The 59704-nt window shown below is 39.4% G+C and overlaps 7 protein-coding genes across 11 annotated transcripts; 4 read left to right on the forward strand and 3 right to left on the reverse strand.

The window, feature by feature from the left end:
• Positions 1-800: 800 nt before the first annotated feature.
• On the reverse strand, positions 801-2396 carry LOC117389528 (TLR adapter interacting with SLC15A4 on the lysosome). 2 transcript variants are annotated; one of them, XM_055230561.1, is made up of 3 exons: positions 2338-2396; positions 2145-2259; positions 801-1587 (listed from the first exon to the last, which is right to left on the reverse strand). In XM_055230561.1, exons 2-3 carry the CDS (start codon positions 2255-2257, stop codon positions 801-803), a joined length of 900 nt encoding a protein of 299 aa, XP_055086536.1. In that variant the 5' UTR covers positions 2258-2259; positions 2338-2396. The 2 variants fall into 2 exon arrangements, with proteins under 2 accessions (XP_055086536.1, XP_033843102.1); XM_033987211.2 differs by having other exon boundaries at positions 2145-2367.
• Positions 2397-3603: 1207 nt separating this feature from the next.
• Positions 3604-4822, forward strand: LOC117389712 (uncharacterized protein C13orf42). The gene is made up of 3 exons (XM_055230643.1): positions 3604-4099; positions 4167-4311; positions 4572-4822. The coding sequence occupies exons 1-3, from the start codon at positions 3680-3682 to the stop codon at positions 4820-4822; spliced, it is 816 nt and encodes a 271-aa protein (XP_055086618.1). The 5' UTR covers positions 3604-3679.
• A 1052-nt stretch (positions 4823-5874) lies between these two features.
• rnaseh2b (ribonuclease H2, subunit B) lies at positions 5875-26489 on the reverse strand. Of its 4 annotated transcripts, none has more exons than XM_055230456.1 (12): positions 26381-26489; positions 24079-24159; positions 8618-8686; positions 7599-7706; positions 7441-7517; positions 7253-7358; positions 7114-7178; positions 6930-7035; positions 6677-6758; positions 6565-6610; positions 6275-6352; positions 5881-6017 (listed from the first exon to the last, which is right to left on the reverse strand). In XM_055230456.1, exons 2-12 carry the CDS (start codon positions 24083-24085, stop codon positions 5916-5918), a joined length of 846 nt encoding a protein of 281 aa, XP_055086431.1. In that variant the 5' UTR covers positions 24086-24159; positions 26381-26489; the 3' UTR covers positions 5881-5915. The 4 variants fall into 4 exon arrangements, with proteins under 4 accessions (XP_033842810.1, XP_055086431.1, XP_055086429.1 ...); XM_055230454.1 differs by lacking the exon at positions 26381-26489 and adding an exon at positions 25254-25463; XM_033986919.2 differs by lacking the exons at positions 24079-24159; positions 26381-26489 and adding an exon at positions 8894-9082 and having other exon boundaries at positions 5875-6017.
• A 12719-nt stretch (positions 26490-39208) lies between these two features.
• trim13 (tripartite motif containing 13) lies at positions 39209-41345 on the reverse strand. Its single transcript, XM_033986707.2, has 2 exons — positions 41220-41345; positions 39209-40627 (listed from the first exon to the last, which is right to left on the reverse strand). The coding sequence occupies exon 2, from the start codon at positions 40619-40621 to the stop codon at positions 39434-39436; it is 1188 nt and encodes a 395-aa protein (XP_033842598.1). The 5' UTR covers positions 40622-40627; positions 41220-41345; the 3' UTR covers positions 39209-39433.
• Positions 40836-45049, forward strand: spryd7b (SPRY domain containing 7b). Its single transcript, XM_033986708.2, has 6 exons — positions 40836-41375; positions 41908-42178; positions 43176-43292; positions 43401-43567; positions 43932-44034; positions 44216-45049. Exons 2-6 carry the CDS (start codon positions 42073-42075, stop codon positions 44311-44313), a joined length of 591 nt encoding a protein of 196 aa, XP_033842599.1. The 5' UTR covers positions 40836-41375; positions 41908-42072; the 3' UTR covers positions 44314-45049.
• Positions 45050-45177: 128 nt separating this feature from the next.
• Positions 45178-54634, forward strand: kpna3 (karyopherin alpha 3 (importin alpha 4)). Its single transcript, XM_033986705.2, has 17 exons — positions 45178-45368; positions 46978-47022; positions 47600-47695; positions 47898-47927; positions 48850-48902; positions 48974-49069; positions 49755-49840; positions 50029-50115; positions 50191-50360; positions 50444-50488; positions 50594-50725; positions 50804-50932; positions 51060-51164; positions 51333-51404; positions 51558-51720; positions 51817-51911; positions 52013-54634. The coding sequence occupies exons 1-17, from the start codon at positions 45300-45302 to the stop codon at positions 52109-52111; spliced, it is 1572 nt and encodes a 523-aa protein (XP_033842596.1). The 5' UTR covers positions 45178-45299; the 3' UTR covers positions 52112-54634.
• Positions 54635-55098: 464 nt separating this feature from the next.
• On the forward strand, positions 55099-59445 carry LOC117389105 (RCC1 and BTB domain-containing protein 1-like). The gene is made up of 12 exons (XM_033986704.2): positions 55099-55184; positions 55519-55698; positions 56011-56161; positions 56232-56398; positions 56759-56917; positions 57003-57110; positions 57290-57432; positions 58032-58222; positions 58456-58582; positions 58651-58802; positions 58878-59008; positions 59081-59445. The coding sequence occupies exons 1-12, from the start codon at positions 55149-55151 to the stop codon at positions 59219-59221; spliced, it is 1686 nt and encodes a 561-aa protein (XP_033842595.2). The 5' UTR covers positions 55099-55148; the 3' UTR covers positions 59222-59445.
• Positions 59446-59704: the final 259 nt, after the last annotated feature.

The following is a 59704-nucleotide window of genomic DNA, read 5'->3' on the forward strand; positions in this document are numbered from 1 at the left end:
CACAGAAGGACCACAGGGAGGGAATGACTTTGAGCCTAAACAGTTTAGGCTTGAACACTTTTGCATTGTTTTAGTCTACGTCAACAAAACACAACAGTGATCATTCCACTGAAAAGAAAACCCCACAGACACAGATGCTGATGCATTGGTAATATGACTTCAGATATGCAAAATGACAAATAAATTGACACATGGATAGTATAAAATATTATATAGGCCTAAGATTTTCTTTACTTTTTCAACAGAAATTATGCAACTTTTGAAGTTGTTGTTTTGTTTTTTTTTTTAGAAAAACTAAAATGTCAGTTCCTGTTAAGTTAAAGCTGCACTATGTAGCTTTTATGGTGAAGCCTCCATGGAGATGTTATTTTTTTGCCTCGAATGTGCCACAGTATTGCAACAAACTTCAAACTATCAAATTATTTTGTATTTATTCAATTGTTGTGTTTTTATTGCTCAAAATACATCAAAAAACTTATATTTTGGGGACGCTTCTTCACAGACTTGACCTGTAAATTGACATGCTGACTGACTCACTTGCTTGTCTCCATGGAGATAGATTTGTTTAATGCCATAGTGGGAAACATTCCAATCAAAGCAATAACATCTTTACAGACACATGCACCAGAAACGTTTCATAGTGCACCTGGAAAACAACAATAATCTTATTAAAATATAATACCTCTATTTCAAATATAATACTTAAAATACAAGACTATTAAAACATTTAGTTTAGTTTTAGTTTATTTGTCACATGCACACATTTGTCACATGTATGCAATGGTTTAAAGTTTCCAGTACTACAGTTTGTCGTCTGTTTCCTTCTCCGTTGAGGATGTTCCTTCACTGGAGATCTGGAGAAAAGGCGTGCTGAGCTCACTAGACTGCAGGTCCCCCGCGACTCGAAGCAAGCAGCTTAAAACCATGTCTTTGGCCACCCCCGCCTCCATGTTCCCCTCTTTACTCAGCTGGAGCGTGATCTGATCCAGGCTCGTCATCACCAGCTCCGAGCCCAACAAGGAACACATCGGGCCTGCGTGTGTGGCCTCCTTAGCCATGTTCTCAATCATGTACTGCTGGTAAAGATCTTGAAGTTTCTGTTCCAGGTAGTGGTTCAGGAGGGAGTTGGAGAAAGGACCTTCACGCTCTTGCAAGAAGAAACTCCGATCACGTCCGCTGCCCTGTCTCCACTGATGAGACCCCCGTTTGACCGGAAAGAAGTGCCCACCTTGAGGGGATTGCTCCAGAGGGGGTAAGACGTTATATGAATGTAGCAAAGGCCCAGTAGTTTGGAGTTTATTGGGGCAGAATTCTCCCACGTTAGCTGAAAGAGGGAGGACCTGGTCACCGGCGATGTGGAGGTCACTGTAGTTTTGGCAAATGCTTTGACAGAAGGAGGGAACGAGGAACGGGGCGTCGCTGGCGGATTGTCCCTGCGCTGGGATGTCCATTTCAGGGGAGATCTGTCTGTCCGGCCAGGCTCGCTCCAAATCCAATGATTGCAGAGAAGAGATGTGCTGGGGTCCCGAAGCTCCTGGGCTTTTCAGACGGCCAGAGCTGGAGCCATGTTCAACGAGGAAAGTCTGTCTGAAAGCACAAAGGGAAATGTCTGTGTAATCCCTCAGTCGTCCAGGTTTGACCCATAATAAAAAGAAAAATTCAAATCTGTTAAGTGGATAAAAGAACTGAGGGAGCAGCAAAACGTCTTCACTCCTACAACTTTTTGTCCAGTTGACAGATTGGAATTTTTCATTTATAAAGTAACAATACAATACAATAAATCACCTTTTTAACATTTACTTTTACCACGACTTTTACTGCAGTTTCTACTTAGCCCTGGACTAACTACTCCAAGTAGGTAAAATAGTGTTAATATTACACACTAAGGCTGAGCAAAAATGAAAAAGAAAAAGTAAATAGCAATGTTTTTCCTGGCACTGGATTAGCTGCAGACCTGATTTAAATGGCCAAATTCAAAAAGTCCACATTCAATTCAATTTTTTATTTTTTTTGTGCAGCCCAAAATCATAACAGAAACGAAATTGTTGATTTGAAGTTAGAAAATTGAACAGAAAGTCAGAAAAGCCAGTGAATATCTGTGCCTCATTCAAATTTAGCTGCATGAACACACGTTATTACTGTACCCATGTCTGAAGGCGTCTGCTGAGCCGTGAGCAGCTGCACTCGGGACATCCTCCTGACGACTCTCTTCATCCTCGCTGTAGATCACACTCCACAGTCTGCTTTCACACAGCATGGCTAAAGAGGAGGCAAGTGATGTCTGGATGTTGATCTATTATTAACAAGAAATGATCAGTATTTTCCTTGAATACGCACCTTTTTACTTCTAGGGGCAGGCTACCACTTCAAGCAGTTCCCCAATGTTCAAACTCGAGAAATTGTCTTATAATGACCTAACAGGAAGTGAGATATTTATTTGTTTGTATTCCTTCCCTTTTTGTGGGGGCTTGTTTTGCAGGTGTTTTTAACTTAAGTCTTAACTATTTACTGCTATGAAAAGACAGTCATTCATTAAACATAGAAACTATCTGGACCAAACTGGTGAGGCTGAGGGCAGTGGGTCTATCACGTTAATGACTAGTAGATGCCTTTGACACATTAAGCAGCTGACTAAAGACTTGAGTGAACAGTAAAGTGGCTTCTGGTAACTGTTTGTAAAATGAAACCACTCAGTTGCATTTATCAGTGAAAGAAACAGGTGAGTTTCAGGTTACCCCAAAAGCAGAATAGAAAGTGAGTTTTATATTATTATGTTGACATTTCAGGGGAGAGGAAGGGTGAGAGGTCTGCGGTTATTAGGCTTTTCCTTTGAACTGGTGTCAACGTATCAAACCCAGAAATACTCTGTTAATGTGCAGACGCAGGTCAGTGATACTTAGAGCCACCTTAAATCTCACTTCTCTGTTGATTTGCTCTTTCAGTTGAGGTGAAAGTATTGAAACTTTGCATGCTCCATATTTATAACAGGGGTCTTTTTGAGAGAAAAATCCCTTGTGTTGTGTGCCTGACTTCAGTGAAGTCTTTTATTCACACTGCTTCCTCTTAGGGAAGACTAACAATGAAAGCGCATGAAACATGAGCAGAGCTGCTTCATTATTAACCAGGCTGGAGACCAGGAAACACACACACACACTCACGCCTTTCACCATTTTATAAGAGGTAGAGAACAAAGCACAGGAAAAAATACAGAATTATGCTCTAGTAATGTGTATCTATTTTCAATGTATATTTATGGAAAATAAAATTGATTTCATAATTAATGCACAGTTTTTAAAAACAACAAAGTTCATATTCCTTGGCCGTACAGATTCCATTTCCAGGTTTGTTTTGCTGTTTAGTGGGATGCTGCTTGTATGAGTCATGATAACTGAAACAGCACTCGTCCTCTTCTCTGAAGTAATGACAGTGCGAAGTGTACAGTTACAAGCTGTTACCCAGCAACATCTGATAACACTGAAGACATGGTGAGATCAGGTTAGGGGGGATTTGTGCTTCGACAAAGGAGCGGCTTGGACACTTCAGGACCCTGGACAGTGGTAGAAAAGTCCATTTTAATCTATTTTAGTAAAGGAAAGGTTTTTCCAAGAAGCTATGGATGTGAGGCCTAGAGTTTTCCAGGATTTTAAGGAGCAACATGTGTTTATGAAAGACTAGAGGGATGTTCAAGAAGATCAACAATGTGTTTCGGCCCAACCACCACGCTAACAGGAGCCGCGATGCTCAAGGAAGGGGGCCCCGCTCTGAGCAGGACTACCACAGCGCCTGCACCGTCCGGCTGGTGCGCAGTACGTCCATGCTCGTGGTGGGGGAAAGGACTCAAACTGTAGGGTCCACCTTAAAGAGGAGCAAAAGCACCATGAGTATCCAGTCCACGCTGTACCTGTATCAGAGAGAGGAGGACCGTATCTGGCTCTACTCACAGAACCAAAACTGTCTGGAGTATCTGGAGGCACTGGTGGCTCTCAGAAGGCAGTACATCAAGAAAGTAACAGACCTCAAGAGCCAAGAAGCAAATGAGAAGGCCACAATCTCCAACAAGAAAAGATCTGCACCCCCTCCTCCTAAGAGAGAAGAAGAGGTAGGTGTTTGTGGTATTGTATGAGTTAAAAGGTCATGTACAGTATAGTGACTCTTTGTCCCTGCAGAGAGCCAGAGCCAAGCCCTCTGCCCCCCCAGTGCCCAGTGAGGAGGATACCCTGCAGTTCCTGGATGCCATTATTGCCAGCTGTGATGATGAGCCTGTCCGCAAACCATACATGGATGATGGACATGCAGATGTGGACTTTATAGGTACACATCTATTCAATTATTTTTGTAATACAAATCATCACTTAGATATCACAACTGTACTAATTATTAAGATCTTGATCCATGTTTGGCATCCAATTAAACTATCTAATAATCTCACTCTTACAAGATTTTTTTTTTTACATTTTTTTTTAAGTTACACTTTTTAAAAGTGAGAAATTACAACATTACCATTTAACAGAATAAAACGTAATGATATAGCTGAATACGGTGAATTATATAAATAATGTGCTTTTTGACAGTGGCGTCCAGCTCAGCAGAACATGACCTCCACTCAAACTGGTCTCTGCGTGTGCCCCGAGGGCCAGGGGGCAGTAATCAGACTGAAGCAGATCAACCCTGTGCCAACAACAAAAGTGTCTTAAAGAAGAAGAGTTCTAGTGGTTCCACCAGCAGCAGACTGCAGCTCCAGAGGAACCCCATCCACCTGCCTAAAGTGGTGCAGAGCGCCTTCCAGACCATGAGGCTCAAGCCCAGGTTAAAGAAGCAGTGATGTGCCCTCAACAATGAAACCACGTCTGCCACCATTCTAGTTTGAAGGATAGTTTATGTATGGACTTTATTACAAGCATGAACCAGTTACCTTCAGAAATGTTTTATTTAATAGTTTGTACATTCTTCTTGTTTCATTGGAGCAATTATTGGTATTTGTACTTATTCTCAAGAGGAATTCTTTCATAGAAAATTATATACACGAAAACTTGGAATGTTCTTCCACTTGTAGATTAAACTACTTTGAAATCTATGTTGAAAGCATTTTTATACTTCAAGTGTTTTGCAATGAAATGAGTAGAGGTTATAACAGAGACGGGTTTTTTTTAATATAATTTTGTAACAGGTTACACATACTGTATAATCATTTAACAATAGCTTTTCACTCAAGACTGGTAAAAAGATGAAATTTCTTGGTGAATGACTTCACTTAATGGTTAGGTGAAGATACAGTTAAAAAGCCAATCTGAAGGCTGAATTGTTTGAATAGTTTTGAATCATGTGAAAGACTTGTTGAGGAAGTACTACTTTAATATTACTATTATTGTATTACTTCATGCTATGAAATACAATATTCAAATATGCATTTAATGACAAATAGAGATATGTATGCATGTGGCTGATAAAACTGTGCTAAGGCTAGCCATAATATCTCCATGGGGTCTTCACTTTCTCTTACTTCTACTACTTATAGTCTGAATGCATGCCATTTTTCTATTTGTTAAGTTTCTATTTTCTTTGAAATTTGAATAGCCCATGATGTGTTTAAAATCTGAACTGTCAAGAGAATCATTCCTTCTTTTGAAATACATTTTTCTATCCTTAATTTGAGTTGGATTTTTTTTATAAATTGCCATGTCTCCCCCTGTGATCTTGTCCCACATTTTCAAACCATGTTCTGTCCCAAAGAGTAGAAAACATTTTTAAAGAACAAAATGCCAAACCTAAAAAGAAAGGTTTCTTAGTTTGAAGGTAAAAAGCCTAAGCCAAGCAAAACCTAAGCTATGTTGTATAGATTCATAAGAGCAGACCAACTCATACAAAACCAACTGTTCTTTATTACAATGTAGTCCATTATAGCAAAACATTTATTTTTATTTTTTGACCTTGGGACTGAAAAAGGACGACATAGTCTTCATGCCGCTTTTGTCCACTTTAGCCAGCGTTTTCTGAGCAGCCGTCATCTTCTTCGGTGGCTGGAATTAAAAGTTTAAAATAAGTTGGACACCTAATGGCCTTGCAAAAAAAATAAAAATGTTCTAGAGCCCTCTCTAAACAGCCCTTGGACAAAACCTAAAGAAAGCAGTTTATTCACTAGAACTATTTGCTACTTGCGCTACAATGAGTGGCACAGTTACTCCTCATTGTCCAGAATCTCTCGTTCTAATATGCTCTATATACTCTCAACCTTTTAAATCGTTTTATCAGGCAGACTGGTCAATAATACACTCACTTTTCGCACAAAGTCTGCACTGTTGAATTTAGTGTAGTCCTCTCCAGCCTCCACGGGTTTGTCAGACAGTTTCCGCTTCTGTCAAACGGGGAAGTAAGAAAAGCTTACCACATTTTTCTAAGGAATACAGTGTTCAGTGCTCAAGACAAAGTAAAGACCGTGCTTTCAAAAGGGGCAAAAATGACCACTAATGTTACGTGAGGCGAGGACTACAGAAAACATGCATTGTGATTTTCATGCGATTTGAAATGAGAGAAAAGCACGTATCCTCCGCATGCATAGCAACATACCTTTGATGGTGGCTCAGACTCTTTTGGGCTCGTGAGTTCGGGTAAACTGAAAAATGTATGTGGATTGTTAATATTTTGTAATTACTTCAAATGATCTGTCGACAGAGCTTACTTTAAGTGTTTGAGGAGGGCATTGCTCAAATCTTCACTGAGGTACTCTGAGATAAGTCCGTGGGCATATCGCAAGTAGTCCTCTGCCAACGAAGATGTAGAAATAATGTCATTTTAGGTTAGCTCCAGGTGATTAACAGTCATACTAACAAGCACTCCATTACTGCCATCTACTGTTGAATAACATAACTACAAAGCTTCATAGTTGGTGGGTAAATACGTTTTGTCAAGTTTACACATTTGAGTCACCGTACCTTCACGACAGTTTGATTCAGTCTTCACTTTTATATATGTTGCAGACTTTACTCCTTCTCCAACTGAAATATTCTTTTTCTTAAGAGCAACAACTGTTCTGTCAACCTATAATAAAAAATCACAATGAATCCATGTCCTGACAAAACATATAGGCTAATAGGCCAATAAATTTACACAAAATACCTTTTTCTTTAACCAGTCTAATGTCCGTTCTTGACTGTACCGATAAAATTTCCGACTTCCCACCTCTACAGAGTTAAAATCTAATATGAAAGATTTGCCAATACTTGAAGCATTAGCATTACATTTATTGTGTAATCACCTTTTTCTTCTGCAAGATGCTGCACGGAACAGGGACAGCTCAGCAGTCTGGAGCAGGCTGGGAAATTCTCATCCACTAAAAGCTGATCCAAGGGTTGAAACTTCTCCTGTGTTTTGTTTTTGATATTATTAATAAAAATAAATAAAAATAAACACAATTATATCATATTATATCATCATATACCATACCTCTTTGCCAGCATGAAGTAAATATGGCAGTAGAAGATAGAGAGGGTCGAGTGGTGTGATGAAGAGGAGCCTCCCATCTACCATGCACAATAAGGGCATTAAATGTCATAGTGCTGGGTTGATAGCATTGATCAGAACTAATAAAGTCAGTGACAAACCGTGTTGTACAGTTTGACCAATAAACCAGCTGTGGAAGTCTTCTTCAAACGCTTTCACTTCATATAACTGTGTATCACCGCTGCCAAACATATACAGAGATGCTGTGTCTGCAAACACAACAAAGAGGAACTTGTACTTTCACATCCTATTACAGCTAAGTAGAAAAAATTACATAGTGTTAGATTAAAATAAAAGGGGCATCTGCTCGTCTTCATGGAGATTTGTTGCTTTACAGAGAATGTTCCACAGTATGGCTTTAAAGTGATCTAGCATACCGGATGTGATTTATCCCAAAAAAACTGCACATTCTTACGGTAAGCGGGGGTTATGACCTGTAACTTGACCTGATGACACCAACTGCTTGTATCCAGAAGTTTACAGCCACACGATGGAACATTCAAGGAAAAGCAATAATATCTCTATAGAAACAGCCAGATAAGTGACACAGTGCACCTTTAAAGGGCCCATATTACACTATTTTCTGATCTATGTTAAAATGTTGTTTCCTCATCAAAAACATACCTGGAGTTGTGTTTTGTTTCATTCACACATTTAACACATGAATCCTGCATATTTAGGCTGTGTTCTTCTCTCAAAAGAGAAATCAACTACTCTATTCCACCTTGTCATGTCATGTGGTAATACAGGAAGTGCTCTACTTTGTTTTTAAACTCCATAAACATTCACTAGAATAATTTGGATTATTTTGGCCCTGGAATTGCCCATCGCTGTTGAACTAAAAAGGTAAAAAGTAGCTGTTAACATGAAAACTACTGCTTCATGACATCACAAGGTGGAACAGAGCATTTTGAGCTTTGGAGATGCAAACAGACTAATAATAAAGAGTTACTCAGACACGTGTGAATGAAACAAAACACAACTCCAGGTATGTTTTTGATGAGGAAACAGTATTGTAACATGGCTTTAACAATAGTCTCAGAACTGCTCATCTTTAGTAGGCTACTGGGATACATTTGATTGCACCAGAGCATTCATGGGTATATGTAATATTTCCAACCTGTGCGTGGATTCTTTAGCTTCACAAAACATGGGTCTGCGTCACGCCTTTTTGGATCAACAGCAGAATCTGTAAAAATAAAATGGCTTTACAACAGACAGTATGACATGGTTGTAACTCATTAGTAGTGTAACACGCCGTCTATCCAATGTTTGGTGCTTTCAGTAACAGTAAGAGCAGCAAAAGAAGAGAAATCATACTTTGACAATTCAACAAATGCAAGTTACAAGTTCTGCAGCATGTTAGCATCGTTAGCTTAAGTGTTTCTGTTCCTACCTGCAGCAATAACAACCCAACTGTCACTCGGAGCACTGGGCGCCCGCTTCTTTTTTGTTGCCATATCGTGTAGTTACTGTGGCAGAAGTACAAAAGAAGTGCTTTAAACTTTTAGGGATAAAAACAAAACTGCTAGCATAACACTATAGCCGCATCACGTGGTTCAGAAAAGGCGCCTTCCCAACTCGCTTCCTGCTGTAGTCCCACAAGATCAAAACAAACTATCCCTCAAACATCTCGAACCGAACCGAAGCAACTAACTTATAGGTGAGTCTTGATGTGAAAAATATCCAGCCTTTACTTGAAGTTGCGATGTTTAATATTTTAACTTCATAAACACTTAAACAAGCACGACTGGTCCGACACGATTTGTACCGGATGTGCAGCTCATGAAACCGTCCACTAGAGGTCGACCAACCACCGTGATAATATCAAGTGCATTGAAGGTACTGTTTTGTATTTCTTTAAACCTATATGCAGTTAGGTGTGTTATGTGCAGAAAAAAAATCTTGCAGAGTCTGTTATAAGTTATTTGTTGTTCTTGAGTGCACGGTGTTTTCGTGACTATTTATCCTTTGGCGCATGCTTTGGAGCAGTTGGGGGGTCCATCTGTCTTTGGTCCCCTCTTTCTTTCTCTCTCTCTGTCTCTCTCTCTCTCCTTCTCCTCTCTCTGGATGTCACCGTGAGTCCCAGTTGGTTTTCTGTGACTCACTTGTTTTTATTTCCTACCATGGTGTTTGTGATGGTGTAAAATAGTCTACGGGACACGATATGCCTTTCCATCGCCTATGTATTTTAAGCCCATTAATTGACTTGGATATCTCCAATCTGTGTAAGCTTGTTTTGACTTACAGTTGATGACAGCCAGTGCTATTGTAACCATTGCTTTTGTGTGATAAACTTATTAATATTGACAAAAAACACACTTTGGGACTCTAACAATGAAAACAGTAATTTATAGGAGCACGTAAGGTTGTCAAAAAAAAAAAAAAAACACGAAACATAGCCTATCCAGATACTAATTGAAAGGACAAAAACTTAACTGAACAGGTATAGATACTGCAAAAAAATCCACATAGGCTTTTGCTGGGTTTCAGATGACAACAAAACATTCTAGGCCAATATTGATATTTAAGACAGATGGGGAACAGCTAAAAGGAACAATTTTGTTGAAATGCTGATTTGTGAATTTACCTTTTGGATATGTTTGTTGAAATAAAATAGCATGTAATCAAGAGGGAAAACTGTCTCTTGCCCCCCCACCACAGACTATGACATCACTATAGTCTAAAATATGAAAACTATAGGCCAGATATCTAATGTTACTACACCACATGATTATTGTGTACATTACAGTACGTAGGATCTCTAATACTGTACTCAATCTTGTGACACAGTTGCATGTGTTTGCTTATATTTGAATCAAATATGTTAAAATTTTGATTTTCTCTCTTGCTTTAATGATACTGATTTATGTTCTTAAAGTCCGTGGCAATGCGAGCGTGGGTGAGATGTCTGTGAATGACTTGTTTTATGGCTCTCGGGAGAATCATGACACAACAGTACATGTGCCGCTAAACAGAATATTCTATGAAAGCGCTCTTTCTTTTTTAGGCTGCTCGGGGGGATGTCTGTGTTTCTGACTGACAGAGAGAACAACAGCGGTCTTTCTGAAACTTTGGACCAGAGACAACCCTCGGAGAGTCAGTCCTCTGTCACCAGCAAGCAGACCAGAACAAAGTAAGTCTAAAAATGTAGGCCCGAAAAAGTAAAAAGTTCAAACACCTTGCATCTTTTTGTATAAATGCCCATCGTTTATACATCTACAAACAGAATCATAAATGTCTGTGCTTTTTCCTTCCCTTGAGCTATTCTCGCTGCAAGAGTTATGTTTTGTGCTTCAGAAAAGGGAATTATTTTAACAGTAGGGTGTATCTGAGTGATGTGGAAAATTTAATAATATAATAATCCAAAATAAATGTAAATACTATTGACATAATTCCAGTATGATAATATAATGCAGTGGTAGTACAGTATTAGTGATTATGATAGTGGCAGTTCGAGTTTCGACTGCTATGACTGTCAAACAAGTCCAGGTATTACCAGAACACTTGTCTCATTCAGGTACCTCTTTTGCACTTCCACAGCTGTTAAAGCTGCATAGCCATTTTGAATTTGCTTCATATGGAAACTCCATTATCATCATCATCAGCATGAGGAGGTAATGTACACACCAATGAACTCATAGCACACACATGCACACACACATACACACACACACAGAGCAGGCTGCATAAAAACAGATGTGGAGAGAATTCCCCTTGGCAGCAGAAGCCTTTGAGTCATCATCTGGGATTCCCTTCCTCTCTCTTCCAAATATGGGTGGGATTGTGTGAGAGAGCGGGTGTGTGGTAGACAGAGGAACCCCTCCGTGTGATGTCACAGCTCGGAGCCTCGCGCTGCCTGGAAGTGCAGAGGCTGGAATGTCGGGAACGTAAATGTTATCCACTCATGCATGTTTGTAAGTGCTTTTTCTCTCACACGCCGACATAAACATGAAGCACTTTTTGCACCTCACCAGGGAGATGTTTGGTCTTCCCGTAAGGTCTGGTTCCCCCCACCGCTCAAGACGCCGGTGACTCCTCATTCCCAGCATCACTGTGCTGTGTGAGGCCTTGGCTGCACTGGTATTTCCTTTTTCCCTCAACGCTCAAAATGGTGATGACCGTAATATCAAGGGTTTACAGCAAGTCACACCCCAGCTGCTAAACATGTGGATGTGGCTTTCATAAATACAGGCTATTTTTTATAGCTAATTTATAGGTAAATTTATTCACTTTTTAACATTGTTCTGGCATAACAAAGATTTCAAATTGTGATTTATTTGTTTTTTTATAGATTGTTATTACTCCATGTTTGTTTTATTGCTTGCTTGGTTGGCAAGCTCTGTACATACAAAAGGCGTTGAGGTTCTATAGATAAAGCTGTCAGCAGATGCCAGCAGTTACTGCCAAAGTCATCTTAGTCAATGGGTATGTCTGGCACTAACATTGTTTATGAACAACAATATGGAAGAAAGGATCAGTGGGTGTTAAATATTTGCATTTAGAGAAGTGTAACAGGATCACAGCACACATACATATTATACTTATATTACTCTTTGTTGTTAAAGGGAAATTTGTCTGCATTTTTACACCCTTCAATTTATTTTTGTTTGAATAAGTGCCTATGTAGCTGGAGTATTAGACCTATTGTGCATGTTATAGGCTGATAGGGGCAAGCAGAGCACCTGGAGGAAACCCACCCAGCTGCATAAACCAGGAGTCAAAATCAAAAATGGTTATGTGGTCGAAGCATCTGGATGTGTTATTGAGAGAGTAAGAAAGGACACAAGCCTTATATTTTTATCAGTCAATGATTATCTCCAAAATTATTACTTAATCAGTGACCCTGAACACCCCTAGTTCAGAGTGTTATCAGCTGTAGTGTTTGTAATATGGAAGCAGAAATAGTCAGAAATCAGTCATGAATAGTAGCTCTAGTATTAATATTATTTTTGTTTCATGATATATATGTGTGTGTGTGTATGTGTGTGGGGGTGTGTGTGTGTGTGTTTTAATCTCATCAAATAAGAAATATAAAATTCTCTGGTCTCTTCACAATCAATAAACTACTGAAGTAGACTGTCATGCACTCTTTAAATTCATCTGAGTGACAGGGTGTAAAACCCTGAGTACACTTGTGGTCATAGTGAGGCATGAGCTCTACGTAACAGGCACAGACAGATGTGGCTCGGGTCTACGCAGGACTCTGTGTGGGGCGTATGGTCCCAGGGCTGGAGGTGATGCTCTGTGCCACAGTTTCACTGGAGAAAAGATGGTGGTGCAAAATCCTGTCTGGTTTGTAATGTTGTTTGAAAAGCTCAAGCGTGATCTCAGAACAATGTGACAGACAGAGCGTCATGTTGTAGACCTTGTTGTAGACCCTCTCAACTCTATTATTTTGGTTGTCATTTTAGCAGCCACAACGGTAACACTTTATTATGCACTGTCCCTTTTCAAAACAAATAAATAAATAAACTTTATAACTGATTTTATAACACCTTAATTAGCCTTAAGCATGAAGAAAGCTTTAAATTATAATGAACAAATGGTTTATTAAGAATTACTCAGGTTAAATAACCACTTAATAAATACCTATACCTTTAACAAATTGGTTACAAAGCCTGAATTGTTCTTAATAAACTATTTATTTATTATGAGTTAAGTTTTTCTTTGTGCTCTATTAAAGGTGTAAAGAATGTAGTTATTATTAAGCATTACAGCCACAATAGGCCCTGTGCACAACAGTATTTTTTGAGGAGTCATGTTAAAATGAATAAATATTTAAAGATAATGTTTAGAAAGAGAGATGTTTGTGTCTCAATGCTAACGGTAATGCCAATTTTGAGGCATAATACACATTAAAACAACATCACAAACTGTATTCTAGATAAAAAAATAAAAATTGAGTAGTCTTTATTTTAGTACATTTTAATAGGTTGTTTATTTTATGTTTTCTGATAAAGGTGAGTGTTAGCTTTGAGACACAGTGAGCTAGTGTTGCTGTGCACAGAGCCTTTTGTAATAGTGTGTGTTTTCATAAACACATGTGAAATATATTTCATTCACACATTTCTTCCCCTTAGGATGCTAGTAATGAGTCTTCAGCCACCAAATATACATTGGGGTCCACGAGGGGGTTTCATATACCATTGCTTCCTGCCTCTTTCCCTGCTCGTCCTCTTTGCTTTTCCCCGCCAAGTCTCCATGCCACAATGCACCATCCCCAACCCTAATTATTGTTTACTGGGTCTAACTCTGCGCTGGCCCTAAATCTCTTTCTCGCTTTCTCCTTCTTTCTTGTCGCTCTCTCCCACTCTCTGCCTTCTCTTTTTCTTTCTCTCTTTACCCTGAACCAGAGATGATGTGTTAATTATATCTGCCGACCGTTTGGCTCCACCAGTCTCTCACCACTTGCACAGAAATTAGAGACCAAGAGGGCGAGTTTAAAGCTGTAATTAAACTATATCCATGTATGAAGTTTGTTGGTTTATTTGTTTACGAGACCCCATGTTTCACCGGGACGAGTTTATATCAGAAGATCCCACCAAAGCAGGAGACAATGAGAGTGGTTATTGTAGTGGTAGGTGTTGCAGATGAGTAGCCATTGTTCTAAATTATGAATCATTATGGTTTAATTTAGGAAAGTTGTAATTTGGTTCACTGTAATATCTGGGCTTACATCAGCTGTGTATGAAGGGTATGTATGGATAGAATCTTGAGAATGATACCTGGGGAAGATCAGAGGGACCGAAACGTTGTAATAATAAAGGTGAAGTGAGAAAGTGTGCGGAAATCTTCTTAAAAACATTTTCAGCCAAGTGTCTCTGCTTCAACGCACCTGTTGCCCAGTCAGGTGTGCGGAGTCTGCACAGAGACATGGATAAAATCTTGCCAATGTTTTTTTTTTTTTTTTCACGTTGATGATATCCTCCTTATAGGGAAGTTCGACTGCAGCATCATGCTTTTACTGACCCGAGCATAGGCTGTAAACGTCTCTATTAAAAGCCTAACACATACCACTGATGCTTTAAAATGATTGATTAACTGCACGACCCCAGCCAAAACACATGAAGAACAAAATGTACACAGAAACGCCTTTTCCAGGAGTCAAACCAAGGCATTCTTGCTCTGAGACGATGAATGAGCTTCTGTAATATTTTCCTAATAACCAATGAATATAAGCATTAGTTTTGTTTTCTGTAAATGATTAGAAGTGACTATAGACTGACAGTGAGTGGATGGACGTATACCGGACCTCCGACTGACCTCACAAGACGAATTGACCAGAAGTCTTATAAAATTAATAAAAAGTGTTTTAGTAAAATTATTTGTAAGATTGATATTTGCATCAATGTCACAACTGTCATTTTCCACTAAACTAAAATTACTGTTGATATCCATAGACTGGACCCAAGCACCCTTTCAAGGAATGATATTAACTCATTCATATTAATAATGTCAGAAAATGTGGAGATGTATAGAAAAGGGAGTGAAAGGTTTGAATGAGTAAAGTGGAATTTATGTGAATCAGCTCGTGACCGATTCTCTCATTCAGATTAGCTGCCAAAAACATGACCTCACAGTTTGACCATCAACTTGAACTTCTCCCCGAACGCCTGACCCAGAGGTTTTCATTTCTTTAGTAGCGTTGGCGATTACTCACTGACTACCTCCAGTCTTGCAGTCTGCGATCTGTCCTTGGCTTTTTGGAATGAACCAGGCAAGTGTAATGTAATCAAATAGCCAAGCCTGTGAATCTGGCCGTGTGATGTCATCATTATGAGACACTTGTGTGATATCATGATTATGAGGTAATGGCGGGAGGACTGTGCAAGTTTATGACTTTGGCACACGCTCAGTTTACCGTCAGCCGGCTGCGAGAGGGTACTAATGAGAATGGATGGTTCGCCTCAAGCTACTCGTGTGCGCGCTGTGTTTTTCTGCTCTGATAAAGTGAATGATGTAGTCTGAAAGGTCGATGCTAATAACCTATAGGTAGAAACTGGAGGACGCTAAACAAACAAATGAGGAATCTGAAGCACTATTGTCTCTGGACACTCAGACAATGTGCAGCCTCTCACCAGATGAGTAACATGTGAATGCAGTGAATCAGTTTAAGCAGTTCCCAGTGACTTGTTCAAGTTGAGGGGCTTATTTCCAGATGGTCTTGTTGTGGGCCATGACTATTCCTTTAAGTGTTACTTTTTCCAAGCCTCAGAGTGACTATACCCTGTGTATGTGCTCTCAAAGTATAATGCGTGTACTTTTGTGGTCCTTAATGCGCAGTAGTTGCCAGTTAAAAGGGCAATAATGCTTTTTCCTCTGCAACTCTACGCCAGTGTCATGACTTGTAAAATTGAGGCAAGCCAAACACTACATAAATTCCACCGACTCTATCTGTTTGTGTTTGTACAGCCTATACAGAGAAAATACTCACAACTGAGCACTCAAGCATAGAATTCATTTTTGTATGTTTAACTGTCCAACCTGACTTTATATTGTCAATGTCTGTGCATTTTTTATTTTCATTATCAAAACTTGAACCAATATGGCACATATTTCTACATTTTAGTGGGAACATTAGCGTTCAACTTTCAACCTCCACAATTCATCAGAGTGTGTACAGTGAGTGGAGTCATTCTAAAATGAACTGAATACAGCAAAGAAAAACATATCCCTAAGAAACACATAATGCATTGTTTCCAGCTAATTCTCCAATATCACATTTTGACGCAAATCTATCAATCTTTCTAATTTATCAGTTAATTTGGCTCTTCAGATTTGGTGTTTCGCACCACAACCATGAGGCACTGCTGCTTTGTCAATTACTGTGATTTAGAAGTGTAGGTGTGACCTCACCCAAAAGATCACATGTGCCAAAGTCACCCTGCAGAAATGACATCATGGATAATGATGTCATCCCAGATCCTAGCAGACCCTCTCCCTTTCCCACCTAAATGCTTTTAGGCTTGGCTGCACACGCATGCACGCACACACAAGCGCGCACGCACACGCGCGCACACACACATTTATATATACACTTTTACTGGTGCCCACACATAAAATCCACCAGCGCAGCCTCACCCAGAGTCGTGATAAGACAAACACACAACAGATGCAATAAGGATCATTTGGCTTGAGGACAAATCCAACAAGACTCCAAAGCTAAAAATGCCAAATAATTAGCTTGTAAACGGTTTGTGAGACAAGCCAGCTTTTCCTATTCTGCATTGACAGGAAAAGACCACTTACCAGACTTAAAAAATAATCACATCATGCCTATTTTTAACAGGCTTAAATAAACTCAAGTGTTAATTTAGTGTAGTTTGCCGAGTTAGTCACCAAACTGTGAAAAGTGGTGGTGTAGTGGAGAAATATGTGTTGTCTTTTCCTACTTGTAGTAGTGTATTTGTTGTTTTGTGGGGAAGCTTTTGGTTGTTGTAAAAAAATGCATTACGTTGTGCTTTCTGGACAGATTTTTACCAACATTTGTGTAAAAGAAGAAACATTTAGAAATAAAGAACCCAGAGTTTGTACATCTGTCAAGGGAATCACCTATGTAATGAGATCTTCTGGGGCACACAACTGTATCACTTCTTATTATGTTGAATGAAATATGTATGTCATCCACATCTCAAAATGGTACAGAATTCCTTAACAATGCCAATAATAATGATTTGTGGATCAGTAAGCTTCTTTAAACAAAGCATCCATCTTTATATTTTTTATTTCTAAACTTTAAAATTACGTTTTAAAAATATATTTATCTTCCCACTCTCACAATTTGAACCATACCACTTAACACTTAGCGCTATTACGCCTGTCACAATAATCACTATACCGACTTCAGTATATGAAAGCTGGAACAATATATTTTGGAGCTCAATATTTACCGTGTGTACAGTTTCATTGCAAAAATGGGGAGATTTTTTGTCATTTTTATGTGATATGATACGATTTGAGCTGTAGACGGTAGAATAGATCACTTCTATGGCTCGTTATAGGTCCATTCTGTTGTTTATTGCAACTCAGGCCTTTAAATGATACAGTATGTTTAAAAATGTTTAACTCAGATTATCCTGCTTTACTTTAATTGTGTCAGAGGCATAAAGTTTCAATATTATCCTTTATTGCAATATTTCTCTGTATCTATAGATCACGTTTCATTGTTGCTTACATCTGTTATTGTGCTGGTATAATTAGGCCTTTCACGATAACACATTTTGAAACTACAGAGACATACTGTGATAAACGATAATATTGAAACTACTTTAAGCCACTGCCCCAACAACAATAATGCAAGATAACCCCATAGGCAGTATCATTTATGTATGTACAGTATATTTCTTCTACCCTTTACAGCTTAAATCTTTGTATTACAACAAAAATAAGTAAAATCTCCTCACCTTTTCAAAAAACTGTACATATGATAAATATTCAGCCCCAAAATATATTGTTCCAGCTTTCATATATTGAACGATAAGTCGATATAGTAATTAAAGTGACAGCCATAGGTATAATGGGCTTTAGTGCTAAAATCTCACGTACTTCACAGTGACAATAGTACATATTATTAGCTACCAAACATATCAGTCTACTTGCACTTAACCCTTTGCAGCCCCACCCCCATCCTTCCTCTCTTTTGCACACTTCTCTATATGGCTCCATGCCCAGCTCCTGACCTTAGTAAATACGTGGCTAATTTGAAGCATGTGGCGGCAAATTGGAAACACTGAGCTTTTAAAACTGCAGACTTTTCTTTTGCACATGCTAATTCCTCCCAGGAGATCCCATCAGATGAAATGACCCAAACATGTCAATGTCAGGGTGACACTCGGGGCCGGGGGCGGGGGGTCGTCAGTTGGTGTTACAAAGAGCAGCTGAGGGGGCAGAGGGGAAGAGTGAAAGACTTTTAAAGAGAGTTGTTCATTTGAGTCTCGCCTTAATAAAACGGAGCGCTGTGGTGTCTCCTCCCTCCGTTACTATCTGTCGTTTCTTTTCTCACACAGGTGGAAAGTCTTAGTGCCTGACCTCCTGCTCCAGAGAAAAGGCTGGCTGCTCCACACGGGACAACAGGTGCACGCAACGCAGGGGTGCAGCTCGACGTGTGGGCTGCTTTTGTCTGTGTGTGTTCACTTTGCACTTGTCTCTATGAGGAAGAAAGAGAGAATTTTAACATCTCCAACTTTCTTTATTGACTACACAAAGGGTGCCCCCAAACTGATTTTGCCAAGTGTTTGTACAGAATAAACTATGTTGACTAAAGCTTTATAAATGAGGTTGAACTTGGTGACCAGGTTTCGCTACAGCTACACACAAGAAGAGTAGATAACTTTAGTTAAAGATTAATCAGAGGAGATGAAAGGTCAACTGTCATACCAGCAGCCAATTAAACTGAAACTTGTGCTAATATGGTGTTTTACTCATTAAGTCTAATCACATAAGATAAATAAGAATTCTGAGATGCCAATATAAAGGTTATAAGAAGAATATATGAAAAACACATTTCTCAGATATATACTTTCTCACTGATACATATTCACAATGTCGTAAAAAGAGAAAGTATTAATACTAGACTAAAGACTACTAAAGGTTTTTTGTAAGCTACTGGTTCTGCTCCTTGATACTTATAAGTGTATAGTATGTACTGTTACCTAATACCCTTTTGTGGCTTTATTCTATTACTCCTGCTTGCTAACTAGAATACAATGAACACTTCCTGATCATTACAGAATATAAAAACATATCAATAATGTAATCATTCTTTAGTGGGATGCTAAAATGTACTGTTAATCATGTTAATGTAGTATTACCACTGTCAGGATGGGACCCTTATACACTGGTATATTCTCTATAGGTTTGGCACCAAACCAAGGTCCCTGGTTGACCACAATCTGGAGAAGCTCTACCTTCTTCCGTGATGGTCTAAATTTATCGCTGGTTTCCTCTGAGGCCTGAGCAGGTGGAGGTGACAGGGTTCTGGCCCCATCTCACGGGACAGACGGGTAAGCTACATGACCCACTGATCATGACATTTCCACTATATTGCTAACACGCCCACAAAACATATCATTTTTTCTGGATTAAATCATCAAAACCAGGTTAAAATACTAACAACTAACAAGCCTAAATAAACTGGGTCTACATTTTGAACTCCTGACAGTTCAGATTATATATTTTTATGTAACAAAAATCATCATTGTTGTTAATATATATTTTTGCTCATTACAATAATAATGTTATTTCCCTTTTTCTGTCTGTCTGGCAATACATTTATCTGCTTTGACATGATAATCACCTGCCACTTCCATACACCACCTAACACGTCCTTTTTAACGTGAGCGTCCCTAAAACATCCAATTGCTTCATAAACAATAATGAATTTGCATTATAATGCACCTCTAATACAATACCAAATCAATGAATTCACTACAAAAATCATATCTCAATATTTGAAATATTTCATTTTGTTTACAAAAATAATCTGATCCAACATATTATCCCAGCTCAGTGCAATATCCCACACATATATTGTCTGTGTATTCCACAGACCTGCCGATCCCCATATTGCTGGCCCATTCACCAGGATGACATCATCGTCTCGAGCCATGCCAACTGTGCTCCATAAAGCCCAGGCGTGTTCAAGGCAAGTGCCTCTGCTGCTGTGAGACTCACATGAAGACCAGAGTGAGAATATCTGCACTCATTCAGTCAATGTGTATAATTTGACAATGTGGCAATTAGCAATAAGTAATTGTATTGAAGCTGCATCACCACGACAATGCCAGTTATCGGCAGCTTTTGCACTCCACAATAGAAATAAAGTGTCAATATCCAGGAGACTATATTGCCTGATAAAATACAGACGTTTTGTATATACAGTACTAATATATCAACATTAATTGCATTTCTCCATTAACCACATTATCTGCATTAAGGCTGGCGATTATATAAATATATATTTATTATATTATATTTGTTTAGATATTTATTTATTTATGTACTTATTTATTTAATGTGACAGTGTTGTCTGGACAGAGCTCCCTCATTTCACTTAGGATTGGCACAAAGACATGCACAGCGAGTGGTGTTTTCATCTCTCCAGAATCAAGACATTATGTTAAAATTACAGGAGCAGTCACATGCCTGTACTTTATGTTCTGCTTTACTTTTAAATACTGTGCTTTAGTGGTGTTGTTCTATCAGAAATGTTTAACCAACTTGTCCCTTTTTGATCCCATCATTTTCCAATGCTCTTTAGCGTACCTTTACTTTTCCAATCACGCCACTTTTAAGACCAGCAATCTCCAGCCTTAATGCGCCTATTGCTCTCCCATTCTCTCTGAGTGCTATGTGCTAACACGGCACTTTGGCCAAGGGTTGTGGTCTCGCGGCTGAGTGTCAAGCAGCACCTTCCCCTCTGAGGAGAGCAGCAGAGGGAGAGCAGCGGGAGAAGAAAGCACACACACACACACATGCACACACACTGCATGATGATGTCATTCAGAATGACATCATCCTGTGGAGAGGAGCCAAGGGACCTGATGGGTTAGCATCCTCCAGCGAGTTAAAGAGAGAGAGAGAAAGAAAGAGTTGTAAAGAGAGGGCGAGTGAGGAGCTGTTAAAGAGGCGATGACTGAGATCTGTCATTCTTTCATTTACTATTCACTATATGGTCCCAGCCCACTGCTTTTACTCATGAAGCCTTTGTTGTGAGTGTAGACTGCGCTGCTCTTGCTCTAGACACAGTGTCAGACCTGGGAGTGCATCTGATTTGGTCCAAGCCTTACTTTTAGATCTTGAACTCATGTGTCAGTGTGGAACTTATCGATCTTATTGAGATAATGTTTTTTTTTTTAACCATTTCGAATCGTAGCCTTTATTTTTGATGTGGTTTTGTTGAGATTTTACGTTTCATTCAATAGTTTTCTATTTGCCAGTTGGGTCTTAGTTACTGCATAGTCCACATTTAGTATGGGCATTTAATGTTAAAAACATCGTTTTCAATCATTTCAGTATAGATGAGTATAATTTATTTATTCAATATTAACAAGATATGTGAATAGCCTAAATCAAATATAAACATTTTGGTTCCCTGAATATTTTTTAATCTTTGTAATCTTAGGCAGTGATGAGTGCTGATGCATACTACCACAACTTAAAACAGGACAATGACCATTTGGTTTCATGGATGTTTAATGGTTTCACAATGTTAAATGTAGTTTTGTACACAGTGTATTTCTATTTGCCTTTTTATAGACAATAAGCATAGTATATATGCTATATTTTGGTGATGACCTCACATATCCCATTACTTGCTTGTGTCTTATTGCAGGTGCTGTGATTGCGGGAACTCTGTATGAGTGGAGCCATTAAGCAACTGAAGAGACTCAATACCAGAGTGCTAATAAAAGCAGCACAATATAACCGGTACATATTCACTATGTGCAAAGTCTTCATGTATAACCCGCCTTACAAATACACAGACCTCCACACGCATCCCAGCGTGCTTCCAATGTTGTCCACTTGGCTGTGCTGTGCTCCACACTGTGTGCCCAGCATGCCTGCAATCTGAAACCAGACACCTATGTGCAAGCATCCTGATAAATACACCTCTCATTATCTAGAGTTGTGTCCATGATGAGACCAATTCACCTAGTACTAACGCACTACGCTTCAGTCATAATCGTGCTACACTGGTCATCATGCCTGCTTTATATTCCCCAAACACCAGAATCACTCCTTCCACTGGAGCATATTGGCAGATGAAAGCTGGGGTGTTTTAACATGATGATTCAATCTTCCTTATCGCACACTGCTGTTAGTGTCCAATTGAGTCAACAGTCTAAATACAGAGGCATGTCGTGTGGGACAGAGGAAGGGAGTGATGGTGCGCTGGCCAGGATGGGATGATGTGAGGGTGTGAGTATGCACAATATCCCTAAAATAAAAATATTGAAGTGCACGACAAACTGAAACACTCTTTTGTCTTATTTAAAGGGCACATTTAAGCCTCACTACATCTACAGTGCTGTACAAAGGATTTTAGGAATGGCTGAGTTACAATGTAGGCTACAAAAATACAGTTTAATCATACTGTCCTTAGACAATGCACAAACTGTAAGATATTTTTGTTCATGGTAAATGCTCTTTTTTGAGCGACCGGAAACCTACTGTATATAGAATTTTCCAACAACAATAAACTATTTTTGTATTTTAAGCAGCGTTGGATTACATTTTTTTACATTCTAACATTTGCTCTATGAAACTAAATGCATTTACTATATATCATTGTCGTTTTTGCAGCTTATGAAAGAAGTTTGGTTATTTTCTTCCGTCAGACAGTTGAAAGTATTGTATTTGGTCTGTTTTACATGTCTTTGTCTTTTAACAACACATCTATTTTTGGTGTGCATGTGGTATGTGCATAGTCACCATCCATTCTTCCCGCCATTCTTTCTTCCCTCCTCAGTGCAGAAGCTTGGGCACAGGCACACTCCTACTCTTCCGAGCTTAGTCATAGGCCTCACTATCTGGAGCTCTCCAAAAATGATAGTTTTGGTCACTTCCTTGTGCGCTTCTCACCCTCTCAGCATGCCTTTTATCACTTTAGCACACACTGGGCATGCAAATCTTATACAGAGAGCAGATAGGAAACAGCATTTAGCTTCTCTTGGTGCTATCCGGTTCTTCAGGTTGACTCTGTATGCTGTAATGTAAGCCTTTCTAAGACAGACAACAGGGGCATATACTATGGTCATTAGCCATTGTGTTCTGGTTTTCTGTGTTTGGCTTGGGTCGCTAAGTTACCTGTTGATTCCTATTGTGGCGCTGTGCTGACTAGGACAGGGCATTGAAGTTATCAGAGGAACACTGGGTGTCCCTGTAGACACCAGGCCATACGCTCTCTGTAAATATGGGACGCCTTTTGTGAGTGCGAACATGCTCCAGTGAGGGCTGTGTGTCTAACTTCCTGTCAGCTTGTGTCAGCTACTGCTATCTATATTACATAACCTTAAACTGGTCACTAGATAATGAGTTCACACTTCTGCTTATCTATAACCTGACAGCTATTTTCTATACTGATACAGAATCTATACAATGTTGACCATAGCAAATTCATCAGTCTTTTGAAAATGTTCCATTTGTTTTTTATTTTTGAAAATGGTGTCTAAATGTATCCATTCCAGATGTACTACAAACAACTATACATTGAATGCATTCATATATTATTAACATGCATCAAGCACAAGCATCTTGTATTCTTTGGAGAATGTATTTTACTTGAGAAGTTGAATGCATAGTCTATATGATGTTACCTCCAACTTGCATTTCAACAAAAGTCTCCCTGACTATTGACCAGTTTGGTGTTTGGTCATACTCATAGTTAACAACCAAGAATATGGGACAATTTGCACCAAAGGTGTAATTAGCCAGGTCCAAGAAAAGGTTCACTACTTTCTGTCCACTGAACTCAAAGCTTTAATTATCCCTCAATCAATGCCATTTTCTTCTTCTCTTGATTTTCCCTCCCTGTCTTTTCTTTGCAGTGTTTGAGAGAGCAGCATCATTCCAACGCACCAGCCATGGGTGCCCTCAGTTGACCTACTTCTGCACTGGACTCAGGGTGCTGCAGGGACAGGCCTGTCCCCCTCTGTGGGCCTGTGCAGATACATACACTCAAACAATAGCTTTACTGTGCTTATTGCAACCAAGTAGAGATACTGTAGGTAGGTATTATATTGCTCTAAGTTACTTGTAAAACTTGAATAAAGGTTTTAATAATGGCAACTACAAATCCCACATTGACTAAGATGACCAATAATACATTATAATTGTCTGAGTGAGTGTTTCATTAGCAACATTTGAAACCCAAAATGCGATGAGTTATTTCGTTTTGACTCATACAGAGTCCTCCCACACAACGTGACCTTTCAGTGGTTGATCATATTGTAAATATCTCAAGAAAATAAAGATGATGTAAGGTAGTTCTTACTATGTCACTGCTCAGATAATGCAAGAAATCCAAACAAACTTAACTATTTTAACAAATAATTAACACGTGAATTCGTTTCTCACAGGTTTTACAGTTGTTCAATATTTGGACAATACTTTATTCTTATCCAATATTGTATGTAACTGTTGGATGTGCGCATAACTGCGCCAAGGGCAGCCTTGCGCTTTTCCTCTTCTTTTGTCCAGTAATCAACAGCACCTAACGCTTTAACTTCAATAATAACAGGAGTTGAACAGCTATAGAAATCAATGTAAATTGGTGTATGTCTCTTACAAAGTCTCTTTTTCTCGATGACCTTTAAGAGGGAACCGCAACCCATCAGATTATTGCGCTTGATTTCTGTGTCTTCTTTGCATTCTGACTGTGCACCGGCCCACACATTGGGCAAATATTCAAATACCCCTGCAAGCTGCAAAACTGTAGTGTGACACTCCCAAGTCCAAACACAACATTTTCAGTCTTTTAACGCAACACAATTCAGAACTTTTACGCACAAATCGTAGTTTTAAAAATTGCCAACACAGTTGAACGCTTTACTTTTTCCTCTTGTGGGTTTTCACGTTTGCCACAGATGAACCAAAACTTGTTACTCGAAATTCTGCACTCCCAGTCCTTTTGGACTCGTTGAGTATTTAATTCCAGCGATTCCAGGGATCCCTGTTTTCTACTTGCCTGTTCAAGCAGTAATATCAAAATTAAAAGCCATATCACTTTTGTCATGTGCTTTGTGAGTACTCACACTTTAGGCTTCGCTTGTAAAGACGCATACGCATGTCAAGTATTTCCACTGTTGAAGAGGAACAATCCGCTGAACGTTGCCTTTATCTGTTTCTCTGAGGTATTAAAAGTTTAAAGCAATTATAAAACTTAAGTAATATGCGCTAGGTTTTGAATCGCCGCTTCAATAGGACCCCACGCAGTGGTCCCTTCTTTTTGGATACAGCCAGGGAAGAAGCAGTGCGCCTTGATAGTGACTTCATTGACATCAGCAGCTTCCTGATGCAATGCAACTGTAACAGCGTGAGGGAAAACGGGGAGATCACCTTTTTATCCGATGAACCGAGATGATCCTATTTCTGCATAGTAAGCCGTCTCAGCTCTGTAAACTCGCTTCCAAGAACCGTGCAGAGATTGTCTACATGGCTATGTCAATTTCCAGACGTCTGATTCCTTAAATGTGACTTGTAGAAAACGGCGAAAACTCGGGAATTAAAGAGTAATAATCAATGCCGAGATTGCTGAGGCATATATAGCATATATTTCTATTCTCAGCTGCCAATGAGTGCGGTGAGAAAGTTTTTGGTCATCTGACATCTGCGAGAGACATGGAGTCACCTGTCAAGAAAAGGGAGCAGTCTGAACTCTACGGAAAAGCGCGTCTTTGTACTCCAAGTGAACACGATGATGTTGAAGCCACAGTGAGGCGTTACCACTCAGTGCTCGGTGGTAGTGGTGTAATAATCAAGTTTTAGTGAGAAAGGGGCGATTAGGTTTTCACACGTCTTGTTGTCAACACTTGTGAAACTACATAAAGCCACTCGGACTATGCAAATGCGCCTTACGCACGCACGGAGCGCACGGACCTCATCAGCTTGGATAGTGCAGCTTCCCTCTTGACCGGGATGTAGCCACGTGAGCTGGGCTGACTTTATCGCGGATTTGGATGAGGTGTTTTCAGCCCGTTAATGGACAGCCGTGTGAACTATACGTGGTGGCTTTACGCTGCGCTCTGGTGTGTTTTTCTCCTCTCTCCACCGCTCCGCCTCCCCCCTTCGCAACATTGACGCAACCAAAAAAAAAAAAAAAAAAAAACACACTGGAACAAAAGAAACAACTTCCTTGAAGCTTTGCTGAAACTGCACTTACTCGGAGGAGAATGGATGGAAGCTTGTTGTCAACTTGCCCTGGATGGAATTTGTCGAGGAGGTGAGGTTGTCACCAGCGGACCGGCTACTCCTAACGACACATCCATACACAGGGACAGATGCACTGGAAAACACTAGTCTGTAAGTGGCATTTAAGTCAGTGGAGTCTTTGTAACTTTGGCGGTATGATCTGGTTACTAGTTTGTCGTGTAGTAATTGTGAAAAAAGTAATTCATTTGGGTGATGGATGTAAAGTCGCTTTGTTGGCGCTCGTGCTGTCGAACTCAAGAGCGAGAAAATGAGTTTAAGGCCGAGTGTTTTCATTGTGGAGTGATGCCGTCGATGCATAGACGGTGTCTTTGTATATGACAACTTTGTGTGTTGGCGTTTATGAGTTAGACTGCCTGTCATTCTGAAACTCTTTTGTGGATTCGAAAGTCAATTAATGTGGATATGTGCGTAAAGCCGAACATCAGTGTAGAGTGTTGACAACTCGCCCGGTTTATTATTGTTATTCATGCGGCAGCACGGACCAGTCGCCGGTCGAGAGAACGTCCCACTGCGCGAGGAACAAGCCTCGACACGACACCACGATCGTTTTATTCCAATAATAAAATGTGGTTAGTGCAGGGCGTTGTGTTCAACTTTTCTTTGAGGTGTCAGCCACAGTTTTGGGCGGACTATCACTCTTGCTTTGTCGTGTCGGTGTTTTCACTGCACGAACAAAGGGTTGGATGGAGTACTCGGCTCGACCCACAGAGTCGGTGGCGAGGAGGGCTGTTTACAATAATAACACGGGCGGGGCGACGTCAAGCGAGCGACAGCGGCCCCAGCCAATCAGAGCGCAGCACAGCGATCAGCAACACGCTATATTTGGAAAGTGGTTACATCACCGAGGTACAACAGTGCAGTATGGAGGGAGGGACTTCCGTAGGAATTGTCATTTTGTAGTCCAGAAGCAGGACAAAAAGAGATTTGAGTTTTGTTTGTGAAACTTCTTGTCAGTTGTTTTACTTCAAATTGTGGTTCATTTAGGCCACATGAGCAACTAGCTGTGTTATCTTATTATTACCTTATGTGAGTCTATAGATCTACCCTTGAATTTGTTAGTTATTAGGCTACACCTGTTAGTTATTTGGCAGCACCTATAAGAGTAAAGAAAACATGACAAATAAGTGTAAAGTAGTTGCCTCTGTGAGCTGAATGCCATAGGCTGATGTAAACATCGTTGAATAGGTCAACAGTTAATGTGAAGTTTGATGTTGAGCTGCAGTCTTAGCCTTTATCTTAGACAGTTACACCGTTTGGGCCCATTATTGTAAATACTCGGAGTACTAAATGCTCTTTGTCATGCAGTTGTGAGAGTAGCTCCAAGAAAATGAAAATACGGGGTAATAAAAACAATGATTTATAGCCTAATGCTAGCTTTGATTCTTGAATTTGTTTCCTTAATGACAGAATCTATTTTCCAATTTTCCTTAAACTAAAATAGTTATTGTTTGATTTTCCAAACAAATGATTATGGCAGATTCATCCATACATTTTTAAAGTTTTGTTTTATTACAAAATGTAAAACAGTTGTTTTGGAATATTAAAATATGAGTTGTTTATGTGTGTTTGCATATGTGCTTCTGTGGGGTGCAGAGGGCCTGACATGACCACTTTGTGCTAAAAAGAGGTCAGAGGTTGCTGTAGTATTTTCAGGGTGACCTGCTAGTGACTATTAGCCATTGATAAATGTGATGTCCCACAAGTGTGCGGGTTGCACTCTTTAAAGGGGGAGGTGTTATAACACGCCCCACGCTAACCTCTCTGCCAACCCCACCTCAACTTGTTCATACACACATGCAAACACACACTCTGTCCCGCTGACAGGAGCACAAGGGGGCAGCTGCTACAGATGTCTCTGAGAGAGGGGGAGGGGTGGCCAGGAGACATCAATGGATAGGCTTTCTCTCCAAAGTTCTCACTGGGCCTCATTGAATTCTTTAAAAAACACAGCCAAAGAGTGAGCCATGTTAATAAAGTGCATATCCTTTAACACTTTTGTGTAACAGTTAAAATCTTGTTACTATAGGCCTACACAGTGATTGTTATTGTTGGTAAGATAAGTGAACGGGGGATGGTGATCAAAATAAATGAGCTGATGTTCATGTGCTTCAGGTATGAATCATTTGATCATTTATTATTTAAGCATTAACTCTGTGAGTGTTTACGTGCATTGGGTGTCATTGTGATCACTTGCTGATCCATTCAAATGTTGGTTAGATCTATGTCGATTTCCCATCTTTTAAGGTTCTGTGGTCCCATGTCTGAAGGTGGTGTGAAGCTTTCAGTCACATGAAAAAGAAAGACGAAAAATCCGTAAAAACTCCCTGAATGAGAAGCAGCTGAGTGTAACAGCCAACCATGCACACACGCCATCTAACATGAAATCAAATTACACTGGACCAAAAGTACCCCACCATGGCAACTTTGCAACCAGACTAGCTCACTACTTGTGGCCATGCATCATGACAGGGCTGCTCTTGTTCAGGCCATCCACCACACAAGGGAGAGCCCCACACTGTCTCAAACCTCCTCATAAAGAGATGCATTATAACGTGATTTCATTTGGCCCTGCAAAACAACCAAGTGTGGATAGCAGTGCAGCCTGAGTAGCATGCTTCATTTGTGTAGTGACATGTGACTTGTGTTTTCGTGAGTCATAAGGATCTCCTGCCTAATGGAAGGCAGTGTGTGCTCATGTGATGGTGACACAATGCACGATGAACTCTATAGCATTCGCAGGGCTGTGCTTGACTACTGTTTGGCACCACTTTTCTATCCTCACATGCATCTTTATATGTTGTCATAAAGAACAAAAAAACATAACTTTTTCATTGAACAGAATTTGCAGAATTCTATCTTGATTATATAACTTGCTGTATTTATTGATATCTCTTTGCTGTGGCAACACCATCCCTGTCTTCTCAATGGTCACTGTGGCGTTTTTGCTGGCTCATCCCTGCCTCTCCACATGGCTGTTTAACAGCACAGAGCTCCTCCTTACTGGCTTCCTGTCCAAACCAGTTTATCTGTAAACAAGTGTGTTTTTTCCCTGTCCGCCCCATTGTGCACATTACTGCAGAATGTATACACAATGAGGAGCCTCGCTTTAGGCCTTCTCCACTGAAGTACTACATGCAATATAGGATTATATTTTTATATTACTATAGGTTGTGTTCATCCTAGAATTTGAACATGTCATAATTTCAGATGGAGTGCAGAGGCTTATCTCTCTAAGACATTCTCTGTTTTTGAAAGAAATATTCAAAATTACGATCCACAGCTGATGAACCTGATTATTTGTGAGATCGACTTCATGCATGTCATACTAATTATGGCTTGAAGTACTTTCAACTGATGAGAATCACATCTTTGGGTTTGACTAATGTTACCAGTCTTTGAAGATATTGTAAAGCAAGTTTAAGTTTGTTTATTTATACTGTCAGAGAAGACATTGAACTTTATGCCAGTTTTGTTTCAGTAATTACAGATCGCCTATTAACCATAAACAAGGTCAACAGATCTGAAATCAGACAATTAAAAGGTAAATTCCAGCATATAATTCTGCCCTGTCCTCCAGTTTAATGAGACTGTTGAATGTTGTGGTGTCACGTGAACTCAGCCAGGTGAATTCTGGGCTCTTTATTGTGTGTAGATGTGCTCGGATGAAATGGCTGCCCTGGTTTATTTTGCATATGTGCAATGTAATGTGAAGCAATCAATGAACTTTTAATATGAAGCAATAAGTGAAGTTTTTACATCATGGTGAATGAAATGGTTTGGAGGAGTGACCCGGTTCAACTATTATGCGTGTGTGTGGGTGTGTATACAGTGTGGGGACTAAAATCTATACTAACATTATGGAGACCTCAGGTATGAGTTAAATAATACTACTACTTTTGTTTATATTGCTCTTTACATGTCAAAGTGTTATGGTCCAACTGGTTAAAATAGTTTATAGTTCAGGTTAAAGTTATTACTACGACATTATTACTATTAATTAAAGTTACTGCAGTTAACGTTAGTACTATCAGTGAGAAAAATGTGCAATGTCTCCAAAAAAGTATAGAAATCCAACATGCGTGCAAGTAGGCCTGTTTGGGAACAATTATTTTCTTAGTTCTAGACACGAAACCTCAAGTCCCTCATCAGTTTTTGACAACATTTACAGCCATTTCATGCATTTAACACACTTTTGCAGCTTGTGTGCAGACAGATGTGCATTTTCACCCTCTGTAGTGCCCATACAACTAGTTCAACTCATTTCTGCAAGCATATTTTAAGTGTTTTTTTGTTCTTGCACTGGCATCAACCCCTTATAATTGCCAGAAAACTTTACTCTGCTGGGATCAACGTAGAGAAAACTGACATAGAAACCCTCTGAGCGCGTGAAGAGTTAAGTTTCCTCTTGGTTGAGCTCTGCGTGGGCTCCCAGATCATTCGAGAGTGCATTTTGAGCGTCCAATGAGCGGCCAGGACTTCACTTTGCAGCCAGCCAATGGGCGCAATGGGAGGCTCTATCGAATTTGAATGAGGAGTGTATCTTTTCGGCGCCATTTTCGAGTGAGCAGCGATTGCCTGAGCAGCTGCGGTGGAGAGGATGCTGCGATCAAGACTTGCCACTGAGGCGGAGGAACGAACCGAGCGCTCCAAAAAAAACGCTTTTACTGCGCCTTTTTGGATCGGGGCAGCTGTTTTTCCCAGGTAATATCGAGCGAGTTGAGTCGGATCAGACTGTGTGGATGCGTTAAACCGCTGGGATATGTGAATTAACAGCCGCGCGGGAGCCGTTTGTGCAGCTTTGCCTGTACTTTTGCTGCGTTAGCCTGTTAGCTTAGCCTGCTAGCGCTCAGGACTGGATTTCTGACTTTGCTGCGCTGTAAAAAACTGCACAATCAGCGTTCCCTTTCGACAAGGTAACACGGGGCACATGTGAGAGGATAAAATAACACTTTCCCGAAATCTACAGACGCGTCTTAACCCCGGAGAGGAGGTGAAAGTTTTGGACGTGACTGATATTTTGTGCGTTTTTATGGCTGAGTTTTTGAGCGGGAGGTGCAAAAAGGAGCAGCGCAGCAGAGGTACAGTGGGCAGTGTCAACAAATCCACCACGGAGCGCTTACAGGCTTACGAGGGGGAAAGAGCAGTGAAAAAAACACCCTGAGCATCGTCTCGTTTACATTCTGCAAGTTTGTTCTGTCTTTTTTGCGCTGTCTGTCACCGATTTTTCGACCCCGGGCTCGTGTGGTGGGCAGGGCAGTGTGTGAGGCGCACAGACAGACACTAGGTCACTTATCATTTTACATTTTACTGTGGAGATTTTTTTAGGCCGTCTGGTTACACTTAATATGCAGTTTTTACACAGCTCTTACTCTTATTGCGTGTATTTATTTAAAAATATTATGGCTCCGTGCCAACTGTGTAAAGTTTATGGTTATAAAGTTGTAATGACGCATTAACAGTTGGAGACACGTGGCTGTGAACATATTGAATGAGACCAGAGCAAAAACACATCCAGGCGTTTGTTTGGTGAGTTTGACTTTAGGTGTTGTGACTTTTAAGACAAGAAGCACACATTCCTGATGGAGTGGGGTATTTTAGCCTATCCAAAGCTGGCCTCGTAGCTTATATAGAGCTCCTCTTTCCCTCTGCTCTATAACAGTGCGTCTAAAACCTCTCCTTACACTTCCCCACATCGTCTGTGTAGCATAATCTGACAATCTACATTTTTATCATGTATAGTTTGATTACACATTTCTTTATTTGTTCTTTCTAACTGCGCAATCTGACACAATCTGCTGACAATGTGATGTTGATAACATCATTGGTCAGTTTTACTTTTACTATAAGCCTATCATGACCTGGTCAATATATTTTTTCTTATCAGCAGAGTTGCTGCATGTATTTTCATGCGTAATTATTCTTGACCTATATACCAGTCACTTAACACTACAGTGACATACATGTAAAGAAAGAGTCCACGTTAATAATACTAAAACTTTTCAGTTATTCAGATAAAAAAATTGCCAATAATTTTGGAGATAAAATATTTATACATCACTGGAGTCTCTAGTCAAAATTTGTGTAGGGTGTAAATCACAAGTAGATGATTTAATAATAATAAAAAAAAAATGGGTGAAAATATTAAAATTACATATTTGACACAATAAAAAAAATTGTCAGTAGATCTTGTGCTTGCATGAAATGTGCACCCAAACGTTTTTTTAGGGTTTTTTTTCTCTCTCATTCTAATCAGCAGTATATGTAAAAGAGAACACCTGACCATCTGTCTTTATATCTGACATTTTGCAGATTACACAGTTAAATGCTTTGTGTTTTAGGTGCAGTGTAAAATGTGCCCCAGCTGGGAGTGATTATATTAATATTTTCCTTTGTCAGGTATTCAAAAATAGGTGGTTCTTTCAAAACCAAGTACATTTGTGTCAGACCGTGACATCTTGTAATCAGAGTCACCATGGCACCTGCAGTGAACTATTTTAATTTGAAACCTCTTATCTTTACTTGTACATAAAACGTCACATACAGTAACATTACAGCTTTTGTAATAACTCGTGTTGTGTACTGGTCAAATGTGTGAACTTGTACAAATGGACATGTAGAAAAGCTGTCTGTGGTCACCGTAGTGTTCATAGCCCTTGTATCAGATGCTACAGGTCCACATGTGTGCTGGCCTGGTCTCTCTGTGCCGGTGTACTGCTTCAGACCGTTAGGTTGACATTCTGTGACTCATCATTCTGTCTTCTTGGACCCCTCCAGCGAAATGGGCTCCCACCCCCATTTCCTGGTGAAACGGAGGCTCTTCTTGTAGATGTGCTGAAGCCAGACTGCACAGAACCCCCACTCCTCTTCCTCTTTTCTGCAACACTCAGCACAAACTTCAGAGTATTCAAATTTGCTTTGACGGGCACAGGTTTTCATGGGTCGTCTTGGTCATTTTCCAGCAATTAGTCTTGGTTGAAGTTTTGTGGGTCAGAGCATTCAATAGAAGCTGTATGGTTTTTGTAACGGACTGTTTCTCATACACACCATATTGAAAAAGTTGCAAGACTTTAAAAAAAAAAGTGTATTTAAGGAATTGCTTAAATAATAAAGTGTTTGATTTTTTGTTGCATATTTTTTAGATCAGTTTTTCGGTTGCAGCAGGTCAGAGCATGCATGGCTCAGGATTGCATACATGGTGTATAGATTTGAGAGTGACTTTGTATGAAATACTTATCACTGTACAAATGTGAATACATGTGGAACAATACATATTGATATGTTTGTTTATAAATGTATGTTGGCTGTTTGTTTGGGGGTTACACAAACTACATGTGAACAGCTGATGTCTCTGATGTGCAGATGTGTGTATTTTTGCTCTTGTCAGGATTTTAATTTTTTTAGAATTACTTTCATCATAAATAAGGTCCTTGGAGTGTCCTTATTTGTTTTAGAAATATCTACTATTTTTAAAAATATTTTTAATAATATTTAAATAAATTAGTTTCAGTCAGTAGTGTTAGTGTGATGGTTGTGGTGACTTTTGGAGGTGTGTGACAGGACGTCCTGAGCATTTAGTTCACACTTTGTCCTTTTCTCGTGGGATGTCTGGATAAAGAAAAAATATTTTGAATTTTCAGCATCACATTTCACATGGCACACGACACTTTACAGTCTGTAGCATCAGTGCTGTTTGTAACCTTGTGTAAACACCTCTGTTTCTAAGAGTTATTGTGTGCTGACTCAATTATCAGCAAATATTTATTTTAAAAAATTTAATAGTTATTATTACAGGCTGTTTACATGTATCAACAAATAAACAATATATTTTTTAATATTATGAAAAATAAAAATTAATTCTTATTTTATATTAATATAATCAATCAATGTGATCGTGGCTACAAAACTTGCATGTGGAACAAGTTGAGAGCTCTCATTCCCAGATGGAGTGATGGTGTTGTTTTTGTAAATCCCACATCTTCAGTAGACGAGGGACAGAGACCCTCCACAGTGTGAGTGTGGGTGTGCCACAGCAGCTCTGCTTCTTCCTCTTTTTCCCTGTGTCAGAGCAGCACCGGGAGCCGCACGGCCACAGTCCATCTTAACCCTTCACACTCAACATTTGTGTGGAACAAAGTCGTTTAAGCTGCAAACACGTTCTTGTAATATTCGCTGGTATATTACTGTTACTGTTCTTGTGTAAAAGTGTCAACATGGAATCGAAGTAGTACTTGGTTTTCGTCCTGTTCTTTTCTGCCTTAGACCCTGAGGGAAAGTTTGAAATAAATAAAATAACAGCTCCAATTAAATTGGCACATTTAACATTTAATATCATAATTTTTAGTTGTGACATTTATTTAGTATTGTATTTTTATGCAGTGTTATAGTTGTGTACAGTTGTATAGGTACACCATCTTTTTACACTATTGGATACAGTTGACTTTAAAATCTGCTAAAGTAAATTAAAATGAGCCTTTGACAACTTGAAGAGTTTATTATTTGAGAAAAAAAATGTGCATTTTTTTTTTTTAAGGAGAAGATTGTGATCTGACTGTTTTGTGTTTTTCCCAATGTCTAAGTTGAAAACCTTCAGCTGCATGTGGTGCATCCACCTCTGATCAGTGTAACAAACTAGCTTCAGCCTTGGTTTGGGGCTGTGACTGGCACAGTGTCCCGTCCTCGTGCTTCATGTGGAGGGGCACTTGACCTTCGACCCTCGGGTCAGGTGACTCTTGCAGACTATTGGAGCTGGAGCACATGTCAGAGGAAGGGGTTAAAGGCTGTTCAGTGAAGGTGACATGTCTGGACATGCTGCCCTAAAGGAGACACAAAATGGGATAGGTTAGACAGACACACTGATGTGAAACTCACATGGATAAATGTTCAAAGACATGTTACCTTATTAGCACTGTCCCGCACCATCAATATAACGGACAGACTTGACAGGTTTTCCTTTGTACAAAACTGTAATGTTCCAATTTACTGTTGTCATATTCTTAAATAATCTTCACAATATTGTGTTTTTGTTAAAATGTTGTGATTCACCTGACACATTTCAGTAAGAAGGGATATTTAACTCACTTGGCACAAATGTTTAATTCATAAGTAATGATTAGAAACTTGTGTTGTCCTGTTCCTGATGGGGATGAATGGTTTAAGTGAGTCAAAGCATTGCAAAGGTCCTGTAAAGTAGCAGGTGTAAAATGATTTAAGTGTGGTGGTGGTTTTTGCAGTAGCTTCTGTTGGTGCCTCTCAGGTGTGTTATTGTGCCTGCGCCTGAGCCTGTTTTTATTACACACAGCTCAGCTTTACATCACATAGACAAGCTGCCCACTTTTTACACTAAAAACTTTACACTTTTATGTTTATATATACTATTAGGCTTTGTTTTATTTTTTATTGATTACTATTAACATAACATACATTGTTAGCATGCCAAAAATATTTTTGACTTTTTAAATGATTAGGTTTCTTGGTTTTCTCATAACTCGTTTTATGTGATTGTGACTGCTGTGAAAATGACTCTGAAGATGTCCATTTCTGACCAAGGTCATAAATGTGGGTCCATTGAGACCTCTAGTGGCTGCACAGTTGTGGACCAGTTTGCAGGCTACAAATCTGTTTTCATTGCTGGATCTAGCCACAACAGTGTATTGTATTTTTTAGTGAAGTCTAAACGTTTGTTACATTATAGTTATTGTGTTAATCGCATAAAGTCATTTATGTTCTGGTTATAACATGAGAGGTAGGATGTAATGCTCACACACACTTGCATACAATAATCCTGTTTTGTAAAATTTCAAACACTGTTATTAAAAAGTACTAGTAACAGATTGCATTTAAATTAGAAGCCGTTTTACATTGAGGGATGAGTTTTTATTTAATTTATTTATGTTTTTGTTAGAAAGAAAGTGTACTTGTCTTATTTGCTTTTACACTCCCTACTTGTATGTGAGTAACATAATCCATGAGTGTCTTTATGGTACATTTTCCTCTTGTGTGATCTAATTATTAGTGATTAACTTTGTATTTACTCTGCCTGTCAAGAGATATCAGACTTTTAGGGTTAGTTATTGTGTCACTGTTGGTTCTGCAGTATTCTCATTTAGCACAGTGGGTTTTGTTGTTTTTTTTTGTTTTTTTTGTAGCAATATTTAACATTTTGTTATTGTGATATCCCCATATTTGACATATAAGGACAGTGTTGTGTTTGTTGTACATTATGCTATTTTTATTGTTCTAATTTGGTTTGTTCTTTGGAAATACCAGAATATGTGTATGTGCATTTTTATTTTTTTTATTTTTTTTTAAATTTCAATTAAATTTAGACTTTGTCTTGAGTTACTCAGTACATAAGAAGATTTTGGTTTGGCATGAGATTTTAAGCAACTATGAGTGTCTGGAAAAGCTGCTTTTGTTCATTTTTGTATTCTGACGTTTTACATGTGCTTTCGGTACTTTTTTTTTTTTTACTCTACACCCACTGATTATTTGGACTTTTAAAAAAAAAAAGCTACAAAACATTTACCTAATAATATTTCAAAATCATTACTACAAACTGATAATGTTTCCTGTTTGTTTTTTTTATTTTCAGATGGAGAACCTGTATGAGGGGAGATGGAGGTCACTGGGGACACACATCTGAACAAAGTCTACATGACTGTCCTGTGATGCTGTAGCAGCACGGAATGGTTTGTGGGATACACTGAGATGCAGGCCATGCCATGCTGCAGCAGCAGAGCAGGAGCTCCCCTCTTAGCACTCCTCAAACATGTCAAACACCTGTTTGTACTGAAGACGCTGGCGGCCTTACTGTAGCAGCACGTAAATATTGGAGTAACATTGAGCTCAGCCTCCAGTATTCCCCGTGCTGCTGGAGCACAGCTGACCCCTGCCCACTGTCCAAACTGCTGTACTTTGAGTAGATGGGATCAAGTCTGTTAATGTACACCAAGTAAAATGTTTTGATAATGGACTGAGTAAGAAAATTATTTTTTGTTGTATTAGTTGACTTTATAATGATTTGACAATATTTTAATCATTGACATTTTCAAGTTCTACTGTACTTTCAAAATTCTGACTGTCACCTTTTCATAATAAAAAAGAATAAAGTGATCAGATCTGTTTGGTTTTTTTTGAGGTGGGGTGTGGGCATTTGGCCTCTGTGGGAAACATAAAATGTTACTCATGCACTGCTCTTCATTTCCTTTTTTAAACACGCACACAAAGATGGACTAAAAACATGTTATCTTTTAGTTTTGGCTGTACTCATTTTGACTCTTGGGTTGCAGGGGCGTTGCTGTTCACTCCTCCGGCCTTTCGGCCTTCTCCAAAATCCTAAATCTATGCGGATACGTAGAAAGGCATTTACGGCTATTATTTATTTATTTTGAAGGCTCATTTTTCTGTTGGAATCAAAAATATTTTTGTCCAAATTTTGCACTTTTCCTTCTCGTCGAGGTTATGCGTTGAGTAGGTCGGATATTAACTTTCCCCATCGATTTAGAGCCAGGTACCAGGGCCTTTTTAGTTTTGAATAAAGTGTGTTCAGTCAGGTGCTTCCACAAAAGCCTTCCACACATCTTAAATGGTATTTTGTCCCCGCTGTGCTCATGGAATTGACTCATTTTACGCACTCAGATCCTCCTGGACACAGGCGCAGGCCTCATCCTTCCACCAGGAGTGAGGATACAGATGTGTCACACACACATTTGCATTTGCTTTTTGTAAATTTAAAATGTTACGCATTTATTCATTCGTCCTTTATTTCTTGTTCCGCATTTACGTAAATAAATTGCAGGTCTGCTGGTGCTTGAACTAAACATTTCATCGAAATCCAGCTGTGCCTGTGTCCGTGTTGTGTGCGCTAAAAACAGGCCTATATATAGTATTATTTCAAGATGAGATGTAGTCACTGCGCAACATGAATCATATTTCTGATTTACTTTTATCTCATGGGAGTGTGGTTACTTAAATCCCCTTTGTCCAGCGAGTCCACTGGCCTCAAGTGGACAAGGCCCACGCGGAGTCTCTGCCTCGGTGTGTGGAGGTCAGAGAAAGGAGGCCCACGCGGAATCCCAACTCAGTGTGTGGAGGGCAGAGACACGAGGCCCACGCGGAGTCTCTGCCTCAGTGTGTGGAGGTCAGGGACACGAGGCCCACGCGGAGTCCCAACTCAGTGTGTGGAGGTCAGGGACACGAGGCCCACGCGGAGTCCCAACTCAGTGTGTGGAGGTCAGAGACACGAGTCCCGCGCGGAGTCCCTGTCTGTGGAGCTCAGGCTTGCTCTTGGGCATCTTGTTATAAAACTTGTAGCAGTCTTAATGCGATATTTCTTAAATCTTTTTTCAAGTTGCTCCAACTGCATGTATTTAGGTCGCGGCAGGTGACGTCCTTTACGCCTGGCAGCAGACGGACATATGTGATATTACGCACAACTCAGTGATGAGAGCTGACGCGGCGAAGTGTTCAGATTTCTCTTACTGAATGAAAATTGCACTGAGTGGCTAAAACAGTTAATATGTGAATGAACTGTGCATTTGTGCCTTCTAAAAAAAGACCATGTGAAGATTTAAATGGAAATATCTTAAAATGAGCAAATGCCTTTCTGAGATTTTGTTTATCAAAAGCCTAAATTAAAAAGTATATATACAGACCACATCAGTGTTTACCATGATTCATTTCTTTCCCAGGTTTATCTTCACTTGTTTTAAGGGGAGGGGTGCAGCATCACTGTGCCACTGCGCACTCAAAGGCCAATGCGCAACAAGCCAGCCTTTTACGCATAAAACATCACGCAATTTTGTTTTACTGCTCGTCAAATTTATTTAGTTATACTTTTTAGTGTTATAAAATTGTCATATCAAAAGAAAGAGAATCTATAAAACTCATGGAATTAAATATCACCAAGAAACGTTGACTGCATTTAACGAAGATGTATCACCAGAAAACATGGAAAATGATGATTGCCACAATAACAGAAGTCTATGTTCATGCGTGTCTTAAATTAATAAAAGCTGAAGAATTTGACAGCAGAGTCCATGATGTTTATGAAGCATTGCTGGCCTACACTTAATAAACTGGTGGATGATGAGGCCAGGTGGCGCACAAACACGGCGCCCTGAGAGAGCTGGGATGTGACAGCGCTGAGCAGCGGCTCAGAGCGGAGCTGTGCGGAGGCTGTGAGGATGTGCGTGGACAGAGACAGGCCCAGAGCGACTGACAGCAGCAGAAATAAAGCCATCAGCTTGGGAGCTGTGACCCGCGCGCAGCCAGACTTGTATGACACCTTCTCGTGAGGGACGCTTATTTTATCTACTTCTTTGAGCCTCAGTGAGTCCCACTTTTTCACATCGAAATTACGCACGAGTGGTCCTATGTCCATATCTTTACAGCTGGGAAGTGGGGTTTCTCTGAGGACCCTGAATTTAGCACGGAATTCCTGCATCTGCTGCAGGAAGCACAGTGGGTCCGTGATGCTCTTGAAAGACTCTGCCATGCTCAGAGCGCGCTCCTGCTCCTCCAGAGCCGCACTCAGCCTCGTGATGTCCGGATCATATGCTTGCATCACCACTAACTTTAGTGTCTCCAAGTCAGAAAGAATCTCGTTCTTTTTACATTCAATGGTGCTAATCAGTTTGTCAAAGTAGTCGGTCACTTTCTCTGCGTCTCTGCTCACTGATTGGAGCGCCTTCTTCTTTCCTGCCTGCAGAGTCTCCAGGCAGGACAGGATGTCTGCGCTCTGCCAGCTCTCCACCCCGCGCTGCAGCTCCTCAAACGATTCCTTCTCGCGCTTAAACGCGTCTTCTAGTGAACTGAACCTGTGCCCCCTGTGCTCGTCGGTCGTTGCGCAAAAGCCGCAGATGAGTTTTAGGTCCGTAGCACAGAAAATGTTAAGTGGTTGTCCACAGTGCTGTTTACAAACTGACATTTTGGGAAATTGTCTGATCTTGCTATACTTGTCCACGATTCCACGCAAAGAGTAGTTAATTTGCATGCTGTTTGCTCCATTGTGGGGTGTTTCTTTGCGGCAGGTGGGACATTTCAAAGGTGTCCTGAATGCAAGACCTCGGTTTCCCTCCAACAACCCCTCCAGGCATTTCTTGCAAAAGCTGTGAGAACACAGGAGCACCCGCGGGTCTTCAAACAGACAGCAGCAGATCGGGCACGTAAGTTCCTCCTCCAGCTGCTCCATTGCGCCCTGCAAACACAGCACCAACGCGTCAAATATCCGCTTTATAAAACATTTCAGAAAAAAACACCCCGAAGGTTGCGTAAAGGCAGCAAATGGTATTATACTCAAAAGAGAGGCATCTCAAAGGATACAAATAATCAACGGGTCTCCAGTGATTCAAGTCTCCCCGTCCTGAGAGCTGAACCGTGTCACTGTGCCCACGTTAGAGGCGAGCGCCAAAATGTTGGCACTGCCGCCGCGGTCATCCAGACTGTGAGCTTCAGCTGCAAGCATCTTTTCTTTTTGCTGTCTCCCTGTGTCCAGCAGGTCTTGTTCAAAGTCAAATGTGCGCCGTAAACCAGAGAGCCAGTAATCGCTGTTGTTTCTAATTCTGTATACTCCATAACTGCATATTTCTGCTGTGCATAGAAAAACTACTGGACGGTGCGAGGGTGAGTGGAGACTCAGATTCCCATCGCCCGGTGAAGAACCTGGGCTCGTTACGGACAGACAGAGCTCACTTTTGCGGTCTTGCAGCTAGAAGGCACCAACGGGTGTTATGTCAGATTTTGCAAACCCATAGTAACATGTAAAGTACTGGACCAAAAGAATCACTCACCAGCTGCTGAGACGCGCTGTGCAACGCAATAATGGCGCTTGTTGCTGTGCAGACTTCATCGTTTTCCGGGTACAGAGTTAACCCTTTGACTCACTCTAAAGACGTTTTAAAGCAGCAAATCTTTTAGTATCGCACAGCTTCTGAGGACAATCCGTGGTGAGTGCGTCTACGTTTGTGTTTTGGGGGGTATTTTGTTTGGAGAATGTTAAGATATGTTGTTTTTACGTTTTGTCTTTTGCTGTACATTGACTGATGATCCCTGCCAGTGAGATGGGGGAGGGGCTGTTGCTATGCAAAACATTACAGCGTGAAAAACTGTCAACTGTAGCTTTTGGACCAGTTTTGGCATCATTGGTTTTCTGCCGCACCATTAAGTAACTGTTCGTTGGTAAGATACTTTCTTTTAACTATACAGACCCTTTACAAAAGCCAGACACCAAGCATTACTTCATTCACCATAACATGTCCTCCTAACATGCATCACGCTCACTCACATGACGGGCAAGCAATTCGGTTTTTTTATTTTTAATTTTTTTTATTAAAGGGGTGCAGAAATTTCCCATGGCTGTTCCTCGATCCAGAATAAACTTGAGTCATCAGTTGTTATCTAACACTGATGTCCAATAGTTACCAAGTCACGTGTAAAAATGTTGACCTTGATTTTCTTCCCTTGTTTCCATGCCATCAGGAGCACTGCCTGTCTTAGCCGCTATGATTGGATATAGTGAGGCGGCAGCAGCTTAGGCGCGCCACGTTCATCCACAAGGTGTCGCTGTGGTCGTGTCACGTCAAAGCGGTGCTGTGTTTTGGTCCGCAGAGGGAGCGCACTTCCGGTTGCTGTGTCTGATCCGTGATGGCTGCGATGTTTACGTGTTGTCTGGGCTGCTGTGGCGATGCTGGTTCGGGGCATATTCCCTTAAAAGAAATGCCCACGGTTCAGTTAGACACTCATCACATGGGTAAGATGTTTAAACATTTAACCGGTGACTGTTTGTTGTCACGGACCTCGACTGTTTGCTACTTCCGGTGTTAGCATTCGCGAGACGCTGTCGAGCTAATGTCTGTAACTCAACAGAAAGACTGAACATAAACTCATGTCTTTACACTCTATTTGCGTTGTACAGTTGTATGTATCGCATGGTGAGCCAGTAGAATACCATGTTTGGGTTATTATTAATACAAAGCTGCAGGTTCAGTGTGAATGATCATTTTTTGGTCCGTCACGAGAACACGTTTTATTGCGTAAGAAAATATAGACGATAATATTGAATGCCATTAAAAAAACTGACGCATCAATCAGTTTTTTGTTGCAGAACTTTCCCCCAGAACATTATATGTGTAGAGTTAATGAACACGAACTGCAATAAATAAATTAAACAGTTAAGATTTGAGCTTCTATGACTTCTTATCATAGCACAAAAAGATAACAAATGCATCCATCATGTATTGAATGATAAGTTACTATAGTAATTGTTGTGACAGGTCCAATCATGTAGGGCTGCACGGTTTAGGCTTAAAAATAAAATAAAATAAATAAAAACTCAAATGGCTTCTGTTAAAGAGTGCATATTGTAAAGAAAACGACCATAAATATTGGAGAGAAGACTGAAATATGGGTTGACAGACAACAAGAATCCCATGCGTTTCACAAATAATGATCAGAGAGTTAATTTGGCACTATATTGAATATCTAAAGAATTAATTTGCAAAAGTTGATTAGTGCCATTTGAAGGTCAAGTCACTGGAGGCTTGTAGTTTACTCTTAGTGTAGTAATATTTTCAAAAAACAAAGTGTATTTTACTGTTATCAAAATATATGTCCACCCTTTCTTGATAAAATCCACTGTACATTATTGCCATTGATAAAAATCTCTAGAAGATGCTAACTAAAAGAAAAAACAATTTTTGGCATTAAAAAAACAAAAAACTGACATACATCTTCATTTGTTTTTCCAGGCACAGATGTTGTTATTGTCAAAAGTGGTCGGCGGATATGTGGAACTGGAGGGTGTTTGGCCAATGCCCCTTTGCACCAAAATAAGAGTTACTTTGAATTCAAGATTCAGTCCACAGGTAATGTAACTGAGAGCTACTCTGCACTCTTTACATTATATTTAAAATGGAGTACTGGTAATAACAACGAAGATATGTTTGTGATGCTATTTTTTTCAATATGTTCAGGTGTGTGGGGAATTGGTGTGGCTACTCAAAAGGTAAATCTTAACCAAGTGCCTTTAGGCAGAGACATTAACAGCCTAGTCTTGAGGCACGATGGCTCTGTATACCACAATAATGAAGAGAAAAACAGACTGCCGGCAAACAGTATTCCACAAGAGGGTGACATTGTGGTAAGTTCAACTAAATAAACCAAAATACTTGTGAACTTTGTGTGTTACACCTAATTGCACTTTTGTCCTTTTCATGGGAAGTTGTATTCTGAAATGTCTGAAATGTTTGTCTGAAATGTTTCCTTGCTATGTATAAAATATAAAACAGGAGTGTTGAGTGCACCTAATATGTATGAGGTTATTCAAGTTCTCTACACTTTTGACAATCTGTGTTTGAAAATAGTATTATAAAATGAGTTGGCACTGATGAGGATAATGGCCCTTGAGATATTATGAGAATTAGCATCTTATTTTGTTATTGTAAGGCTCTAATGGAGACTTTGCCAATGAACTCTATAAAGCTCTCTTTTGTGTCTGTCGATAGGGAGTCACATATGACCATGTGGAACTGAACTTATATCTGAATGGAAAGAACATGCAGTGTCCTTCCTCAGGCATTCGAGGCACTGTATATCCTGTCATTTATGGTAAGATGTTTAGTCATTTTAAACACTGCTAGTGTGCGTCTCACTGATGGATAATAACCATTCAAACTCAATAGAGGGCAGTATTTCCTTTCCTTTGCTAAGAAATACATACATGCATGGAAAATGTATAAAATGCTCTAACTTCTATTATATTTATGTATGTATTTTTTTTTGTTTACAGTGGATGACAGTGCCATCTTGGATTGCCAGTTCAGTGACTTCTATCATACACCACCACAAGGATTTGAGAAGATCCTATTTGAACAACAGATTTTCTGAAAACTGTATTACAAAGCTTGTATTTCTCTTTAAATGTTTTGTCCATCATAAAGAAACCTATGAATGTTTGATATTAATGGTCAACTCAAAACATTGATCAAATCTTATGTGACTCCAGTGGCTTCTCTTACCCCATATTGTATGTTTAACTTGCTGCTTTTCTTGGTGTCTCCTTCATAAACAACACTACTGCTCACTTGAACACCAAGTTAAAATGACAGTGATTCTTGTAAACCTATTACCAGATATTTTTCATTGGCCTCCTCGGAAACTTAAGCACTTTCATTTAGTTGCAGCTGATTCATTCATGTAAGGTTGCGGGAAAGCCTAATTGCAATGATATCAAACGTTATGTTAGAACAAGCCATGTGTCAGGTATACCATTGAATTTTTTTCATGACAAAATTGCATCTTTATATATTTATATCAGTCTGTTTATTTATATTTGTTGGATTTAATTTGATTGCAGTGATAAGCTGCTTACATTATTGCAGACAAATACTGTATACTTTGCCTTATTAATTCTTTCATTCTTTTATTAATATCTTTCAGTTAAAAAAAAAATCATGTTGATTACATTTGACATTTTTAACAGTTAATCTGAATGGCACAGTCTATTCTCCAATGTATCATATTTTAACAACTATTTCAAATGTGTGTCTTTGATTGCACTAATGTCAGTATAAAAGTAAAACCAAATATTGCTGGGTTAAATAAACCATTCGCACATTGTCTATTCTTGTTTCATGCTGCTTGTGTCAAGTTGTTTTTAATCAACGCTCACGTAAATTTCTCCAATACCTGATAAGAGTATTTGACGCTGCGCTGCTATAAAGAGGGCATCCCGTGCGGAGGTGAGCCCGCCCCTTGCTCCGCTCCTCCCCGCCGCCACCGCCTCCTCCTCTGGAGCAGCGCAGGAGCCGTGCCTCGTCTTTCACGGAGAGGAGATCCCCAAAGCCGGAGTAAGCGCTAAACCTCATACAGCTATGGCAGAAAACAACGGCTTAGAAAACCATCGCATCAAGAGCTTTAAAAACAAGGGACGAGATGTCGAGGTATGTTAAAGAGTAAACACACGTGTCATTTACATGGGGCGACATATTAATGTGTACAAAACTGCACACTTTGGGCCTCGTTGTTTAGCCTGGCCCGGCTGCTACAGCTAGCTAGCCAGCTAGCTAGATAGCAATAGTTCGCCATCCTTGATTTAAGCTAGCTTGTAACTAATACATATTTTCAGCACTAGATATTATTTAGTTTTTATTATTTATCGCTTGAAAATCGAATCAAAAGCTGGTTTAAAATACGTCCACCAAGATGTTTGTGCAATCGCACTTATTTTTGCCTGTATGCAGGATGAAATGGCTCAGTCACTACTCTTTAGCCGTCCATGCTTAGCATGCTAGGATTCAGGTTATGCACCAGGTTTAGCGAGGCAGGGCCTGACCCGGCAACTCTATCCTAATGTTTACTGCTTTTATGACTCATTTTGGGTAATAATAGTTATGCATCATCGTCTTGAATATAAACCTGTCGCAACATTATTGGATCGCGCTAATAAATGTCTTATTTGCTTCAAACTTGTCTTGCCCCTCCTTAGTCGTTAGCATTGTCAGCTATAGGTTGACATTTAACCGTATTGTTGGTTCTGGGGCCTTAATTTACTCAATTATTTGGCAGAGCAAAGGTAAACGTTTCAATTAAATTTGAAATCTGTACATTTAAATATCTGGCGTCGTAATATCTAAATCAAAATACATCATGTGTTATGTGAGTTTTGGGCATTTGTTTGTTGCGTTCTGCCAAAAAATCCTAAGTCCCAAATTGTATTTCAGATCAATATTGATGGATTGTTACTTTCTCTAATGAGAGACTCATGGCGACATTCTGTAAGCGCAAGCCAAACCTGATGTTTTGAAACTTGGTGTCAGTCTAAAAGCACATGGCTACTATGGCAAACAGATTTTGCCAAGTGCATTCCTGATGCTATTTCAGGCTTCTTGTATGTCTGACCTGGATCCTCTTTAGAGCCACTGCCTGAGTTTTTATAAATGGGTGACTCAGACTACAGCAGAACAAAATGCCATTTTGGATTTTACTTATGTAGGTCAGTCATAACAGATTGCCCTTGATTTGAGACATCATTAGGGGCAGCTTTGAAAGGCAAGCTGGAGCTGGTCATAATCTTCTATTGTTTCCTGCATATAATTTGGGGTTGCATGTAGCTCAACTGGTTTTGCCATAGCATATATGTGACAACTTCGCGTAGTATTTGAGTTGCCATTTTATTGCTAGCATTAAAATGTGCAAATAAACACTATTTGAATGCTACAGATCCAGCTGCTGCTAGTTGGTAATGTTTTGCAGTGATTGAGAGACTTCTTGACTGGTCTTAGTGTGACCAGTGGCCCTTATTATGTAAGGAGCTATTTAGGAAGGCAATCTGAAGCTCAGAACAGTCACTTCAGAGTAACATCCATCCAATAGCCAGTTGTACTTGCATAACTAATTATGATTCTTGTTTTTTTTGTAATAGTACATTACACATTTATTTACAAAATCCAAGTTAAAACTTTAAACATTTTTAACTACTTTAAGCTAAGATTTTGAACTAAATCGCGATTGAGAATTTCAATTTCACTGATACCTTTTTTTCCGTTTCAGACTATGCGAAGACATCGAAATGAGGTGACCGTAGAGCTGCGAAAGGTGAGAGCTTTGTAAAACTATTTAATTTATTTTTTACTCTGCTCAGTAAGTTACACAATGTGATATACACCAATTATGACTATTAAAATCAGCCATTTAGCTGAGCAGAAAATCTGTCATTTCAATCAAATGTGCTTGAACTAGTAAAACCGTTGCCATCATACTTGGAGTTGTGGTTCAGATCATAGCAAGTCAATACTGTGAATTGCTGAGGTGTCTAAAGTCTAGCACATTCCCGTTATCCAAATGAGAGCAGCTCTGCACTACATGATTAGTCACTAGTGACGCACAGCAGCACGAAGCACTGGAATGTAGGGCAAGGGAATCTCCTCCTACCACTGACTCACAACTTCACTGAGCGATGGGATGATGGGATGTGCTGCAGTCTAAAATGTGGAGAGGCTTAAGTTTTGTGTAATAATAATTTATTTTTTGATCAAGCATTTGTGCAATTTGGCTAACAATGCATATGATATGCACCTTTTATACAAAAGAGAATGCTGTGTATTTAATAATATTTTAAATTGTGTATTCACCAAAGCAGTAATTTTCATCAAGTTGCATTTGTGGTTGTTAGATCAAACGAGATGAACACCTACTGAAGAAAAGAAATGTTCCAGCTGAGGAAAGTTTGGAAGACTCGGATGTGGACTCAGACTTTAAAGGGTTAGGGGTAAGTGTAACAGTGATATCTATCAGAATAAGCCAAAAATTAAAATAATATACCCATGCATTCAACCCGTAAGCATGTGCTGTAGTATTTGCGCTCATATGGAGTTTATTTCAGTTGTCTTCATATGCAGCGATACCTACAGTAAACCTGAAAACTGCATCAATAATGACTAAGTGTTTTTTTTTTTGGTTTTTTTTTACAGCAAAATCTAACACTTGACGCCATCTTACAGGTAAGCCTTAATCATTTTGTGTGTTATGAGTTTGTAACATTTGTTACATATTTTTCTCAAACAAAATACTCCATGTTTCGACGATTGTCTGACGTGGCCCGTCCTGCACCAGTGTATATATTTTTACAACCTGCTCCTGCACGCATCCATGACCACTATAAAGTATTGCGCTATACTGTGATTAGACTTTCCAGTTTTATCTGTAAATGTGCACTGCATAACTTGGCATCAAGGATATGGGGCTGTTGGAGTAGCCTGAACAACCTAGTTTTTATACACTCTAAAACTAATTGGTACTGGAGTTTGTGTCCTGTCCTTTGTATCATCTCTTTCTGCACCGTTATAAGCAAAACAATTCTCAGACAGACTGTACCCCCTGAATTTAAAAACTCGTATGTTTAAGCCCTTTACAAATGGCATCACCTGGGTGCTCTAGCTGTCTCATTTGCTCTGTGCGGTATACATGTCAATGAAGTCCGAGGTGGAGGATGATGTCAGCGTGATTGACGGCGCAAAACTTGTATGGGGAAAAAAAAACAACTTCTACAGACACCCAAAAATATAAGCGCTGATATTTTCATGACCCATCCATGATCTAACACGTACTGTAAATATGGAAAAGTGAAACAAAAGCACATGGTGGAGCTCACAGATCATAACACGGTGTGCTTCATTGTCAGCTGCTCGTGGACCTGCTTAAAAATCCACGTGGCCGTGTACACATAATGAGCACTATACATCTGAGCAGGTCCATCTGAACGTGCCTGTATTTAATGAATGTGATACACATGTTAAGCACAGATGACTGAAGCCACTCTGCTATTGATCTTCCACTGTAGACCCTTGGATCAAACAGCAGCCTGCTAATGTAGCCTTTTATTGTCATGTATCATTTTTGTTTGACTCTTAATTGTTCTTACAGAATGCCCAAAGTGCCAATCCAGTCATCCAGCTCAGTGCTGTGCAGGCAGCCAGGTAAGTCTCCAGTTGTAACAAAATGGGTTGTACTTCCGGAAGATCCAAACATGTTTTACTCTCTATTATAGGAAGCTGCTCTCAAGTGACAGAAATCCTCCCATTGATGACTTGATAAAGTCTGGTATCTTGCCTATTTTAGTGAAATGCCTGGAAGACAATGACAAGTAAGTAATTATTCTTAGTTGGCAGAATGAATGTTTACATTGCTCTTAGGGAGTAACCATAGAATCTGTACTAATATTGGTGTGATATAGAAATATTTTGCACATCTCTTTCATGTGTCATTCCCAGTCTCCAATGCATCAGATGTTTTTAAAGGTTCACTATTTAACTTTTGGTGGTGGTAGCAAGTAGTATTTTACAGCATCATTTGAATTTTAAACGTTGTGTAAAATTTAAATTCTCTGTTGGTTCTTGGCCCCAACAACATGATCAACATCAGATCAGTTATCCACTGATTAAATTCATATTGTACCATCCCTTATTACTTTAATTGAAGGTACTATGTCTGTGTAATTACTGAGATCTATGGCAGTTCAGACCCTCTTGGTATAGAAAAACTGACGGGCACAACAATTCTTTTGGAATTCAAGCACTTTTTTTGTTATGGTAAATTTGTATTTTGTTATTTCATGAAGACAATCACACCTAACTTGCTTCGACCATGATGGGACCCTTGTTACATCCTTCATGGTGGTAGAATGGTTGGGGCAGATGTCTCATGTCTTATTGCACACTTGGGTGCTTTAAGGTTTGCCACTGTGAACTTTTAATTGGATGAATTGCACAAACCCGATCTGTTATTTCTTGTATATTTTTGATGATTTATTACATATATTTTTCCCGTAGTCCGTCTCTTCAATTTGAGGCAGCTTGGGCCCTGACCAACATCGCTTCTGGGACATCGTCACAGACTCAGGATGTGGTTAAAGCTAGTAAGTTTTAATCCTAAAGAAATGCACCATAATTATTCTGTTAGAGCTGTGCAGGTTCTGAACTGGAGAAAAAGTGACCAAACACAAGTACTGCTGTTTTCTTGACTTTACTAGGACTTTTTAGAATGAGTGTAAACTATGACGTGATGCCATTTACCTGTGTCTAAATGTGAATGATACGTTTCCAGATGCGGTTCCGCCCTTCCTGCGATTACTCAACTCTCCCCATCAGAACGTATGTGAACAGGCTGTATGGGCTTTAGGAAACATAATCGGTGATGTTTAACTCTTCTGCATTAAATCATTGTTTCTAAGAATAGTGTTCCTGACTTTAACTTTGTCATCTACAGGTGATGGTCCCAAATGCAGAGACTACGTCATTTCTCTGGGGGTTGTCAAGCCTTTGCTTGAATTCATCAATCCATCAATCCCAATTACTTTTCTCCGAAACGTTACTTGGGTTATTGTTAATCTGTGCAGAAACAAGGATCCACCACCACCCATGGAAACAGTTCAGCAGGTTAGGGGGAAAAATCAGTCTGTTGTGGATTTTATGTTGTTTATGTTTTTTTCAGTATATTAAAGACGCTTATTCTCTTGCAGATTTTGCCTGCCCTTTGTGAGCTGATATACCATACAGATATTAATGTAAGTATCAAGTTAAGAATGGATGCATAACTCACTATAATGGTGCTTTATACTCTTATACAGTATTTATTACTTAACCTCTTACTGCATACATTTTTGTTTTAGATCTTAGTTGACACAGTGTGGGCTCTTTCCTACCTGACGGATGGTGGTAATGAGCAGATCCAGATGGTCATAGATTCGGGTGTTGTTCAGTATCTTGTGCCTCTTCTCAGTAATAAAGAGGTCAAAGTTCAGGTATTTGTGCAAAACAATGTATAATAATGTAATGTTTATCATGGCCTTGTGAGCTTATTTGTTTGTTTTTTTTTGCAGACTGCAGCTCTGAGGGCAGTTGGAAATATTGTGACCGGCACAGACGAGCAGACACAGGTTGTGCTGAATTACGATGTCCTCTCACACTTTCCTAAACTGCTCACACACCCAAAAGAAAAAATTAACAAGGTAAAGTTGTTGTATGATAAACATATGATCTGAAAAATGGTGTTTGGCTTTGATCATCATGCACTGTAGAATCAAAATATCTACACTGTTTATTAGGAGGTTTCTAAATCATATTTGTGTTTTGTAGGAGGCAGTTTGGTTCCTCTCCAACATTACAGCCGGTAATCAGCAGCAGGTTCAAGCTGTTATTGATGCTGGCCTAATTCCCATGATTATTGAGCAACTGGCTAAGGTTTGTGCATAATAGTCTACAAAACTGTCTGTAGTGCCAAGTATGTACTTGCAAGCTGTTCTTTTTTTTTTTTTTTTTATTAGATGCATTTCAGTTGGTACACATATAAAATAAAAACGCTCTGGAATTGTAGGAAACTATTTGTTGTAACAGCTTGTTCCTCAACAGGGAGACTTTGGCACCCAAAAAGAGGCAGCATGGGCCATCAGTAACCTTACAATCAGTGGGCGGAAAGAGCAGGTGAGATGATTTATTACACACTTTTCCTTTATGTTGTAACTGTTTACTTTTGTTATTGTCTTTTTATAAAGTAATGCAAATGTCCTTATGCTTATAACCATGTACCTGTGTTGTAAACAAGTATGAATGTGGTGCATGTGTGGGTTCGTGTAGGTGGAGTACCTGGTGGATCAGGACGTCATCCCTCCATTTTGCAACCTGCTGTCAGTGAAGGACTCCCAGGTGGTGCAGGTCGTACTGGACGGTCTTAAGAATATCCTCATTATGGCGGGAGATGCAGCCAGCACTATCGCCGAGATCATTGAGGAGTGTGGAGGTCAGTGTTTGTTTGCTTTTTTTTTTTTTTTTTTTTTTTTTTTTTTTCTTTGTCTACTTTTGGGGCATCGGCTAAAAACTTAATTTCTTTTTTTAGGTCTGGGAAAAATAGAAAATCTGCAACAACATGAGAATGAGGACATCTACAAACTAGCCTTTGAAATTATCGATCAGTACTTTTCGGGAGATGATGTAAGAATGCAACACTTTCCTCCAGTTATTTCATTATTTTTATTTTATTTAATTAAAAAAAAATTCAAATCATTGTTAAAATGTGTGTTTTTGTTAACCAGATTGATGAAGATCCAAACGTGATGCCTGAAACCACTCAAGGAGGAACCTACGCCTTTGACCCAGCTTCCAACATGCAGACAAAGGAGTTCAACTTTTAAACACCAGGATGTTTGGTCCAACCATTTGCACGGGTACTCTCTGTAAGACATTCATCCATATTTTCCTCCGACCTGGCAACCTGGTACAGAAGGATTTCCATAGCTTCTCTTACCCACGGAAATTCACCACTGAAGGATTGACTTGTGTCCACCTTTGCAAAACCGGGATGTCTGTCTTTTTAAATCAACAAAGCAAACAAAAAACCAAACAGGATGTAGAAGTTTGGAAATGTAATCTGGCAACCGACATCAGGAGGATTGTTGTTCATATCTTCTGCTTTTAAAAATATACACATGAGGCGCAGAAGGAAAAAAAGCGTTCTCTGCAAGTATTAATTGCTACATGTCAAGTCTTCACTGAACTCCAAATGTCACATATACAGGCACAACACACACTTAACACTTTGGAAGAACTCGGTGTGCATACTTCTGTTAGAAGCCATCATATCACATATGGGGAAAATACTGCTGTTTTGTTTTTTGTGGTTTTATTTTGTGCTTTTCCTCTCTTGAATTGTCCTGGTGTTTTCTCACTGACACAAAATGCACACAATCATTCACGTAGTTGCACAGATTGTTAATGGCCAGGCACCTCGATGACCCTCTTTTCCGAATTCAAAGAGTTAATCCCAGAGCATAAGCCATGATTTAACCATGGACCCACCCACCCCACTGGAGTCCCACGACAGTCCAGCGGGAAGCAAGTGGATGCGAAAGGGCTCGAAATGCAAAGGTTTTGTGGTGAACTGACAGACGGGACTCATGACTCAATGTCACTTTTTTAAGCATGACATTTGGTGACTTTTAGACTTTGTTGTTTAAAAATGTGATTTTATTTTTTGTTCTTGCAAAAGGTGATGGAAGTCCATCTGGATAATGTCAAATTTTAAGAGAAGATTTTTGAGAATTTCAAACTTTTTTTTTCCTACCACAGGACAATGTTTATTCAGTGTGAACTTGGTTTTATCCTGTGACCGAGTGCCCTGTCCAGGCTCCCCTGTAATGTGAAACTTGAAAAAGGGGGTGGGAGGGTTGGACAAAAAAAGATGTTGATCTGATTGACCTCAACTTATCTAAACTAATTTCAAATCATTGGTTTTAATTCACTGTTTAATTTTATGTTCTAGCTCTTTTTGGCTCATTGTATTTATACATAAAAATATTTAAAGCGACCCACAATTAATCGGTCCTGAATCATTTTAAAATTGCAAGATTCTTGTTTAATTCAAAATTTATTCTCACAATTATACACACCACATTTTGAGTTTGAGTTTGTGGAGCTTCCATGTTTTTTTTTGTTCTGGTTTTATGCACACGTCCGAGAGGCCTATTGATGTCTGCAGAAAGCGTCTTGTACTCATCAAAGACTAATGTAATACAGAGTACAGGCCAGCCTTCTCTTTACCTAACGTTTTAAAGAAGAGGTCACAATTTCATCACCAGTATGACTAATGTAAAAATGTGATGTGTATCTCTCCTTGCCATCAAAGGAATATATAAATATATTTACATAAAGCCTGTACAAAGCTGCTGCAGCGATCAGTCATTGGATGGACAATAATCTTACTGACAACAATGGCTGGGGAGGCTTTTTTGTTCAAGCAATATTTCTTGTTTTGTTTTCATTTTTGACTTGCATATGTATTGTGGTGATATGCTGAGAAGTCAAAATGGGCTCTGATTCCTATTTGTTGTGGTGACGGGCTACTGAAATGGCATCGTCTCCATTGGTTTAGGGTTTGAGGTGTCCAAATAGGAGGTCAGCCCTCGCCCCAGTTCTGAAGACATTCTGGTCCTCTTGTTGCCTGCTAACTACTGAGAAGAAGTAAGAAATGGGAGGGGGAGGGGGGGATTCGCTCTGTTTTTGGGACTAGCTGTTTATAACTGAACAAAGTTATAGAGAGGATGTACAGTCATTAAATGGCAGACTAGGCCGAGCCACTTTAAAGATTTACAATTTTGTTGTCTTGTATCTAAATTGGATACAAGCTTATGTTTGTTGCAAGATTTTTACTTGCTAATGAAAAGTTGTTTTAAATAAATAATAGGAGAAGAACAACAACAGACAGCGTTTTGGCCTCTGGTTGTTTATATCTTTTTATAAATTTTAGATTGAATTATTCTCTTTAAGGTGGCTCATTGATGCTTTCAACTCTTGTGCATATTAAAGATAAGAATGAGTTGAAAATCATTGTGCCTTTTGTTTTTCATTTTATTAAAATAGACATTTCTTTAAGTATCTGGACTACACTGAAATGGGAGTTGTACAGTAATCTATGGTCTCCCTGTGCGGTGGAGGTTCACCATGGGAATGGTCTATGCTGCTCTCTGCTGTTGAGGTCTTTCTCTTCTAAAATATTCACTGAACTTTGTAAAACACTTTTCTCTCACTCATAACTCCAAACGCAACAGTTCTCATCGCCATGATTCAGTCAGGAGATTTGACATTTCCTTTCATATCCTCATCAGGACATTATTTGTCTCATCTTAACCATAATAAACTTGCTGTTTAGCTGTTTGGTCCTTCCGAGTGTTGTGATTACACACGTTTGAACTTCTGTTCAGTGATAGGATGGTTTTAATCTAGCGGTCTAATATATGATATGATAATTTGATATCTAGTTTTCTGTCAGTTTGATGGTTACATGTCAAAACTCATAGTTTGTGGTTTTATATATATCATTTAAAGATTAGTTTGTTAGCCTCTCAGCAATGTCATAAAACGCAAATACGGCGCATAAGGTAATGTTAAACAGAACATATTTTATAGCCTATAGAGAGTATTATATCTTGATTTGTAATATCTAAATCATTAGCTGAGGCCAGGTCTTTATATTCTTGTATATGCCTTCTTGCATTATACATTATTCCTACACATCGCAACAACAACGTGTCATGAGTGATAAAAGTAGAATAAAGATAGTGTCCCTCTGCTCTGTGCAGTCACGTGGTGCTGTGATCCACTTCCGTAAACAAACGTCATGGACGTTCACAGCTTCTTCGGGTTTGTTTATTTTGTGGCGGTTGGTCGCGGTTCATGTTCGTCTTTAAGGATGGGACCCCCTTACGAAAGGTACGTTTGTCTTATGAGTATCTTACATCGACCATTGTAATGTCTCCATAAACCAGCTCATTACATCGTAGAACTATAAAACTCTACTGTATAAAAACAAGTGTTATCAGCAGCGGAGTGTTCAGTGCCAGAGCGCGCACTCTGCTCATTTTCACCAAAAAACATGCTATTTAAAAAGTCATCACAGTAGACCTAATTTATCAGAACTGATGGTACAAATGAAATGTGTATCATTAAGGCATATATAAAATGGTTTGCTATAAGATAAGCCATTCAAATTACAATAGGCACTATGTTTTTGGAAGTGTCGAACTTAACTGTTTGTCCAAATTAGATAACAGATGCACATCCTGGGTCACCTCTGCAGCAGACTGGCAGTAGCTCCATCATGGTGGATGTGAGCAAATGGCCCATGTTCAGCCTGATGAGTGCACAGGAGCTGTCCTCTATCCGGAAAGCCTGTGTTTTTGGAGCGTCTGCAAACGAGGCCATCTACATCACCAATGATGATGAGGTTCAGACACAAACATTTATTTTCAAAAAGTTTTTAAGTAAGTAGGCCACCCTCACTGTCGCTCAGGTTTAGACTGTATAACTCTCTGCAGCCTACATAAATGGTTTATTAACCAAGTAAGTAAACACAGATGCAGAACTTTACAGACCAACTCCAATAGTTGGGTTTTTTTTGTGTTTTTTGGTTTTTTGAGGTTGCCACTTTATATGATCAGTTCTTTATCATTCCTAATTTGAGCATTTAGAGTTTATGTTGTGCTCCATTTGAACCCAGAGTACTTCTTACTCTCTGTTTCCTTTTAACCCCCCTCAGGTGTATGTGTTTGGCCTGAACTGTAGTAACTCTCTGGGAACAGGGGACAGTTTGAGCACTATTGTACCTAAGAAACTGGACTTCCTGAGTGGCAGGAAGGTGGTCAGCTTCAGCTATGGCACTGGACCTCATGTGCTGCTGGCCACTGAAGGTAGGGACACACAACTTGTAATCCAAACATTATAAATAAGTCGTTTGTCAATCAATGTTTGTTTTTCTAGATGGAGAGTTGTTTGCCTGGGGCCACAATAGCTATAGCCAACTTGGCAATGGGACCACCAATCAGGGGGTTTCTCCAGTACTTGTGTCTGGAAACTTGCTCAATAAGAAGGTCATTGAAGTAGCCTGTGGTTCTCACCATTCAATGGCTCTGACTGACTCTGGAGAGGTGTGTGTGGGTTATTGTGCTACTTTAACCAGCACTAGTATAGATGTCCTGCAATAATGTTTTACTGTGTTCTCATTTCCTTTTACTTAAATTGCAGACTTTAGAGGTTGTAAAAGATGATGTGTGACCAAAATCGTATCACTTTAAGTTTCTGATTTGTGAATATTTTTCATACAACTCTTATACATTATGTAGCCAAGAATTTTCTACCACTAAGAAGCTTGTTTGCTGAACACACAAGGAATGTATTTAAGCTGCTTTGAGTGGAGACAAGGGTTTGTGTGATTGTTGGATTTGACAATAAAAAAAACAAAACACAATGCCTTATACATTACAACCATATTTTATTAACTTTGTCAGGTCTATGCGTGGGGCTATAATAACTGTGGACAAGTGGGTTCAGGATCCACTGCCAACCAGCCCACTCCTCGCAGAGTGTCCAGCTGTTTGCAGAACAAGGTGGCTGTTAGTATTGTGTGTGGTCAGACCTCATCACTGGCGGTAGTGGACAACGGAGAGGTGGTTTTTTTTTTTAAATTATTATTTTAGACACAAAAGTACCTGTTCTTTGTTCATTGGGCCTAACACTGTCTTTCTCATGCAGGTATATGGTTGGGGCTATAATGGAAATGGACAACTTGGTCTGGGAAACAATGGAAACCAGCTAACGCCATGCCATTTGATTGGACTGCAGGGGTTATTTGTGCAACAGGTAACATTCATTTAACAGACATATGCCTCCCTAGTACCGAAATCTGTGGGATTATCCAGTAAAACCCCCTTATTTTTTGAGGCCACAGTTCAAACTATGGTGTGGCTGCTAAAATAGGGTTATTTTGATGTATTCAACAGTTCAAAATGACTTGTGAAATTAAGAATTTCTCTCTCCAGATTGTCTCAGGTTATGCCCATTCCCTGGCTCTCACGGATGAAGGTCTGCTGTATGTTTGGGGCTCCAACACATATGGACAACTGGGCACTGGCAACAAGAGCAACCAGCTGAGTCCAGTTCAGATTATGACAGAGAAAGAGAGGTAAGAGCCTTACATCAACTTATTCACTGTTAGATAACGTAGTTACAAATACTTACAATTTTAAGGAATGTACAGTGTAACACATTACTTTGAAAACACTTGTAATTAATTACTAACACAATATTTAGTCCCTTGTAATACCAACATCAATGCTTGGGAAGAAAGCATGACCTTTCTCTGTAAAATACAACTTAACAGCTTAAACAAGGAACTCATTGAAAGTGTTAAAGTGACAAAACCACAGCCACAACTTCTGCTGTCAGGGCACCATCTCAGAAGCAGAGAGGAGCAGCTTGTAGCAACGTTATGTTATCCATTTCTGTTGTTGTTTGAGCCAGTTTAAACTTATTTGTGTATCTGTATTTAAATCTCTTTAATAAAACATAAAAGCACAATTTGGTAAATTACAAATAAATAAATAAAGTTTCTTTCTTGGGGCAGTAAGTAATGTAATATATATAACATTTTTAACAAGTTACTTGTGTAACTACCTTTTTTGTGTAACTGCTTTACTTTTAAAATAGTAACTACCCCAACACTGATAATATCATACTTGTCTCTTATTAAAACGTCTTATCTGTGTCTGTATCTTTGAACAGAATAGTAGAGATAGCCGCTTGCCACTCCACTCACACATCAGCGGTCAAGACTCAAAGTGGTCAGGTTTACATGTGGGGCCAGTGTCGGGGCCAGTCCATTGTGCTGCCTTACCTCACACACTTCACATGCACTGATGATGTCTTTGCATGCCTCGCCACGCCCCCTGTCATGTGGAGGCTTCTTTCCATAGGTAAGACTACATGGTCAACTAGTAGTAGAGATATATTTAGTATTATTCTTTCGTCTACTCAAATGTGTACTTGTTGGCTAATTAAAAAGGCCTTAGTGTGTGTATGTGAGAGGAAGTTGTCAACCTTATAACAGATGGGATTAGGCATTGGGTTATATGGGCTCAGATTCTTGTTTCACTAACTGTTTTACTAGAGTTTGTTCATGCTTTGCTTTGAATTACCTGTTCCTTAGAGCATGAAGATTTCTTGACTGTTGCCCAGTCTCTCAAAAAGGAGTTTGATAATCCAGAGACAGCTGACCTGAAGTTTTGTGTGGACGGCAAATATATTTATGTGCACAAAGCAGTTCTCAAAATCAGGTCAGAGTCCACATGGACACATGGTATATTGTAATATAATTATAATTGTTTTTTGTTTTTTTTCTCAGGTGTGAACATTTCAGGTCCATGTTTCAATCCCACTGGAATGAAGATTTAGAGGAGGTCATTGAAATAGATCAGTTCTCATATCCTGTTTATCGATCCTTCCTTGAGTTCCTCTACACAGACAATGTGGAGCTTTCTCCTGAAGAGGCCATTGGTAAGACTTTGAGTTAAATTTACTGTTCAGGCTATGTTCAAACAACACTTACTCTGTATTGTGACTTTGCATTAGGGCTGTTGGATCTTGCTACTTCATATTGTGAAAATCGCCTTAAACGTCTATGTCAGCACATTATCAAGAGGGGAATAACAGTAGAAAATGCTTTTTCACTTCTTTCTGCAGCAGTGCGCTATGACGCTGAGGTAAGTTTTTAATTCAAGTCAACAGTGCAGACAAGAAAAATATGTAATATATTATCATAAATTATTATGTAGGATCTCGAAGAGTTCTGCTTCAAGTTTTGTGTCAATCACCTGACAGAAGTAACCCAGACCGTAGCTTTTTGGCAAACTGATGGGAACCTCCTAAAAGACTTCATATGTCGTGCCAGTCGCTGTGGAGCTTTTAAGAATTGATAATTACCCAACATGCACTGGGGGATTTGATCTTCTATAGGCTCCATCAGCATGGACTGTGCATGCATTAGGAAGTGCTGTAGAGATTGTGCCTTCTAGTTTTTAATGAGAATCTGCACTGATCTTGTGCATGTGTGATTAACTGTACAAACTGTGTGTAGTAAAATGTAATGTTTAACTTGAAAACATGACAGTGTGTCTATATAGTTTTGTATAGTAAGTTTATTAAAAAGGTTTCATTATATTTTAGCACATAATGTAATTGTTCTTGGACAGTGATTAGAGGGTTAAAAAAGATAATTAAAACAATTAGTGCAAACATATTTGCTCATTTTTTAAGGAACAATCCTACTTTGTTTAAAGCTGTTATGGCTTGTTGCATCTCTGTTAGTTTCTTTTCTAAATCTGCCAAGAGAAACACACATATTGATATACTTGACACCAGAATAATTATCAGTAGTGAAGTGAAGTTACCTCTTTGGT

The sequence above is a fragment of the Periophthalmus magnuspinnatus genome, chromosome 21 (assembly GCF_009829125.3).
Source record: "Periophthalmus magnuspinnatus isolate fPerMag1 chromosome 21, fPerMag1.2.pri, whole genome shotgun sequence".
Classification (NCBI taxonomy): domain Eukaryota; kingdom Metazoa; phylum Chordata; class Actinopteri; order Gobiiformes; family Gobiidae; genus Periophthalmus; species Periophthalmus magnuspinnatus.

Excerpts from the sequence above, each read along its gene's own strand:
- trim13 (XM_033986707.2), bottom strand. The coding sequence starts at position 40,621 with ATGGAGCAGCTGGAGGAGGAACTTACGTGCCCGATCTGCTGCTGTCTG.
- LOC117389528 (XM_055230561.1), bottom strand. The coding sequence starts at position 2,257 with ATGCTGTGTGAAAGCAGACTGTGGAGTGTGATCTACAGCGAGGATGAA. Across the intron at positions 1,588-2,144 it reads GCAGACGCCTTCAGACATGG|ACAGACTTTCCTCGTTGAAC; the intron begins GTACAGTAATAA and ends TTGTGCTTTCAG.
- spryd7b (XM_033986708.2), top strand. The coding sequence starts at position 42,073 with ATGGCTGCGATGTTTACGTGTTGTCTGGGCTGCTGTGGCGATGCTGGT. Across the intron at positions 43,568-43,931 it reads CACAAGAGGGTGACATTGTG|GGAGTCACATATGACCATGT; the intron begins GTAAGTTCAACT and ends GTCTGTCGATAG. Across the intron at positions 44,035-44,215 it reads TGTATATCCTGTCATTTATG|TGGATGACAGTGCCATCTTG; the intron begins GTAAGATGTTTA and ends TTTTGTTTACAG.
- kpna3 (XM_033986705.2), top strand. The coding sequence starts at position 45,300 with ATGGCAGAAAACAACGGCTTAGAAAACCATCGCATCAAGAGCTTTAAA. Across the intron at positions 50,489-50,593 it reads TATACCATACAGATATTAAT|ATCTTAGTTGACACAGTGTG; the intron begins GTAAGTATCAAG and ends TTTTTGTTTTAG. Across the intron at positions 50,726-50,803 it reads ATAAAGAGGTCAAAGTTCAG|ACTGCAGCTCTGAGGGCAGT; the intron begins GTATTTGTGCAA and ends TTTTTTTTGCAG.
- LOC117389105 (XM_033986704.2), top strand. The coding sequence starts at position 55,149 with ATGTTCGTCTTTAAGGATGGGACCCCCTTACGAAAG. Across the intron at positions 56,918-57,002 it reads CGGTAGTGGACAACGGAGAG|GTATATGGTTGGGGCTATAA; the intron begins GTGGTTTTTTTT and ends TTTCTCATGCAG. Across the intron at positions 58,803-58,877 it reads TTCTCCTGAAGAGGCCATTG|GGCTGTTGGATCTTGCTACT; the intron begins GTAAGACTTTGA and ends ACTTTGCATTAG.
- LOC117389712 (XM_055230643.1), top strand. The coding sequence starts at position 3,680 with ATGTTCAAGAAGATCAACAATGTGTTTCGGCCCAACCACCACGCTAAC. Across the intron at positions 4,100-4,166 it reads CTCCTAAGAGAGAAGAAGAG|AGAGCCAGAGCCAAGCCCTC; the intron begins GTAGGTGTTTGT and ends TTGTCCCTGCAG. Across the intron at positions 4,312-4,571 it reads TGCAGATGTGGACTTTATAG|TGGCGTCCAGCTCAGCAGAA; the intron begins GTACACATCTAT and ends GCTTTTTGACAG.
- rnaseh2b (XM_055230454.1), bottom strand. The coding sequence starts at position 25,287 with ATGCGTATGCGTCTTTACAAGCGAAGCCTAAAGT. Across the intron at positions 24,160-25,253 it reads TTACAAGCGAAGCCTAAAGT|GCCCACAGAGGGGGACAGGC; the intron begins GTGAGTACTCAC and ends GTATCTGCACAG. Across the intron at positions 7,707-8,617 it reads GCTAAAGAATCCACGCACAG|ACACAGCATCTCTGTATATG; the intron begins GTTGGAAATATT and ends TTGTGTTTGCAG.